Source organism: Sycon ciliatum, chromosome 8 (assembly GCF_964019385.1).
Source record: "Sycon ciliatum chromosome 8, ocSycCili1.1, whole genome shotgun sequence".
NCBI classification, from domain to species: domain Eukaryota; kingdom Metazoa; phylum Porifera; class Calcarea; order Leucosolenida; family Sycettidae; genus Sycon; species Sycon ciliatum.
Genome location: NC_088650.1, coordinates 9607073 through 9679161, shown reverse-complemented (window position 1 = coordinate 9679161; position 72089 = coordinate 9607073). Strand labels below are relative to the sequence as shown.

Below are 72089 nucleotides of genomic sequence, written 5' to 3'. Positions count from 1 at the left end.
GACCCGGTTCTGACCCTCTCTATTCGAGGGGAGTTTTTTTTATAGACTTCCCGTAACATCAGTCTTATATTCTGTGGATGTCTTCTTGATACTCATAATAAAAATAGTAGGTATATTAACCTGAATTGTTTTTCTTTTTAACTCTTTTTTCTTCCAACTTCTGCCCATGGCGTCCCTCTCTCAGCTCGTCAGCTGTCAACAGACAACGTCACTGTCACCACCATGACACTGTCCATGGGCAGAAATCGGAAGAAAAAAGAGTGCCTGGTGGACACGTCAGTGTTACCAAGTGCCCTCTACCCCCATGCGTACTGCCCAGTGCCATTTTGCAGAATTTTTCAGAGTTTTCCGTACTCGTTTTTCAGGTCAACATTTTGACTGATTTAGTGTAATTTGGAAGAAAAACGATACTGTACAACTTTTCCAGCCACAGAGTTCACTTGCAAAGCCTACGGATTCAGTACAATTTTCAACTTCATCAGGTCATAACTTTGGTCTGCTTCGCTTGATTTTCGCAATCTAGGGCTCGTTGGAAAGCTCTTGGCAGGAGCAACGCCAGGATGCCAAGCTCCATTATGAAGCCGCCACAAATCAGGCGCGGTAACACAGCAAATTCGTCTCCAAGCCTAATATGCAAGCAAGTAATTCGTCCCATCAACACCATTCCACTCTCCTCCATCGCAGAACGCTCAACGGTTTTCGAGGCGATTCATACTTCAGCCGGCTACATCATTATATTAAAGCTTTAAAGTGCCCTGTCCCTCAAAGAGCACGCAAAAAGCGACTTCCCCCAAAATAGGAAGAGATCGGTCAAAGATTTGATTTTGCTGAGGTAAGAATACATGAATACGGCGTGCGAAATCTCTGGAATCCGACATCGTCATGCTTCAGCGATTGTTGCATTGGACAACTTGGAGTTTTTGCTACCACGGAGACTCTTCGATTGTGGAATTGGCGCAAGAAACGATGGAGTTACGAAGGTTTTAGCAATCGATCATATACGTGATCGTTTGCGGGATATTCGATTGACATCCGTGCTGCGGACAAAACTTCGTTTTTCCGTAAAATACGGACAAATACGGGCGGTTGGCAACACTGACACGTACCAGTGAAGCTTGAGGAAAACAGTTCAATAGTTCCTTCAACGAACAACGCTACAAACGCTACAACCCCAAACAAGCAGAATGTCTTCAGCCTTTCCTCTCACAGCCTCACGGCGGATCACACTGACCTCTTGCAACTGGGCCTGGATTTTGCTCTCCCACCCAAGGAGGTTCCAAAGGAAGAAGTAATCACAAGAACGGAAATGTGGGCTAACTCATTTCCAGAGGATCGCCGTGGCCTGGAAGAACCTGCAAGAAGGTACAGGAAGCGCTTGACACCTCCCCAGAATCTAACAAGACAGCAAGCTTCAGCACTACGTAACCTCCGGAAACTACAAACAATAAAGATACTATGAATAGGATGAAGGCCGCAGACATCACGCAACTACGTTACTTGTTTGACATGTATTACTGTGTATTTTATAACAATTTCTTTCAGTTTCTTTGGTTGTATCCTTAGTTCCGTTTTTCCCACTGATGATAGGAACTAGAAAATCGATTCTGGGTTTTCAATAATATTTTTGTTATAAAATACACAGTAATACATGTCAAACAAGTAACGTAGTTGCGTGATGTCTGCGGCCTTCATCCTATTCATAGCTACAGTCAACTTCGCTAATAACGACTGCGGATATAACGACAATTCGCGAATAACGACAGAATTTCCATGCCCAGAGCAAAGTCCCATCCCACTGTAATACATATAATGGGACTTCGCGTATAACGACACTTCGCGAATAAGGACACCGTTTTGATGCCCCGCCGAGTGTCGTTATAAGCGAAGTTGACTGTATATTAAAAATATTATCTCCACGTAGGTTATTTTAATAAAGATACTACCAGCTGATAAGGGACGAGCGCTTGTGCTGATGGACGTAGCGGATTATAACAAGATTCAGGACCATTTTGGAAGACAGTACTACGTATTCCCTCCTCCCGCGGGATCCAACGGATGCGTTAGTAGAAACACAACATCAGTCCTACGCCCAATGGAGAGAGGAGAGGAAATATCTCGTTCTCAGACAACTTTTTTTACAACCCACGGACGTGCACGGCTCCTCACTTTTACGGTCGCCCTAAGATTCATAAGGACCCCATCCCTCTCAGACCAAAAGCAGCCATTGGTTCGTCACTCCACCGCTTAGCACGTTTCCTGGCAAAAATAATCCGGACACATACACTACAACAGGCAAGACTCCGACTCACTTGACAAATTTTAAGGAATTCATAACGAAGATAACGGACACTGCCATCGGCACAGACAACGTAATGGCTAGTGAAGAGCTTATTTACCAACGTACCCATGGACAAGACAATGAAGATTCTCAGAGATAAACTGGCTGCACAGGACCCTTGCGAGCGTGAAACGTCACTATCTGTAAACAGCAAAGCTACTTTAGTGGAATTTTGTGTCAGCAATATCGACTTCGGATAGGAGGACCAGTTCATCAAGCAGAGAAGAGGAGCGGCCATGTTCACCACTATCTCCGATCCTGGCGGATATATTTATGGAGTGGCACGAGGAGCAATTATTAAGGAAGTGTAGTGATGTGATCGACAATTGGTTACGATATGTTGATGTTACTTTCTCCATCATAAAGAGAACGAAACTTATCCATGTACGTACACTAGAAACAGCGAACTCAATAACGCCTGACATCAAATTTACAGTGGAAGAGGAAAATAATGGTGGAATTGCTTTTCTAGATGTCTGAATACAGAGGTCGAGTTCTCGAGTTTCTACCCACGTACATGTACATGTATGTACAATGTATACAGGAAACCAACACACACGGGACGATACATCAACTTCACTTCGCGCCAACCCCAATCTACCAAACGTGCCGTTCTCTCCTGTCTGTCACAGAAGGCAGAGACCCACTGTAGCAATGCGATGTTGACGGACAAGGGCAGAGAGACTCTTCAGCAAGAATTCAGCAACAACGGTTCTCCCATGAACACAATCAGTGAGGTGTTCACAAAAGTCCGAAAGCAACGGAGGGAGACTCAGCAACAAGCCAACCAACGTCAACAACGTGATCAGGAACAAGCCAACCAACGTCAACAACGTGATCAGGAACAACAACAACAACAACAACAACAACAACAACAACAACAACAACAACAACAACAACAACAACAACAACAACAACAACAACAACAACAACAACAACAACAACAACAACAACAACAACAACAACAACAAACAACAATATCTCTTATTGGCGATGGTGCCATCGTGAGAATAAAGAATTCAACAACAACAACAACAACAACAACAACAACAATAACAACAACAACAAACAACAATATCTCTTATTGGCGATGGTACCATCGTGAGAATAAAGAATTCAACAACAACAACAACAACAACAACAACAACAACAACAACAACAACAACAACAACAACAACAACAACAACAACAACAACAACAACAACAACAACAACAACAACAACAACAACAACAACAACAACAACAACAACAACAACAACAACAACAACAACAACAACAACAACAACAACAACAACAACAACAACAACAACAACAACAACAACAACAACAACAACAACAACAACAACAACAACAACAACAACAACACACACTGTTTCTGTTGTTGTTTGAATTCTTTATCTCTTATTGGCAAATGGCGATGGTGCCATCGTGAGAATAAAGAATTCAAACAACAGCAGCAACAACAGAAACAACATCAACAACAAAATCCGCAGCAACAACAAGTTCGCCATGAAGCCCAGCGCCAAGGTTCCTCTAACTACTCTTTCAAACCGTTGTCTTTACCCTACGTCCAAGTAATGTCTGAAATGATTTAAAAGAAGGAAAACGAAGAACGCATCTCTTCGCGTGGTGCACCGCCGTTCTGTTACTCTAAAAGACCTTCTCACTCGGAAGAAACCTCCAGCTCCACAACACATGGAGTCGCATGGTGTGGTTTATTCCCTGCACTGTCATACATGCGGAGCGGAGTACATGTATGTAGGCCAAACAGGAAGAAGGCTTTTATTATTTATTTATTATTATTTTGTTTTACATCGGAAGCTCAACAGTGCAGCTGCACAAATATGAAGAGGCCGATCGATGGGACCAAAAAATAAAATAAAATAAAAAATAAAAATAAACAATGTATATACATCAGCGGGCAACATTCTGCTGAAGCGAGCGTGGAGCTGAAGCTGGATTGGTGACTTACGTACCTGCTTACTCCACAACACCGGCGCATAATGATGTGCATGTACAAGACTTCGTGAGTATTCAACTCAAATTCGTGTTCCGTCAGCGTCAGTATCAGCAAGTACAGTCATGTAGTACAATTTGTTCCCAAAATAACTTCGGGACAGTCTGTTCATGGTTTTCATTTGTATTGGTCTCGTTCTCTACACTTGCGATAATTTAGCGGCAATTCTAACGTTGTAGCGTTGTTCTCTTGTAATTTAGTGGAACCTGTATTGAGTAACTGAGTTTTATGTTTCGTTACATTTTCGTCAGATCTCCTGTGTACCGGTTTTGTGGCACAATGATTATAGCCATTATATTTGGTCGTCTCCATTCTTGTGCAATCATGCATTATGTAGGTTGGTTCTCTTCAGGTTATTGTGACCAATTTCATAGATGTTGGTTGCCTTGTTGCTTTCTCTCCCCTCTCCTCTCACCCAAGCCATTCTGCATAAGCGAAGCTGTGGACGCAGCATACTGCTTCACTTCAACGCGGAAATGCGTATAATAATAATAATATTCGGTTTTGGCTTCATTCATTTTTAAATTGTATTCCGCTAACAAGGATGATAGTATGGGTTGATTGTCGTGCAAATATTGTAGGCTGGTGCTGATGAAGTCTACGTCATCCGCATACGCTGTTTCATTAGGCAATTGAAGCTGAATATCCAATGCTGGTCGCGGTGACAGTCGCTCTCGAATCAACCTCAATGCAGCCTCGAGGTAGACAGTAAACAGGACTGGCGATAGAGAATCACCTTGTGAGGTTCCATTATGTGTGACTAATGGTTGGCTGAGAATGTTATTCAGCTTTACTTTTATTGTGGTGTCTGTCAGAAGGCACCGGATGATGTGCAGCTCATCATGAGCAATGACTGATGACAGTATATCGATCAGCCTGACCCTTGATATAGTGTCAAATGCCTTTGACATATCAATGCCTAAGATTGAGATCTCCGACGCAACCCGTTGGCATCTTGCTGATAACCACCGATAGCTATATACCACGTCTCCAGTACTTCTCCCTGACCGGAACCCGCTCTGGTTCAGTGACAAGTACCCGTTGATAGCTGGCTTGATCCGCGTCAGGATGACCAATGAAAGAAGTTTAAGGGTGTTCAACAGGGTAACTGGCCTTACATTTCCAGGAGGACCTCTTTTCTTTCCCGGCTTTGGTATCGGGATCAGTAGCCCATCGCCTAGCTTGAGTGATTTGTCTTTGGCATAATTGTTGAATGTAGTGGCAATGTTTGAGAACAGTGCTGGTGTTCCATATTTGATAAATTCAGCAGGTATCCCATCTGGTCCCGAAGCTCGATCATTGTTCAAGTATAGCTACATGAAAGTTAAATTAGAAGTTAGTTGCGACTTCGGCGGTCATGAAGTTGGTTGTTCCTAGATCCTGGTGCGACGTGCTCCTCGTGTGCTCCGATTGGCAATCGTGAGTAGGCATCAGCGGGTAATGCTAGTAAACTCAACCGATTATGCTTTTCAGAATGCCAGCAAAAACAGGATATTATGCTCGCTTTAATGCTATTATGCTAGTTTAGGGCGTTTTATGCTAGCAATATATGACCAAATACAGCAAACAAATCGCAGAAGAGTACGCGAAAAAGTCAGTCTCCAAAGTAGGTATAACGATATGCGCGCAAAAATTGATTGATCGGTGGTAGACTACTTCTACTCGAACAAAGGCAACATCGTTGTACGCAATGGTATACATGTACATGTAGTTTGCGTTGGGATGGTCATGTGACACGTCCATGTATAGGCATTTGATCAGGGAGTACTGTATTCTACGACTCTCTGGCCATGAGATGCTGAAAATCGCGAATTATGCTAGTTTCTCCAAATAAATGCCTCGTTATGCCGGGGCAATGCCCCCCTCTGCGAATACCCCGTCATCCATGAATTGAGAATAATAATAATAATATATAATAATACCCCATTATGCTAGTTTTAATGCTAGCATTACCCGCTGATGCCTAATCGTGAGTCAGTCCAGTGTCAAGTGTCGGCAAGAAGCATGGCTGTGTTCCTCGTTGAAACAAGCAACTACATTGTACATGACAGTCATGACGTCATGTACTTCATACTTGAAAGCTGACATAAGATTCACAACAGTGCCGAACACGCATACTTTGCAAATACAGACTCTCCAACGGCTAGTGCACTGTCTTCTCTCGTCTTGAACCCTTTGGGCCTTGTACATGTACCACGTATGATGTATGCAAGATCTACCTTCTTTTTTTAAAACTTGAAACCACGCACCCAATTCGTAAAACAAGAAAGAAGGAGGAAATGACAAAACAACAGACCAACAAGACATTGACTGAATCAGTGAATGGGGCTGCAAATGCAATGCAGCGGTGGTGATGGGGTGCTGCAGGCTCCGCCGACCACAGGCTCCGCCGACCAATGGTCTCGGCATCCGCGCCTACTTCACGCATCAGAAAATCGGGAGAAGAAGAGAAACAAAAGAGATTGAAAAAAGGAAATAGCGAAAGTATAGTGTGGAGAGAGAGAGAGAGAGAGAGAGAGAGAGAGAGAGAGAGAGAGAGAGAGAGAGAGACAGAGAGAGAGAGAGACAGAGAGAGAGAGAGACAGAGAGAGAGAGAGAGAGAGAGAGAGAGAGAGAGAGAGAGAGAGAGAGAGAGAGAGAGAGAGAGAGAGAGAGAGAGAGAGAGAGAGACAGAGAGAGACAGAGACGGAGAGAGACAGAGACAGACAGAGACAGAGACAGAGACAGAGACAGAGACAGAGAGTAGAGAAAACATGGAAAAAGAGAGCAATACCCACATATTTGAGCATAATTATATTATACTTTTGACTAGTTTGAGGGAAAGACACAAACGGGAAAAGTCTGAAGAAAAATTGACTGTCATCACAATAATAATTATATACAATACTAGATACTAGATAGGTGCGATTAGACTGAGTCAGTAGCCCACATCCAGTTCTCTGCGCGCAGGTAGCGGCATACCTGCCTCTTGAATGCCTGCATTCGGCTGCGATGAGGCGGATGCAGGAGCAGATCCCAGGGCAATGCATTCCACTGGTGGAGCACACAGTGGGGAAATGATCGCTTCAGGACTAACACAGTAACAGGGTAGAGGCTGGCAGGCTGGTATCCAGTTGGAACTGGTGCCTGGTGGCCAGCAGCGCTGGCATGGTCGCTCCGGGCTCGCCGGTTGGCCGACTGCTGACGGCGAGCTGGCAGAACCGCGAGAAGTTAGTTGAGGTGGGCCCGCAATAGGGCTTGAAAGTGCTACGTCACAGCATAGCAATGGCATAGCAACAATTTGAAAAATTCAAGATCTGGATCCAGTTTTTGTATGGATCCAAGTGTAGTATCTCTAGCTCTGTCAGTGAACAGTGATCACACAGCCAAGTCTCTACCAGTAGTTACATTGTAGTTCACAGGTACATTCTATCTAAGTGCTTCTCACGCAACCACTTAGGACTAGATAGCCCTGCTTGCAAGACCGGCACGGCGTGACCTATTGCGTTCATGCTGTACTAATACATTACATTGATTCCTGATAGTCCATTCTCCATCACTGACCCTCTTGATCCCTTGCGAGATTCCTTCCCGGTTCTAGGCATCCAACAGCTTTCTTCCCCGAATCCATGTTATTGTTCAGCCCTAGCTCACACACATTCAAATGGCTTTTCCTTAGATCTTTCAACAGTTGTCTTCCTAGTTGTCTTTTGCCCTCGCTCCCAGCTGCTCTCTCTCTCCCTCTGGCCTATATAAACCCATCATTCTTTCTCATTGCTGTGTGGAATTATGAAGTGAAGAGTTTAAGCCCAAGAGCTTGTTTTCCTCCCGCTAGTGCTGTCAGCCTGTATCACTTTCTGTTGTAAGCCCAAAGTGCCTCAGACACGAGCAGGCTGGCAGACACTACACAAGCACGTTTCAAGTAGTCTTACTCACAGCAAGGTGATGTAGCCAGTGAAACTGAATGATTTGGCTAATGGGGGGCGGGTTGACAACTGGTGGCGAAGTAAAAGTCGCCCCTGTATACGACATGAGTGGGGGGTTGCTATGCACCCACATACTGAGGCAATAGCAAAGTCACACCTTAGTGGATCCAAAATAGAAATCTGATGTCAACTTACTACTCCCAGGCCGTTTTGACGTCATCACTTTCAAGCCCTTGAGAATCAAGGCCGGATGTTCTTGGACTCTACTGTACTGACGACGTAAGCAGTTACCTTCCACACGGCTATCTAATATTTAATAAAGTATCTTGATTGACGTGTACAGCGCAACGTACATGCACGTGATCTACAACGAGGACCTACCTGTACATGTATAAGTAATTACAAGGTAGTTCCTCCCACAGACACACTAATGTAGGTATGTACTATTTTACAACTGTCATTGCATGTTGCGACCAGTCTAGCCAACTACTGGTACATGCTGTCTATCAGGTTGATAAACAAACCTTCGTTACTTGTGCTCACATCATGACTCGACTGTATATCGTGAACTGCTGCTTGCCATTTTTTCTTGATCGCTGAAAACGAACACGTAGGCGTCTTTCCCCACCGAAGAACTCGGTTTTTTTGTGAACCTTCACTAGTGAAGGATGGCTGCTTCTTCGAGCCCGGTTCAGGCGCTTGTTCATTTTTTCAAAGTTCATAAAGCTGCCACACATTGTTTTCTACCTCAATGACATACATGACTGATTGTGATCATCACGTAGTTTCCTTTCTCCCGGGGCCAGACATTGCTCAATAACACAGTAGCTGTGTAGACTGTTCAGTGTTCTGCGCTCTTTCCCACTACATCTGGTGCTGAGTAGTTCTTTGTGAAGGGACAAGAAAACTTTCTTCCGCAGATGGACGGCTGTACGTTCACCAGACCCGGCAGAAGCCAGGGTGCAACACGGATTAACGCCCCTTTATGCCAGTTGACATCAGAGGTAAGACGCAAGCTTGTTTAATTTGTTTTTTAAAAGTATGTACACGGAATGTATACATTTTGTATGTAGACTATCACCTCCACCGCTACACTGGGCTCTTACTTTTGAGTCTTAGCCGACTAGACCCTCCTGCACACAACCATCACCAATGCGAGCCTTTGGTGATTAATGCGAGGACACTTCCGTAGGCGATATTGATAATTCCTTTAGACAGCTGTTTCGCTTACAGACTACAGTACAATGTCATGTACATGTACATAGCTCATCAGTGAAGGTACAATGTAGATGTTAAATGATTTAATGTCAGACCAAACTGCTATTATATGAGTCTTTTCCATAATTATACAAAAAACAGGCATAGCAAGGAACGTGTGAAGTTCATCGCATGGGACATGCATGCAGCGTCAGAAATTCGGCGCGGAAAATCAATCACTTGACTATCATGATCAACGCGGAAACAATGTGCCAGAATCAGTGTACATGTATTGTGTAGCTAGTACTAGTACTAGTACCGTACTAGTACTATAGTACTATAATAGTACTAGTAGAGTGAGAGTCTGTGTAACTAATGCACTTTTCCGAGCGCCATGAATAGCGTCTTCAATCACGTGACCAAAAGGCAGAAATCCTTCGTCTCACGAATGTATGGTGGAGTATGGTGCGAGCATCTCGACGTTCTCGTAGATCTACGCCTGCCTACACGTTATTCATGTGCCCAGCGCCTTCGATTTTTACATGATGGGCAAGCATACATGAGTAGCTTTCCCTGTGTGTCCGCTGTGTCGCATGTCATGACTCGGTATCAGCGCGATACCACCTACTGTAGGGGTGGACGTGGGGACGTGGCAGCCGATCCACTTCTTTTTTCTCTTTGCTCAAGAAGAAGAAGGAGGTTTATCGATACCACTTTCCGCCCCCACATTAGAGAGGTTGCGCACAACGAAAATTCGTAGCGCCGTAACGAATATTTTTAACGAAAAAAGCTAACGAATATTCGTAAAGCGTGAGGTTGCGCACAACGCTTGAACGTTTTCGTAGTACTAGTGGGTCGACGCGGCAGCCGCGCGGGGTACTAGTAGCGCCGGGTACGAAGAGTCAAGACAGGGAGTTGTAAAATATCAGCATTTTAGTACTCCAGGTAACGAAAAATATTTTCGTAGATTTGCTCTGTTTCGGTCACGTTTGGACGGATCTTCGGAGCAACTTTCGTTACTCGAACCCGGACGGTCGAAATCTAACGAATTTTCGTTGTGCGCAACCTCACGGCTTCGTGCGTACGGCCGCGCGCGCAGGCCTCGGAGCTACGCGCCTTGGCCTGCGCCCGGCCTTGGCCTGCGCCCTTGGCCTTGATTCAGGCTCGGGTTAACACTGTCAAGGCTTTGAACTTGTGAGTTTCAACTCCGTCCGCTTCCCATACCCTACTGCCTTTTTTCTATTTATCTCCACTCACGACAACAAGAACTTGAGTTGGACACTGATCACGATGTGTAGACACTTTGAAAGTTAGTTGCCGTTTGAAGAAGAATGTGAAGATGATGTTGTCATTTTGGACAGGCTGTTTCCATGTACAATGTAGTAGTGGTACCAGAGCATGTTCATGCGAACTGAGCAGTAGCAGTGTAGGCTTTGACGGATTATGCTAGCATGATATTTCGCATAATTCCTACCAAAATCGAATAATCGCATAATTTTATTAGTGCAATTAGGAGTATAATCGATGCAGACATGGCCAGACAACAACGAGTTCATGGAATTTTTAAGGATTTTTAAGGATTTTTTATGTTATTCAAAATCGATTTTCGTGTTCCGCTCATCAGTGAATAGTATCGGAATAGTATCGGAACCTCTTGCTTTGTGGCTGCACTCAGTTATACGTTAGCACTATGTTTGACACCTATTATGTAATGCTGTAGCACTTCCTTTGTTGTTCACACTTTGCTGTTATAAAATGTTCTATTTTTGTACACAGTACCCTCAGTTCCGATACTAGGGAGGTTTCGCTCTACGTAATTACGTATGAAAATCCGTATGTCGTACGCGCCGGGGAGCGAGGGCAACTTTCATACGTAAATCTCTCTACGGATTTCCGTAGGAAAGCACTTTCCTACGTTGGGTCCTCCGTAGGACTTTTTGAAATATTTTTCGCATTTTCCGCATTAGTCCATGGCAACATTCAAGCCGCGCGAAACACAAGGTACACACACCGTACACCACGTGCAAAATAAAATGGAAAATGCGGTTTCGGTTCATGGTGCATGCGGTAGGCGCATGCAGCCAACGCGTCTCCAAAGCAACAACGCATGTTTAGCAGTCGTGGAGAAATCACGTAGAGCGAAACCCAACAGCTCTGATTATTACGTATGAAAATTCCGTGCAGTTCCTACGTTATTTTCATACGTAATTCCGTAGAGCGAAACCTCCCTACTATTCACTGATGAGCGGAACACGAAAATCGATTTTGAATAACATAAAAAATCCTTAAAAATCCTTAAAAATTCCATGAACTCGTTGTTGTCTGGCCATGTCTGCATCGATTATACTCCTAATTGCACTAATAAAATTGCTTTCTCCACGCCGACTCTTTAAATCGCATAATTCGAGGCAAATTTATTTAGAAAGGAAAAGGACATAATATTAAGAGTAGCTCTCCATCACTGTAACTGGATATTATTATTAGCGACTTCAATCACGTGACCAAAAGGCAGAAGTCCTTCGTCGTACGAATGTATGGTGCAAGCATGGCGTGCACGGAACATTTTTTCTCTGGACGTTCTACGCCTGCCTACGCGTTATTCACGTACCCTGCGCCTTCGATTTTTACATGATGCATGGGCAAGCACACATGAACAGCTTTCCAACGGTGTGTCGCATGTCAAGAGTCATCGATTTTTGGATATATCGCTCCGTATTTTTAGTTTTCAAAGCAAACTTTCGGCATCTCAGCTACCTTGCCCGTCAATGACCGAGTCACCATGGTGTTCAGAGCCCTCGAATTAGTTTAGATGGGTTCATGGTAAGGTTCTCCTCCGTAGCCATTTTTAGCAGTTTGAAGAATTTGTGCGCAGCGGTTGAAGTCGGCTATGGAGTGCACTATTTGACGGGATCTGCGTGACGGAGCGAGCAGACCTTTGGCTTGTAAATCCGCATAATAGTAATGATTCTTCACGTCAAGATTCTGGAGGTGCTTGAGGAGTGAGGAGGTGATTATTTCAATCCATCGAAGCAGAGCACGTCCCGTCCAACATTGTTTGTTTGTTTGTTTGTTTGTATTTATTTTGATTCGCAAGTTCAAACGGGCATAGAACCCAATAACATGAAAGCGAATATGAAAATCATAATGAGAATGAGAATTCAAATACTTTGATCTTCAACGTAGAGTCAGCGGTACATCAGAGGGAGATCGGGTACAACAGAAAGAGAACAGAAAAAATCAGATTTCGCTTGTCGACATCTACAGGGCGCAGGTATAGGGGATTACCTGCGTGCGAAACTGCGGAGCGTGATGGATGGCACGGATGTCGCTGGGAAGGGCATTCCATAATAGTACAGCACCCTTGCAAGCAAAGCGCCCCCACCCCGCAACCGAACGGGAAACTGGCACGCACAGGCCCATGGCAGATTGGAGCCGAGTAGGGCCGGGTGCAGCGGGGGTTAGCAGGGCTTGCAACTCTGGACTTGCCAGTGCATAACGACAGCGCCACACCAGGTATGCTAGCTTCTGATTGAAGACTTCTGCCACACGGAACACTGCAATGCGCTCCAGCAGGTCGCGGGCAGACGACCACGGAGGGCGGCCAAAGACAGCACGAGCCCCGCTGTTCTGCAGGACCTGTAGAGACGGTCGAGGTACCTTCTTTGCAGTGAGCTAGAGTACGCGTTTGAGGCATACAGCAGGTCAGACATGATTAGCGATCTAAAGTAGGTCATGCGTGACTGGTGATTCAGGCAGCGGCGCATTCGCCAGAGTGCTCCGATCTTCTGCGACACGCGTGCAGAACATTTGGCAATGTGGGCGTGCCAGGACATGCCGGAATCAATTGTGGCGCCAAGATAACGAGCACTTGGCACGCTAGGCAATGAAGTGTCATGGCAGATCTATGTGTACAACGGTTTCTCCGTCACCCTCGGCCTCCAAGAACACCAAAAATCCGCATATCGCGCATACATGTACATTCACTGTGTATGCATGATATTCATGAGGTCCGGGAAACCCACTTTTGTGCCATTGCTCTGCATACAATTGCATACATGGCCTCCGACGATTGCATACCAAATTTTGGGCCTGATATCTCCGGTTTGGGACAAGATATACCCATGAAATTTCTGAAGTTGTTCGGCAGAGGTTTCGCTTTCCAGTCGTGTAATTTGTTGGCCCTAATTCCGATTTTAGAATTTTGGAATTTGGACAGAAGTCGCTAATATTATACAGTCAGAAAGTGCAGTAACTAGGCACAAAACTGACAAGAGTACTGAGACATTCCACGTCCTGACACCTAGCTTTCAACACGTCCCCGTAGCGCTAACCGACAGCCTTCCAACTTGGAAGGTTCAAGGTTATGGAAAGACCAAAAAGGGGAAGGCAAGCGCAACGAAAACGAGCAAAAGCTACAGTCCCAACGGAACAAAGAATGTCGATTGTTACTGGACGATGACGAGACCAGTTCGATATTTGACAAAGCGGTCTAACTACAATTTGAAGCAGCAAAGCAGCACACCACCCAACTTGGGTGGGTAATAAATATCAAAGATAAGTAAAGAAAGGGGAAGCTTTGCGAAAACGAATTGTGCAAGCCGAAAGCCAAACTCCTACAGTACTCCTCCTGCATGACATTGTGATGGACTAGTTGACTACAAAACAAGTTGTTTCACACGACGTACGTTTCGCCGTATGGTTCGTGACGGCTTATCAGGTGTGCAATTTGAAACTCGGATGTTGAGCCATAAATAAATGTAGAAAGGAAAAGGACATAAGGATACAAGTTAAGAGTAACTCTCCATCACTGTAACTTGATACTATATACAGTCAGAAAGTGCAATAACTAGGCACAAAACTGACTTTGGTCTTTCCATAACCGTGAACCTTCCAAGTTGGAAGGCTGTCGGTTAGCGCTACGGAGACGTGTTGAAGCTAGATGTCAGGACGTCGAATGTCTCAGTACTCTTGTCAGTTTCGTGCCTAGTTATTGCACTTTCTGACTGTATAATTATAGTATCCAGTTACAGTGATGGAGAGTTACTCTTAACTGGTATCCTTATGTCCTTTTCCTTTCTACATTTATTTATGGCTCAACATCCGAGTTTCAAATTTATTTTTTTATTTCTGCACCTCGGGGCATGTCAAGACAGCCAATGGAGTTGAGGAGAGGGTGAGACCAACCACGGAAGAAGAGAAAAAAGAAAATGAAGAGCAGGTACACAAAGTGGGAAGGGATTAGCAACTTAAAAAGCAATGGGATGCTCAGCGAGCTATGGATCGGAAGTGGTGACTGTGATTTTGTTTACTGGGAGATACTGAAGCGCTGTCTGACGAGGGTACGGAACTTGGGCATATCTGGAGCTTGTCTAACACTGGGAGGCAGTTGGAGCCACGTGGAGTAGGAGGAAAAGAAAGGGGAATTAACGAATAGGGTAGACCTAGCTAGGGGGAGACGAACGCAGCTTCGGGTGGTGCCACCTGACTTAAGGTGGCAACCTGGTCGTAAAATCCCTGAAAAATCGAATTTGTAAAAGTCACATTGAGTGCTACTTCACTAGTTTGAGGGAAAGAGAGAGAGAGAGTGAGTGCTACTTCTTATACTTTCTTTCTACGCCATGGCTGGCAAACGCCCCCTCCTCATCTATATCGGCACTGATTCATCTTTAGCCACTGAAAGGTGTAATAATAATACATCAGTTGAAAGAGCATGAACAGCTGCAAAATCTCTGAAAATTTTGTCTCGATCTGACCAGCCGTTGAAGAGTTATGGCCAAAAATGTGCCCTTGCAAGGAAAGATATTTTTGTTGCACGCTGTCATTTGTTGGCAGCGCTGTATTTGAATGTGAGCAGACCGTGCGCAACTTGTCGTATCATGGAAACACGCGAAAGTGTGCAGAATTTTGCGGCAAGTCCAAAATATCACGGTTAAAACACCACGTATTGGGCTGTACGGCGCCGTGCATGTGTGTGTGCGTGTGTGTGTGCGTTTTGTAGTGGTTGGAGTAGGAAGCACTTTTTTGAGCTCTGCTGGTTCACAAGTTTGCTTAGCTATAATATCCCCAGGGGTGGCCTAGTAGGGCCACCCCTGGCTAGGTTGTGAGTATGGTGCGTGGAGACCTGGGAAGCAATGACGGGGCAACGCCTGATGTTGCCACTTGCAACCCGCCACGTACCCACAACACCTGCGACGGTTTTGCAAACCTCCAGGTAGACCCCCTTGCACGAAGTAGGAGACGGAGAAACGTAGCGTTTGTGTTGAAGTTTTGTACCTGGAACGTCAACAGCTTAGTGGAGAATGATGGAAGCATCGAGACAGCTCGTCACGAAAGAAGCTTGCCCGTCGCGGAAGACAAAAAAATTCAAATTGTTCTTCACCAAATTCAAAATTTGAATTTCTCAGTCGCAGGTCTTCAGGAGACGAAATGGTTCGGCGATCACGAGTATTTGATCAGTGGAGCGTCTGTTCTAAATGCAGGACGCCCCGTCCCAACAGAGCGAGGAATGCCCCCATATCGCGGCGAGGGAGTTGCAATCGTTCTTTTAGGTTTGGCCCAACGAGCGTGGAAAAACGGCGGGTGTCAGTGGCGAGCTGTCAGCTCGCGAGTTGTTGTGGCGAAACTGTTGTTTGGCGATCAGTGGCTGCATGTCATTTCCTGCTACGCTCCAACGTTCGCGAGGCCTCGCCATGAAAAGGAGAAATTTTATGGCGAACTTCGTGATTGTCTGTTATCCATCCCGGAGCGCGATTTGTACATCGTACTTGGTGACTTCAACGCCCGTGTTGGCAGCAGCCCAGGTCATGAAGAGGACGCATGGAGGCAAGTGCGTGGTCCTTATGGCGTTGGTACCATGAATGAAGCTGGTGAGGAACTGTTGAGCTTTCTATCCATGTTCAACTCTCGACTCTGTAATACGTACTTCAAGAAAAAGGACATTCATAAAGTTACCTGGCAGCACCCACGTTCACAGCACTGGCACTTTATTGATTATGTGATCACCCGGCCGCGGGATTTTCAGCGCTGTACAGATTGTCGTGTGTACCGGTCTGCTGAGTGTGGGACCGATCACAAACTTGTTGGGCTAACGTTGTCACTTGGTTGCCGCCGGCGTTTCTACCCGCCAAAGAGCAAGGCCCCTGATCGCCGTGGCTTTGATGTATCCCAGCTCGGACCTGCTGACCCAACTGCATCAGAGGATGATGATTTAGTAAGGCAAGCAACTGTGGCGGAGTGGTACCATACCTCATCCGACTGTCTGCAAGACGCTGCACCAGGGACCTCAGTTCAGGATCAATGGAGTTCACTACGGGACGCCACAGTTAAAGCAGCTACCTCTGTCCTAGGCAAGAGTCGCCGTCGTCAGCCAGATTGGTTCTCAGCCAGTTCTGCCACTCTCGAGCCTCTCCTTGCACATCGTAACACTCTATTCCAGAAATCTTTAGCAGATCCATCACCTCTGGTCCGGCGAGAGTTTGTCCGCGCGCGCTCAGCTGCAAGGGATGCTGTACGCAGTACTAAGGAGGACTGGTTCCGTAATATAAGACTGCGTCTGATGCCGAATCTAGGAAGTTTGGGTGTAAGGCTGTGTGGAACAGCATCCGGGATCTACAGACTGCCCGGCGCGGATTGATTCCCACTAAGTCGTGCCTGATCAAACAGACTGATGGCTCACCATGCTCGTCCGTTGAGGCACAGCAGAACCGCTGGTCTGAACATTTCGAAAAGCTGCTGAACCTTCCAAGCGGCTTTGTCCGATCTGAAATTGACTTGGTCCAGCAGCGCAACATCATGGAACACCTGGCCACCCCACCCACTGCTGAAGAGGCCCAGCGCTGCCTTCGCTATCTTACGAACGGGAAAGCTGCTGGAAGCTCCGGCATTCTACCGGAAATTGTCAAATACAACTGCGACCTATTCTATGCCAATCTGTTTAAGCTCATTACCGCGGTTTGGGAGGAGGGCGTAGTACCGCAAGATTGGGTGAATGCTGAGATAATACCGATACCCAAGAAGGGTGACCTCACTAGCTGCGACAACTGGCGTGGCATCGCACTCCTCGACGTCATTGGCAAGCTGTTCGGACGCCTGCTGCAAAACCGATTGCAGAAAGTCGCCGAAAGTGTGCTGCCTGAATCACAGTGTGGTTTCCGGAAAGGTCGCTCCTGCACGGACATGACGTTTGTTGTTCGCCAGGTTGTGGAGAAGTGTCACGAGCACCAATTCAAGGGATTCCTGGTGTTTGTCGATTTGAGGAAGGCATACGATTCTGTTCCGCGTGCTGCACTGTGGATTGTCCTGCTGAAGCTGGGAGTCCCGGAGCAACTGGTCAGCCTTCTGAAGTCTTTTCACGACAACATGACAGCCCCGATCATCGTTAATGGTTCCCCCACTGAAGGCTTCCCAGTGTGCAACGGATTGCGCCAAGGGTGTACAATGGCACCAGTCCTTTTCAACTTGTTTGCTGGTGCAGTGATGGAACGTTGGTGCGCACGCGTCCAAGAGCGTGGAGTGTCTGGTTTTCCACTCCGTACCTGTGCCGATGGTCAGCTTTTCAAGAGACCTAAGCGTGGTAATGATTATGGTCATCACAGATGGTGAGTTTGCTGATGATGCAGCCTTGTTTGCACCCAGCCACTCGGATGCTCAGCGTATGCTTGAGATATTTGCGGAGGTCAGTGGAGCATTCGGGCTGTCTCTCAACATGGCAAAGACAGTGTTCATGGCTGTTGGGCATCAGATCAACGACAGTGACCGTACCCCGCTAAGCGTACAAGGGAACGCCATCCAGCATGTCAGCCAGTTCACATATCTCGGCTCAGTGGTAACACCAGACGGACGATGCCACACCGATGTGTCCAACCGCATAGCTGCTGCATCTAAGGCCTTTGGCAGCCTCTACTCGCCGGTTTTTCGGAACACTTCACTAACATCCAAGACGAAACAACACACGTACACATGCTGTGTGTTGTCGGTGCTGTTGTACGGGGCTGAGAACTGGACACTGTTGCGTGCCGACATACGTCGCCTTGAACAATTCCACAACCGCTGCGTTCGTGTCATTCTCGGCATCTCGCGTTCCAAACAGTGGGAGGACCACCTGTCATCTGCCTCACTGCATAGAATGTGCGCTACAGAGCCAGTTGCTGACATGGTTGCCCGTCGACGGCTGCAGTGGCTTGGCCACATTGCCAGGATGGACGACCACCGGCTTCCAAAGGCAGTGTTGTTCTCGTGGCTCCATACTCCACGCCCTGCTCATGGCCCCAGGCGTCGATGGCGTGATGTGGTACGCGATGACCTCAAGGCGTTCGGTCTATACACCGGTTGGTACGACCTCGCAGCTGAACGTGGCGAGTGGATCCAGTCCATCTCGGATGCTATTGTTGCACGGCGCTTACGCCTTGAAACGACAGCCAAGTCAGTGTGTTGTGCGATCTGTGAGCGACTCTTCGCCAGTGAAAGCGGACTTCGGCGGCACAAATGCAGGGAAGAGCGACTGAAGCCGATCCATGAACAGGCCGGTGCTGTGTTATGCGAAACGTGCCATCGTTGGTTTGCTAGCCGAGGTGGATTTGCTGTGCACAGCTGCTCTCCCAGTCTTGGTGACGCTCCAGTTCCAGAGATTGTTGCACCTCGCCCACCTGATTGCAGCCAATGTCATTACCACTGCCACACCTGTGACCGCTGTTTCCGGAGCAAAGCTGGGCACCGCCGGCACAACTGCAACTGCAACCGCAGAACATGCAGCTCTGGCTCCGAGCGCCGCACCATCCCATGCCCGACCTGCTCTCGGAATTTCACACGTCTCCAGTACCTGGCTCAACACAAATGCAAGAAGTAACTCTGCCCTCCTTGCTTCTTTGAGGCACTGCATCACCTTTAGGTGGCAATTTCAAGGTTTCAAGGTGTGTATGTGTGTGTGTGTGTGTGTGTGTGTGTGTGTGTGTGTGTGTGTATTACATAGTCGAGATGAGATGGTTCTTGAGTGCTGGCGGGCTAGCTTCGCATAAGTGTCTCTCCAACTCGGCTGCTGAAGTGGCGTCGGTCTCGGCTGTGGCATCGGCAGACTCGGTCCGGAAACAGCGGGTTGCCCTGCCCTGCTGCAGAGCGCATTGTCTCGGCTGCGGTCGCTGCTGCAAGTCATCCCGTGGTTTCGACCTGCATAGCTGTGCTAATTTCCTGTCCAGGAAGTAGAACGGCGTTTCTGGATCCAATGCTGAACTCGGTGCTGTCGACCCCTGCACAGGGGACACGTGACCATTTAATGGCAGTGTTACCAAGGACCAAGGACCAAGGTGTGTGTGTGTGTGTGTGTGTGTGTGTGTGTGTGTGTGTGTGTGTGTGTGTGTGTGTGTGTGTGTGTGTGTGTGTGTGTGTGTGTGTGTGTGTGTGTGTGTGTGTGTGTGTGCAGTGGTATGTGCAGCGATTTCCAATCGATAGGTTGCGAGTTCGATCCCGACGATTATGGTCACACACGTCTTTCTTCTCTTTCTCAGACTCCCCTGACTTTTCTTTCATTCTCCTCCGTGGTTACCAACAGCCAGCGCATGCCGGAGTATGTGGTGTGATGTGTGTGCAGGAAAAGAATAATTAAAAAGGGATCAGTGGCCAGAAAAAGTCACTTCATAGCTGTGTGGTGTAGATCAGGCTGAATAGTGGCGGTGGATTCTTCAGCCTTGCAAGCTGTTGAATGGTGCAATCCCAACACAAGTTGCTATGGCTTCTGTTGTAGCATCGCTATCATCGCCTCCGGCGATGGGCGTCAAATGGTCAAAATAATGGAGTGTGTGTGTGTGTGTGTGTGTGTGTGTGTGTGTGTGTGTGTGTGTGTGTGTGTGTCTGTGTGCTTACTACTACTAATGCGAGACCTGCACCAACTGCATCTGCCTCTAAAATAGCCTGTCCCTGGACACATTCACGCGATTACTCCTCCCGCTATCGTAGTACCCCGCCTCTCTCCATTTAGATATACCGGCGCTGCCTCATATTCCCCCATCGTTGTCTGATGATTGGTTCAGCCATAAAACTCTGAGTCACAACGGAATTTGCCCAAGGCTTTCATTGTGTGCTTTTGTGGTTATCATGGATACTGACAAGAAGGTGCAAGAGAAGAGCTAGAGAGAAAAGGGAAACAAAGGAGGAGTCCATGTGGGAAACGAAAAAGAAAGATAAGAACATTGAAAGTAGCGGTCACGCAATACGGTTAATTCCCATCGTGGATAATTGTTCAATTGACATCCCTACGCAAGCAGTAGGTCGTTATCATAAATAATGAAAAGAATACAATTTTACCAAGCATGCCTGCAAAAGACGCAGAACACACTATTATTGATGCAGCCAGCCTGCAAATCATGCAAGCGGCATTGATCGAGAATTAGAAATGATGAGCGTGCTCGGCGGCGCAAATTGGAAGAAAAATCCCCACGACACAGCTCACCAGATCAAGGTGTGGGTCCTCTGCACTCAGTAGTGTCGAGTCGAGCGAGCTGCAACTCCCGGTGCCGGAAGGCGGGCTCGCGCTCCTACATGTACATGGCTACTTCCCCTTGTCTAACCCCCAAGACGAAATGATAGTAGCCGACTGGCCGAAATTTAAAAAGAAAAAGAAAAAAGTAGGAAGCCCTTCATTCACAAAAACACGAGTTCGCTCTTCTTACTACTACTGTCATCGCTTTCATAATATTGGGCAGAACTGCCCCGTTTGACATGCGATGTAATATAAATAAACAACAATGAACGACAACAGCAACAGCATACGGGAAATCGTTGTCGAACACACCGCTGCCAACATCTGAAACTGCTTCCTCCATCCTTACGTGCAGTAAACACCCGAAACAGGACAGGGCACAAACTTCAAGTCAGCCTCTTACCGCCTCAGTGCCTGACCGCGTGGTTTCGTAACAGTATCCATCAACAGCAAAGAGGAAGAGAGGTAGGCCTCGTAAAACACCAGTGCCAATATCTCCACCGGTGACCCTATCCCTTCCTCCACCCTCTTCGCAGCGTGCTGCCCAACCCCGGACACGAGCAGCAGGCCACTGACAGGTCAGTCGGATAAATCTGATGCGGATCTTTGGCAGCAACAGAATGTGGATGTTGCAACAGTTTCCACTGATCTACCGTTGACGACACGCCCATGACGCGCTACGACAAATTATGGAAAGGTGAATGCGCCGGATGATCAGGGAGTAAGGACAAGACAAGCGCAGGAGACGGGAATCGGAAGTTGTGGATGAGGATGGTGAAAGTGGTAGCGGCGAGGATGAGAAAGAGGGTACTCAGGAGCCTGCCGTTGATCATGCAATGACTTTATGTGTGTGAGTACTCGTAACTCTGCTGTATTCAAGCATTTGGTGTCCAACCCCCAGTGTTTGCGATTGTATAATGATTCCTGCTTCAGTGTGGTGTGCTATGCTAGAAGTTTCCGTCTACTCTCCGTATTAGAAGCCATGTTTATTCGTTCTCGTGATCCGGATTTATGCAAGCAGAAAGAATTCGTTACAGCACTCACACTCTGCACTTAAAAACATACCAACACTCACATATTCCAACAAAGCTGCAATGCTATGGAATTGCCTACCGCCTTCTCTTACCTCTATAACCAGCCTCCCCGAATTCAAGCATTCTCTCTATCAGCATTTTCGCCGATATATTCATTACACTGACGGTATCCCAACTCCTTAATTACCAGGTGTTGTATGCCTCGATCTATTTCCTTAGCCTATCCTCGATTAACTGCTCCCTCTGCATAAAATTGTCATTTCATTCTTCTTGCAGGAGATCCCTCGACAGGCCAAAAACCTTTGGGAAATCCTTAAATAATTATAATACAATAATACAATACAATAGCCTCTCACATACATGTACCTTTCTCCCCTGCATTTCTCCAAACTACATTTGCTTTCACACTGCTCGCTGCTCATGTAACAATAGTGCTAGCTTTAGAATATCAGTGTTTCTTGTAGCAGATCTCAGATGGATTGACAATATTAAAAATGATCTAAAGCACGCCAATATTGATATTTCTGACTGTTTTGAACTGGCTCTAGACAAGAAAAAATGGCTGATGCTTGTGGAAAAATGTGCTGCGCTTGCGTAGTTGTTCTTACTGCGATACGTTCTAACAATATTGAGATGCCTTTTGTCGGCTCTTCTGCCTGGATTTCGTTGACAGATGCGTTAAGCCCATGGATCCTTCCATGAGTGACATGCGAACTGTAACTATTATTATTATTATTATTATTGTATCAGTTTTAGATCTAATAATGTTCACCTTATGCCGTATGGTACCATAAATATCTTTCCTTTGTTGTCTAACTATCATTGTGATGAACATTTCTGATGATAATCACAAGAAAACGACCTTCAAATTTTAACATAATTATTGTTCAATTGTTCGTGGTATGAGTGCGCTCATTTTACTTTCGTCAATATTAGGTTATACATTGCTCATAGTAACAGTAGGCGGAAGCAGTGCAGGCTCGCACGTGGCGTGACCGTCGTGGATGTGATTTAGGTATTGCAAATGGTTTTTCTTTGATGTGGTTTTGGTGCGCAAAACTTGCTGTTACCTCCCACACCACCTCTTTATTCTAGTCAAAACGAGGCGTTTTTGCGCTGGTAATGGAGAATCGGTAACCATGGTGATACCCGGACTACACGTGTACACGACAGCTATACGTATAAGTATACGTATAAGTATACGTATAAGTATACGTATAAGTATACGTATAAGTATACATGTAACATGTTGAACTGCTGCAGAACAGTTTCATTCGGCTGTGGAGCTCATTGCGTTACTGGTGGTGATTTTTGTTTCCCTCAAGATCTCAACCCGAAACACCGTCCCGCGGTATACTATTCAGTGGAGTGGTGTTTGTTCGCACCAAGGCAAGAGGGGAACAAGAGGCAAGAGTTCAGACGGCAGTGAGAAGTTAGTCATGTTGCCATTAGCATATACAACTAACACGGTTACTTATGCAACAGGAAACGCAAGCTCCAACGATCCTAGCAGCACGTACATGTACATGGTTCATCCACCAGTATACATGTCCAGTATGTATGCCGCACAAGAGCCAGAAGCCCATCGTCCTCGAGTACTAAAGGCAACAAAGGTAAGCCATCCTCCACCCTCAATATCATAGCCTAGGTTTCACCGTTCTTTAACATTCTGTTTGACGGCCGAATAATGCTTTACTAATAATGAAAACGCGACGAGGAGCAATGCAACACAATATTCACACAATGTTGTGGAGAATACACAATAAGAGACTGCTTCGCTGGACTTGTCGTTATATTTTGCGAGGCAGAAAATATGCAGTCCAACGGTCACTAGGTCTGAAGGTTGTGTGTGAGAGAGGTTGGAAGGAAACAGTCAAAATAAGCCACTGAAGGTAGGTACTAGGCAACCGTGCTGCGACCCACAGTTAATTGGGAACTCGTGGCCTGGCATGAGTAATACATGGATGTGGCAAATGGGATCGAGGCCTTTGGCCCCTGGTTGGTGGATCTGACCTATCCTCCCCCACCGTTTAGGAGCCGCATCTGACGCCTGATCATGGGGTGGTGGCGTCCCACGGAAGCGGAAAGGTGGTTCTTGACCAGGGAGTTGTACGACTCCTTGTTCTTGTCCTGCCCTGTACGCGAATCCCGTCGAATTTATTCATTTATTTACTAGGCCATATACAGGTCTGAAGGTTGTTGCGTCGTCATCCGCGTGGGTTGGTGTGCACATGCGATAGACGAAGTCGAAGTCGTTATTGTAACTGTTCCACGAGGTTGACATTTTTTGCCATGACAACTAATACTTACCTTGCTAGCTAGCTAACTACTGAGTACTGTACTTACAAGTACTACTACATGTATAATACTAGTACTCACTAGTCGAACATTGTCCCATGTCATGATAATGAATTCTTGAGTTTTGTATTAAATTTTAAATTTTGTATTTGTAGAAAGGAAAAGGACATATGGAAACGAGTTAAGAGTAACTCTCCACCACTGTAACTAGACACTATATACAGTCAGAAAGTGCAACAACTAGGCACAAAACTGACAGAGTACTGAGACATTCGACGTCCTGACACCTAGCTTCAACACATCTCCGTAGCGCTAACCGACAGCCTTCCAACTTGGAAGGTTCAAGGTTATGGAAAGACCAAAGAGGGGAAGGCAAGCGCAACGAAAACGAGCACAAGCTACAGTCCCAACGGAACAAAGAATGTCGATTGTCACTGGACGATGACGAGACCAGTAGGCGATTTGACAAAGCGGTCTAACTACAATTCGAAGCAGCAAAGCAGCACACCACCCAACTTGGGTGGGTCGAAGCTTTGCGAGAACGAATTGTACAAGCCGAAATCTAAACTCCTACAGTACTCCTCATGCATGACATTGTGATGGACTAGTTGACTACAAAACAAGTTGTTTCACACGACGTACGTTTCGCCGTATGGTTCGTGACGGCTCATCAGGTGTGCAATTTGAAAGTCGGGTATTGAGCCAATAATAAAAGTAGAAAGGAAAAGGACATATGGAAACGAGTTAAGAGTAACTCTCCATCACTGTAACTAGATACTATAATACAGTCAGAAAGTGAAACAACTAGGCACAAAACTGACAGAGTACTGAGACATTCGACGTCCTGACACCTAGCTTCAACACATCTCCGTAGCGCTAACCGACAGCCTTCCAACTTGGAAGGTTCAAGGTTATGGAAAGACCAAAGAGGGGAAGGCAAGCGCAACGAAAACGAGCACAAGCTACAGTCCCAACGGAACAAAGAATGTCGATTGTCACTGGACGATGACGAGACCAGTAGGCGATTTGACAAAGCGGTCTAACTACAATTCGAAGCAGCAAAGCAGCACACCACCCAACTTGGGGGGGGGGGGGGTCAAAAATATCAAAGATAAGTTAAGAAGGGGGAAGCTTTGCGAGAACGAATTGTACAAGCCGAAATCTAAACTCCTACAGTACTCCTCATGCATGACATTGTGATGGACTAGTTGACTACAAAACAAGTTGTTTCACACGACGTACGTCTCGCCGTATGGTTCGTGACGGCTCATCAGGTGTGCAATTTGAAACTCGGGTGTTGAGCCAATAATAAAAGTAGAAAGGAAAAGGAAACGAGTTAAGAGTAACTCTCCACCACTGTAACTAGATACTATATACAGTCAGAAAGTGCAACAACTAGGCACAAAACTGACAGAGTACTGAGACATTCGACGTCCTGACACCTAACTTCAACACATCTCCGTAGCGCTAACCGACAGCCTTCCAACTTGGAAGGTTCAAGGTTATGGAAAGACCAAAGAGGGGAAGGCAAGCGCAACGAAAACGAGCACAAGCTACAGTCCCAACGGAACAAAGAATGTCGATTGTCACTGGACGATGACGAGACCAGTAGGCGATTTGACAAAGCGGTCTAACTACAATTCGAAGCAGCAAAGCAGCACACCACCCAACTTGGGCGGGTCAAAAATATCAAAGATAAGTTAAGAAGGGGGAAGCTTTGCGAGAACGAATTGTACAAGCCGAAATCTAAACTCCTACAGTACTCCTCATGCATGACATTGTGATGGACTAGTTGACTACAAAACAAGTTGTTTCACACGACGTACGTTTCGCCGTATGGTTCGTGACGGCTCATCAGGTGTGCAATTTGAAACTCGGGTATTGAGCCGATAATAAAAGTAGAAAGGAAAAGGACATAATTATTGAAACGAGTTAAGAGTAACTCTCCACCACTGTAACTAGATACTGTATACAGGCAGAAAGTGCAACAACTAGGCACAAAACTGACAGAGTACTGAGGCATTCGACGTCCTGACACCTAGCTTCAACACATCTCCGTAGCGCTAACCGACAGCCTTCCAACTTGGAAGGTTCAAGGTTATGGAAAGACCAAAGAGGGGAAGGCAAGCGCAACGAAAACGAGCACAAGCTACAGTCCCAACGGAACAAAGAATGTCGATTGTCACTGGACGATGACGAGACCAGTAGGCGATTTGACAAAGCGGTCTAACTACAATTCGAAGCAGCAAAGCAGCACACCACCCAACTTGGGTGGGTCGAAGGTTTGGGAGAACGAATTGTACAAGCCGAAATCTAAACTCCTACAGCACTCCTCATGCATGACATTGTGATGGACTAGTTGACTACAAAACAAGTTGTTTCACACGACGTACGTTTCGCCGTATGGTTCGTGACGGCTCATCAGGTGTGCAATTTGAAAGTCGGGTATTGAGCCAATAATAAAAGTAGAAAGGAAAAGGACATATGGAAACGAGTTAAGAGTAACTCTCCATCACTGTAACTAGATACTATAATACAGTCAGAAAGTGAAACAACTAGGCACAAAACTGACAGAGTACTGAGACATTCGACGTCCTGACACCTAGCTTCAACACATCTCCGTAGCGCTAACCGACAGCCTTCCAACTTGGAAGGTTCAAGGTTATGGAAAGACCAAAGAGGGGAAGGCAAGCGCAACGAAAACGAGCACAAGCTACAGTCCCAACGGAACAAAGAATGTCGATTGTCACTGGACGATGACGAGACCAGTAGGCGATTTGACAAAGCGGTCTAACTACAATTCGAAGCAGCAAAGCAGCACACCACCCAACTTGGGGGGGTCAAAAATATCAAAGATAAGTTAAGAAGGGGGAAGCTTTGCGAGAACGAATTGTACAAGCCGAAATCTAAACTCCTACAGTACTCCTCATGCATGACATTGTGATGGACTAGTTGACTACAAAACAAGTTGTTTCACACGACGTACGTTTCGCCGTATGGTTCGTGACGGCTCATCAGGTGTGCAATTTGAAACTCGGGTGTTGAGCCAATAATAAAAGTAGAAAGGAAAAGGAAACGAGTTAAGAGTAACTCTCCACCACTGTAACTAGATACTATATACAGTCAGAAAGTGCAACAACTAGGCACAAAACTGACAGAGTACTGAGACATTCGACGTCCTGACACCTAGCTTCAACACATCTCCGTAGCGCTAACCGACAGCCTTCCAACTTGGAAGGTTCAAGGTTATGGAAAGACCAAAGAGGGGAAGGCAAGCGCAACGAAAACGAGCACAAGCTACAGTCCCAACGGAACAAAGAATGTCGATTGTCACTGGACGATGACGAGACCAGTAGGCGATTTGACAAAGCGGTCTAACTACAATTCGAAGCAGCAAAGCAGCACACCACCCAACTTGGGCGGGTCAAAAATATCAAAGATAAGTTAAGAAGGGGGAAGCTTTGCGAGAACGAATTGTACAAGCCGAAATCTAAACTCCTACTGTACTCCTCATGCATGACATTGTGATGGACTAGTTGACTACAAAACAAGTTGTTTCACACGACGTACGTTTCGCCGTATGGTTCGTGACGGCTCATCAGGTGTGCAATTTGAAACTCGGGTATTGAGCCAATAATAAAAGTAGAAAGGAAAAGGACATAATTATTGAAACGAGTTAAGAGTAACTCTCCACCACTGTAACTAGATACTGTATACAGGCAGAAAGTGCAACAACTAGGCACAAAACTGACAGAGTACTGAGGCATTCGACGTCCTGACACCTAGCTTCAACACATCTCCGTAGCGCTAACCGACAGCCTTCCAACTTGGAAGGTTCAAGGTTATGGAAAGACCAAAGAGGGGAAGGCAAGCGCAACGAAAACGAGCACAAGCTACAGTCCCAACGGAACAAGGAATGTCGATTGTCACTGGACGATGACGAGACCAGTAGGCGATTTGACAAAGCGGTCTAACTACAATTCGAAGCAGCAAAGCAGCACACCACCCAACTTGGGTGGGTCAAAAATATCAAAGATAAGTTAAGAAAGGGGAAGCTTTGCGAGAACGAATTGTACAAGCCGAAATCTAAACTCCTACAGAACTCCTCATGCATGACATTTTGATGGACTAGTTGACTACAAAACAAGTTGTTTCACACGACGTACGTTTCGCCGTATGGTTCGTGACGGCTCATCAGGTGTGCAATTTGAAACTCGGGTATTGAGCCAATAATAAAAGTAGCAAGGAAAAGGACATATGGAAACGAGTTAAGAGTAACTCTCCATCACTGTAACTAGATACTATATACAGTCAGAAAGTGCAACAACTAGGCACAAAACTGACAGAGTACTGAGACATTCGACGTCCTGACACCTAGCTTCAACACATCTCCGTAGCGCTAACCGACAGCCTTCCAACTTGGAAGGTTCAAGGTTATGGAAAGACCAAAGAGGGGAAGGCAAGCGCAACGAAAACGAGCACAAGCTACAGTCCCAACGGAACAAAGAATGTCGATTGTCACTGGACGATGACGAGACCAGTAGGCGATTTGACAAAGCGGTCTAACTACAATTCGAAGCAGCAAAGCAGCACACCACCCAACTTGGGTGGGTCAAAAATATCAAAGATAAGTTAAGAAGGGTACTCTGTCAGTTTTGTGCCTAGTTGTTGCACTTTCTGACTGTGTATAGTATCTAGTTACAGTGGTGGAGAGTTACTCTTAACTCGTTTCCATATGTCCTTTTCCTTTCTACTTTTATTATTGGCTCAATACCCGAGTTTTGTATTTGTATTTATGGATTCTCCACAGGCCTTAGCCTAAATCGAAGGAGTCTCCGTCAACAGCTTATGAAGAAGAAGCTGAGGAGAAAAATAAAAATAGGAAATAGAATGATGCGGGGTGGTCGTAATATAACACAGTGCTCTATGACATCGCTACTCTACGTAGAATGAAACCAGAGGGCTCATAACGGGTGATAGCAAAGTGTGCGCGGACAAGAGCGGTAAAACATTTTGGGCTGGATACAGTACGAATGGAAGCCGGGAGGGAGTTCCATGTGGCAGTGGTGACAAAGAGAAAGGTGGCACGGGTGTGTGTGCTGGCTCTAGCAGGTGGGAGTAGATGTTGGGGGCGCCTGGCGCTGTTTGACACTGAGTAGCCTAGGTCCTCCAGGGTCGTCATCTGGCTATTGATAAGGTGGTGGACTCAAGAAGGCACTGAATGTATCTTCGCCATGCGAGGCTGGGCCACTGGAGGTGCACGAAAAGTGAGGCTTTCGGCTCTGTTTGAGGAGGGTACACGCCATACTGCCGCAGGATCACACGTGCCGCTCTTGTCTGTAGCCGTTCAAGGGTAGTAGCCTGAGCACTGGAGAGTTGAAATTGCCAGAGGGATGAGGCATATTCAACCACAGGTCGAACATATCCAGTGTACAAGCGGCTGGCTACGGCTGGGGTGATACGCTTGGTCATGTGGATCAGCAAGACTGCTCGCTGGCGAAACTTTGTCGTGATGGTGGCGACGTGGTTGGTGAAGTCGAGGTTAGAGTCCAAGATGACTCCAAGATGTCCGTGATTCGTTACATCAGACACGTCATCTCCCTGCATTGTCAGGTGCGGAGTCGGATGAGTGGGGTGGGCACGTTCTGCACGACTTCTAGGAGAGAACTGCATGGTGCAAGACTTCGAAGGGTAGAAGCACCCTCCGACTGAATCAGCCCACTGCAGAATGCCATCAGTGGCGGCCTGGAGGGGGTGGACCATTTGTTGTTGGTTAGGCCCTCCGGCTGCTCTCCCAAGAGTAGTGTCATCGGCAAATAAGAGCACATCGATAGTGACATCAGACGATATGGTGCGAGGAAGGGCATTAATTTAGAGAATGAAAAGAATGGGGCCAAGGTGAGATCCCTTGGGAACGCCTGCAGAAACTGGGTGGGTCGGCGACTTGGCAGAGAGAACTTTGACACAGCTACAGAAGGAACGGTCCCTGAGGTAGTTGGTGAACCAAGAAACGGCTTCAGGGGATATGATAGTAGTGAGCTGACGGAGAAGAACAGTGTGCGGTACCTTGTCAAACGCTTTCGCGAAATCCAAGAATAGAGCGTGGTAGTCAGTGCGCTTGTCGAGTGCTTTAGCCACTCTTGAAGACAGGACAATTAGCTGATCGAGTGTCGACTAGCAGGAGACAAAGCCATACTGGTGGTCGGTAATTAGTCCCTGCCTATTGAGGAAGCTGGTGAGGTGCTCGGCGATGATGGCGTCCAGGATCTTAGCTATGGCCGGAAGCAGGGAGATAGGCCTGTAGCTAGCTAGGGTCCAGCGGATAATGCTCCGAAAATGTTCGTATAATGCTAACCATAATGCTCCAAAAACTGCCTTAGTTATAATGCTGATTATAATGCTTCAGCAAGGGATATAATGCTCTTAGTTTGGGAGAAAAATGGAAGAAAGTTCGCACATTGTCAAATTTCCAGGAAATTATGCATATCGTCGATCTGCATCTGAAGTTGCCACCTTATCTCTCACGAGCTCCACCACTTCTTGGCACTATAAGACATGATCGCTTCTCCATTGATTGCTCTCCTGATTCCAACTTTGATGCAGGGTTGTGGCAGAATAGTCGGTGTATCAAATCTTTCCCCTAATTATCCATGTAGTGAGAGATGAAACCATTACTGCAGGTAGTCATTCATTGTTGGGATGAAGTTTATCTTGGCAAATAGTATTCCTGCCTGCAGAAAAGTTGTCACTGCGTCCACTCTGTGAATAATGTCTTCATCTGAAACACCAGACGTGAGGCCAGCTCCTGAGATCTGATCTCAGATGGAGAGCCCTCCCATTGCGGAAATCCTGAAAACACGTGGTCAGAAGTTATTTTGCCACTCTACATCCTTTGCTTGTGCTCTCATCTTCTCCTTGAGATGGTGTGTAGACGTATGGCTTGCCACAATACTCTTCCTTTCTGATAGCATTTGACTGTAAGCCTGGCATTACAACCGTCCACAACTAACTGTACGTGCTTCATCAGGAAAGTAAGACAGGCGCTGCTGCGCAATCGACTCTTGCTTGGTACTGCGTCCATGAGACATTCTAGTTCTTTTTGAGCCTGCTGAGCTGGACTCGGCAAAGGCAGTTCTTTTGGAACGAGCTCTTTCTGTTTATAGCCGCTCCTTCATCCTGGTCCAAATTTAGCAATGCATCAGTGTCTACTTCAGTATCGCTAGAGATGCTATCGCCGGAGCCTCTGGCAAAACTAGAAAACTCTTCTTCGTCTGTTTGATATTCACTTCGCGAAGTGAATATCAAACAGACTCCATAGCTCTCCATTATTCTAAAAGTAAAAGAAACCTCGGAAATATTTTCTCCGGATTTGTGTCACTTGAACTGCCTCGGCCTCTGTTGGGCATGCTTCACAAATGGCTTGTAAAGTTGTATACATTTACCTGACCACATCGCTACAATCATAACGTTTTTTACGTAACAATAGTTATGTAGCGTTAGTTCTAAAGGTGTACGTGTCTACACAATCACAAAGTCATGCGCCGGTACAATGCATAGTGCTCAAACGCCCGGAATGGGCGGAGCGTAGCACGCAAGAGGTACACAAAAGGAGTAAAATAGGGCTGTTTCGTTGTTACTCAGAGTTTCATGGCAAAAAGCAATCATCAGACAACATCTCATGATCATGATTGTAGCCGATTGTTGCTAAAAACCTGGGATTACCCGATATTATCCACTATGAAACTCGTCACGCTGCTCAAACCTCACATAATGCTCGTTTTGTTCCTTTCTAATGCTCCATAATGCTCTGATGCTCGGATAGTCGTATAATGCCGAATATAATGCCGGCATTATCCGCTGGACCCTATAGCTAGCTGGCTCCGCAGGTTTGCAGTTCTCTTTGTAGATAGGAATGACTGTAGCCAACTAACTTCCAGTCACTAGGTAGCTGCCCAAGGCGGAGACTAGTGTTGAAGAGGTGGCACAGGGACTGCGTTATCACGGGTGCCACTTCTCTCAGTATGACGTAAGTGATATCCCCGCCCACAGACTTGTGCTTGGGCAGAGTGCGCAGCTTGCGGAAGACTTCGTGCTGGGTTATGTTTGGCAATTGAAACTGGAGATCTGGTGTAAATTGTGCTGGCAGTAGGGTGGTAGCACACGGGTCAAATGACGGATTTGGGGAGAACTGGATTTTGAAGCAACGGGCCAGTGCTTCTGCTTTAGAAGAATCAAAAGCCGCATCTCCACAATCATCAACCAGGGTCGGAGTTTTTGGACATTGTATTGCATTGCTGCTCCATCTACATGGGTGTATTTTGTGTTTCACATCTCCATTTCAAGTTTCCTAATAAAGATTGTGTCAAATAGTAGTAACAGTGTCAGTAACCTAAGTTTATTATTATTATTTTTAATTATTTTTACTGAGAATAAAGCCTCTTTAACGGGCGAACAAAACACAATTTGCCATGGTGGCGGAGGATTGGAAAATAAGTCAGATAATGATGGCGTCACACGTGATCAGAGAGCAGGAGAATCATAGCATAGTCCGCACAATCACGGGCCAAGGCTCAACGGGACACCTTAGACTTAGTCCTTACTTACTAGGACCTTCCTTAGCCTCCACGACAGCCAGGGAGGCACAGCCATCCATTGGAGGCTGCCAAACTAGTTTGTCAGTAACCTAAGTCAGTAACCAAGGTAACTACTTAGTAGAGTAAGTGCACCTGGTGACTGTCTTACTCTTAAGTCTTAGTACTAGTAGTAGCAGTACTACTACTAAGTACTAGACTGTAGCTTTGTGCAACTAAAATTAATTATTATTTGAGCCGTCAGATGCGAAAACAGACCTTATGGGAAAACATTCATATTTGTGCTAGATGTTGGTTTGCGTTGCGCAAACCGTAGTTAACCTACATGTCACAGAGCCGCATCTCCCGCATGGAGATGTCGTCCGCGGACACGCCAAAACCGGATAAGTCTCATACGAGCTCCGCTAAAGTTGTACGCACTGCCGGGCTCCCGCGCGGGGCCCCACGCAAGCATTCGCAACCGCGATGCGCGTACGGCATGCCGTATAAGCCATCTATCCGCCTTGGGTGCAAGCTCACCCAAGGCCACCCTCGCAAGGCAGGAACAAGTAAAGACATTCACCAGTTGTTTGTGGTGCCAGCCCGCCGCAGAAATTGTTTCCCACCCTCCCGCACCATTTAAAAGGCAGGAGGCACGGGTGCTGCCGATGGGCGCCGCATAGTGCACGCACATCGGCACCATTGAACTATTCATGTGTACTAAGATTTTGTGTTCCGCTGCCATAGCAACCTAGTAGTACACGTAGCCGTTCCGACGGCGCAGGACCCCGCGGGTCGCTTCTGCTGGCCTTGCCTCTCTGATGCGCGATACGTGTACATCATAATAATCATGACCTCATACTGAGTACATGTACGTCATACTTGATTACCGATCACAGGCTCATGATTATTCATGCTGGAATAAACGCTTGCGACACCCCACAGGCTCGTCTCTCTTGTGTGGCATGAGGGTTAATGATATTTTCTGAAAGCTAGGAGCATCAGGAGTCGTATGCAAAAAACTAGAGTTGATTTGGACCAAGGGAAGTAAAGTTATAGCCTCTACAATAGGAGACCGTTACAAATTGCATCTCAATTTTGGGTGCAATACCAACAATTGTTTTACATACTTTGGAGAATATTTCCTGTTTCCTTTGACCGATTTCCACAAACTTGGGCTTTCTGGAAAGCTCTGGCGACGAGCAACCCGTTGGGCCCAAATCCGATAGCAAATAAAGCACAGCACCAGCGCAACAAGCTGCAGACATCGCTTCAGCGAATTTTAATAAAACTTCATGATGACATTCTTGCCAAAATTGCAAAAGAAGCGACTCCATGATCTAGTCCAATCTGCACTCTGCAGCCTGTGCAGGCGCGCTAGTGGGCACTACTACTCAATGACATGTACAGTCTTTGTGGTCCACTTCACAACAATAACACACACAGAAGTCTCTGCTGTGAGCACGGTGGCTCGACCGGCAATGGCGAAGTGATACAAACTGCACCAACGAAAAGCCACTGCGAAGTGACAGGAATGCGGTCCAGCACAACATTTTTGCGGACGCAAAAAGTTGTGGGGAAATCCCAAAATCGGTGCGATTTTGCATGAGCCCAAATGTTCAGGTTACCCACAAAGACACAAGCTTTCCAACTCTCTTTGGCCGTTGGAAAGCGTACCATCATGTACATGTACATGTACGAAGTTCTGCATGAGCACTATGCTACTGTGTACTACTAGTACTAGTGTCACTAGTACATAATTATCGTGTTGCAACCAAAAAAAATAAGAATACGAGGCCCTGCATGGGCATGCACTAGTGTCACTAGTGGCGCATGTCCATGCAGGGCCTCGTATTTTTGTTGCAACACGATAAGTATCGCGACTACATGTACATGTATGATAATACTAATAGTAATGAGTATGGCCCAATATGGGAGAATGAAGTAATAAGTAATAGTTGAAGACACCACTGCAGTTGTACTTGGCGTGTGTTTACCGCAGTAATGATTATGTACACTCTACTGATAAGGCCACCTAGAGGCTAGAATTAATTCGTTATTTCGGGTCACTTCATTCACTCATCCGTTCCAGGGTCGGTCGGTCGGGTTTATTTTTTTTTATTTTAGTTTTTATTTTGGTTACTGCCATGCGCGCCATACATGGCCATGTGCATACATAATAATTATCGAATAGCTTTTGTCCATCAAGCCAGTCGATCAAATCTAGACGATCCAGCGCCTTCAGATCTACAGTAGTACAATGTAGGTCCCCAGCTAGCTCCAGCCTCCAGGACCAGATCTTGACCTCGCTAGCAAACGAGTCTGACGAACAGCTCTCACCAAAACTTCTGTCAATGAGCGACGCGGTGGCGGGGCTGATGTTGTTTCAGGACAGATCGCGGATCCACGTCGTCACCAAGCGCTGCATGCATGCAACCTGTCATTTGGCTGCTTCTGACTCTGAGATTGACGTCTGGACTGCTATTATTATTTTTTAGGGTCGCGTGTGTACATGCATAGCCTAGTCATCTAAGTACATTTGCATGCACAATCAAAAAAAACATTTTGCGGTCGGGTGACCCGAAACAACGAATTAACTATTACTTTCAAACAAGCCTGCCTGCATGCCTCCCGTTCTGTCTTGCTAGCAGTAGCACCCACTTGTACTGAACACTACAGGAATCTTTGAACGTTTGCGGTACTCCACAGTACCAGTCATGTGCTGTTTACCGTCTCCCCGTTGTTGTATTCTAACGCTAACGTTATTCATTGACTGAGCGTTCTTTGCTTTGTACTACACCCTGCTATCATGTTAGGCTATTTCCTACAGTATATTTCTGTTTCCATTCGCTTCCATGTAATTGGGCGACACCGCCCGTTGGGTTCTACGAATTCAAATAAAAATGTACCTACCTACGTAGCTACCTACCTAACTCTGGGTGACCTAATAATATTTTTTTATGAAAAGTCTGTCTGCCTCTGGTGCCGTATAGTACTACTAGTACTACACAAGTACGAGTACTGCCACTACTAGACAGGCGAGTCTCTATGTGAATTGGACGTGCGCTAGGTACTAGGTGCGCACGACCAATTCCTAAGTCCTTGAAGGCAAGATTAGTTTTTGTGCGTGGGCATGCCAAAACTCGCACTGCAATGCAGCATACAATTGTCCATCGCTGAAATTATTTTTACCAGGCGTAACCACTAAAATAACCAGGGAGCCTCGAGAGTCGTGCATGCAGTGGGTGCCGGTGGTTTGTACCTCATCGTCTAGACTCCTTGGCAGCAATCGCACTCTCCTCCCCCAGATCTGGTCTGCCGTCCAACGCACACACACACCCCCTCAAATTTTCTAGGTGCTGTGGTTGTTGCTATTAGCAGTAGTATGAGTAAGTATTTGCGAATAGTACTTGCATAAGGGGAAATGACGATACTAGTACTACACGCTACCATTACTAGCATGCCCTCAGTACTACAGTAGGTCTACTAAGTACTATACTAGCAGCAGTAGTACTATTTCTCCTGTCACTAAGTGTCAGTGCTGTGCACATGTGCGAGATAGGGATGTGTTGTATCTGTGGTGCGTTCGCTCCACCAACCACCGCCGCGACAAAGGCGTGAGGACCTTGAGCAGTTGAGGTTGATGCATGGAGATGCTCAGGCAATAGTGCATGTAGCCACGTGAATTTATACTGACCGGGGCATGCCAGCGCCATGACCATGCCATGGCAAGGTATGGTTGTGTTGCATGCGACGCGCGGCGACCACGTAACCTCGTTGCATGCATGAGCGAACCGCACTGTGGACTACACGTTAGCAGCTAGGAAGAGGAGAGATGGTTGAGAGTGGACTGAAGCAATACAAATAGAGCGCTGTGGACGCTGTTCGCTCGCATAATGTTTTCCATCCTCGTTGTCGCCGCAGCGTAGTTTCAAACAAGTGTGTACCTCGCCGTACACATGCTGTAGACGTAGTTTCATTCCTTCTCTTTCTCTCTCTCTCTCTTTATTTATCCCCCCCCCATCCCTCTCTCTCCAGCTTCACTGGTGACACAGAGTCGAGCGCAGGAGATTGTAGCCGTGCATTTAAAAATAATCTCTTAGTTGTGTACATACATACTCACATGTACTAGGGACGCCAGTGGAGATACTAGTCCATATTGCATCGATTGCATAGAACTGTTAGCGGCTGGTCTTGTGAGGCGGAAGCAGTATTCGCAGCTAGATTGATAGCCGCCACTGAATCACAGCAGCATCCAGGCACTCTCCGCCAAGATCAGCTGGCTTCGCGCTCCGTCAGATTATTCCCATCTCCGAGTAAGTGAAAAGGAAGGTGTGGGTGTTCCAACAGCGAAACAGTGGTCAACGCTGCGCCATCACACAGAAACCCAGCGGGCGCATTGCTCCGGATCACCATCGCCAAGAGGCAAGCACAGAGAGGAATACGTATCAGTAGTGCATCGGAAGTTGTTTCCACCGCGAAATCCTCCAGGAACGCAGTTATCACGGCACACAGACAGGCAACTATAAAACATCCGTGTCCAGAGCTGACGGTGAGCCAGTATGCATATGCAGGAATTGATGGAGGCGTCTTGTAGCTCCCCATCAGGCAACAGCGCCCTGGTCCTGGAAGACACCGAGACAATCGAACCCAAAGAAGCCAGTGGCACGGGAAAACCGTTCGAATCCTATTTGGAAGCTATTGGTTTCTTCCATGATGTGAGTAGCTCACTGTGTTCTCGGCGCATGCGTGTGTGCTCCTGTAGTGTTGGTCGTATTCATCAATGTAAAACTGCGTGTAGCAGGCGATGTTCACCAGTTGTACATCACTACATGTACTAGCTCTGGACTAACAACAATCCGAGTGAGCACTGTACCCCCGTCACTGTACGTCTCGACACTGCGTTCTAGATACACCGTACACGCAATAATATTATGGCGCTCACACGCTCTGCTAGTACTAAACTTGGTAGTAAAGTAAGATTCGAAAATGAGTGAATGTGAATGAGAGCAAATGTACATCTGCTTCCACTCTCCTTCACTGTTGTCTGATAACTGGTTGTTTTAAACCATGAAACTCTGAGCAACAACACTTGAAAAGAGCCTACTTTCCGTTGTGCGCCTCTTGTCGGTCTACATGCATACTGCTTCTATGCAAGTAGAAAATTAATGATAGAATAAGGGATCTTCCCGGAAGGTGTTAACTAGTTAGTCAACAGATACGATGCGGTCGAAGGGATTATTGCGATTCTCGAAGCCTCTTTCTTCGGCAGTCTTTGTGACACCTTACGTTAAGGTGAATTCGTGGCATTTGTAGAAGCAACATTCTTGGGATGCTTACGAAGTACTCCCACAACCTTGATGAAAGAAGACTGGCTGCGGTGAGCGTGGTGGTCGGGGTGTGCAGCTATCACCTGTGCTCGAAACACCCTTGCCTTGGACAGTCACAGTCCCTTGTCTTTGAAGACCTCACTCCACACCATAAGAATCTGGACTTCGGAATTTCAGCGCTAATGAGCCTCACATGAGCCTCTTTTAAGGGCAAAAAACCCAAAATGAATGGATCAGTGTCGATGAGGGGTTTGTTGTACCTTATGATACATTTCAGCATGGACTGGGCTGGAGGTCGAGTAGTTTCTGCCAAATCCTTTATAGCGGTCTGGTAACATGATCCCTGAAGCTCAGAGGGAACATTGGTATGACATGCATTATTATTAGTATTTATTATTATTATTATGAAAATGAGCCAAAGGCTATATCCTTACCGAGTGTTATGCCTAACTTATGGAGGACTTAGAGGACATAACCAAAGAACAACATAGGACATGTGAGAGAGAGGGAGGAGGAGTAGTAGTAGCAGTAGAATGTATTGTTAGGAGGAGAAGGGAAGGAGATAGTGTGTGTGTGTGTGTGTGTGTGTGTGTGTGTGTATGCGCGTGTGCATATGATTATGTGTGGTTGGGTGTATGTGTTGTGATCAAGTCCACTCACAGGTTGGGGATTTGGGGTTTGACAGCCGTTGTGCGCTTCGATGGTCAATTGAGTCGTCTTTCCAAGATTTCTTAATCTCTCTCCGCTTTCCCAAGGGGAGACCCACGTGGCTTGTTTCTGATAGTGAACAAGTACAGTTATTACAAGCGTGCATGAGTGTATGTGCCGCCGTGCGTGTGTGTGTGTGTGTGTGTGTGTGTGGTGTGCGCGCGCGTGCACTTGTGTGTACTTATGTGTAGTATGGTAATATGTTGTAGTATCTATTTTGATTTATCAAATGAACAGGTACTGATGCCTTCTCACTAAACCCATTAGTCTGGCTCTTACAAGAGAAAAAAACATTTTATGAACAAGAAGACAAACAAGGAAACAAAATTAAAAGAATCTATAATAATCTATAATAATAATTATTTGGTTTGTTCAGTGGATTATTATGTAAGACACAAGCAGAGGAGATCAAACAAATTTTATAAAATTGTGAAGTCTAGAACAGACGGGTGTGGTGTGTGTGTGGTGTGTGTGTGTGTGTGTGTGTGTGTGTGTGTGTGTGTGTGTGTGTGTGTGTGTGTGTGTGTGTGTGTGTGGTGAGTTTGATTGAAAAGGGCATGATGTGGGAGGGAGGAAGGACGATAGTGCGGACAAAGAGATTCGGAGGAGAGCTAATATTATGAGGACAGATCAAGAACAGACATGAAGCTTGAGCTTGTGGCAAAGAACCTTTTTGAGAACGTTGCGGAACGACTGATCAGATGGTATTTCATTCAGCATCCCTCAAGCCGTGCTACCAATTGATTTATTCTTTCGCTGTGTATTCTGCCAATGTTCAACTCAACAGAAAGCCAAGAGGACCAACAAAGTGTTCGTGGGAGGACTGCCGGGGAATTTAACCGAAGATGAGATGAAAGCATTCTTTGAGACGAAGGGAAAGGTAAGGATTGTCCGATTGAATAGTCGAGATCTAACCTATAAATAGTATAATGACGTTACACATTACGTCATTAGAGCGGTTCTCTGGTAGTGTTGGTGTGCCACTTGAGAAACTGAACTCAGCCGTACCGGCCGTGCTGTTGCTACTGCAACTCCCACGTACATGTACGTGACTTGTACTTGGTCGGCGCTCCAGCCGATCGAGACTTGATTTTGCATCGTCTGCACAACATCTGCATGGGAAACACGCACTTAACTTCCCGCTGTTCTGGTCGCCACAGTTCGCACAGCAGATACATGTAAAAGTAAAGTAAAGTTTGCACGTCCGCGTTACCACCGGCTATACAATTGCGTTGAGAAACACAACCAGTTTAGGAAGTTTCACATGCATGGTGGTGGCCTGGCACATGCAGATACATGTACTCAGCGTATTATGATTCTTTTCTGAAGAGCTGGTGGGGTCCTGGGGTGTCAATGTTGCAGAAACATGGGGAATTCGTCTTGATGGAAACTCGCGATTTTTTCAGTGCGTTGTTAAAAAACCGTATACGTTATATGAGTTTCAACGCCCTGTAATCCGCTTCCTGCGGAACGATCTGCTGATTGACCCGTTGATCGATATGGAATTGGAAGGTGGAAGTCGAGAGTGATATTTTGAGGCAAGTACAGTCGTCACTTATCACAGTCCGCGGACTTCATTGTTACTCTCGGAAGTGTCCCGTTGCTATGAAGCAAAGACGTGATTGGAGGTAATTTGGGAGCCGCATGTCACCTAACAAATATTCCGCCGAGATACTGCCGATGCTGACGGCAATCCCTCGTGGTGTCCTTGTTACTTGTACAAAGTATTCTACGGGACAAACTGGCGAACGTGGCATAGTTGGCTCAACGATTCGATTGTGCCTGCCAGGAATGCTTGCTACTAACTTAACCACCGTGGCGAGCTCTATCAAGAACACGTGCAGTACAATTGTCATATCGCAGGATCGCATACCGATGTCACTCAGAGCCTCTCCTCAACAACGTGTGAACAGATAGCGCCGTAGTCGTTTCAAGTAAGTTTAACACCTTGTACCAGCTCAGAGCTCTACTTGAGGAAGTCGGCTGGTATGCGAACGCAGCGGGCCTTGTGGCCACACGTGTGCTGTACACGCCTTATAAGGTGTTCAAAACAAATACGGAGCGAATTCAAAAGGTAGCACCTCCTCTGCCCAGTCGGAATGTCCTACCTATCTCAGCACCAGTTATTGTCCTAGTTATTTCTCGCGATCTTGTTCTGGCAAACCCTTAGGCAGGCCACAACAGGCAATGTCACTAGCGTATCTGTTTTAAAATCTTCAGAAGAACGCATTTTTGGCAATGACATTGCTGCGGTACTATTACGTCAGTCGACATGAACAGCCACCATGAACCCTTAATTAACGTCTCGGAATGTACGATCTCCACGGCCTAAAATTGTGCTAGCGCCGAGATGTTTCAATCTTAATTTCAGGATTACCCAAAGGCTGACGCCTATTGGGGGGGGGGGGGGGGAGGACCTCCTATTTGTGTATGTAAAGAAGTAGGTTCTTCGATTAAAACCCGAAAATGATATTCTTTGAAAGACTTTCATGCACATGTGCAGTGCATAATGTTCTTCAACTTAGGTTACAGATCAAAGTGTCTAAAGGAGTAGTATTAAGAAGACTGTGGAACGCCTTTATCCTTGCTGCCAAAAGAAGAACAGTCCATCACATTGCAATTTGTATGGCGGCCACAGCGGGTTGCATGGCTAGCGGCACTCTTTCAAACATTCGGATCACGGTCAGCTATGCTAGGCTGCTGGGAAATATCGAATTGGCATATCACGTGTCTTCCTACCCGCGTGAGACAGAATGTAGTAACGTATTCGTGACGTCGGCCGGCTATTAATTTCAAGAATGTCACGATAATCGATTGAGGCGTTCCGCGTGGTCACTGCTCACAGCGAGCTGCTAGCTGGCGCAGTATCCATGCTCTTTTCAACTTCAAGGGGGGCACCACGCTGCACAAGATGATAGCACCGCAGTACACGACTCATTACAATGAGTTTCATGGAGAACGATCATGTCACCGCAGAGTGCAGCGCTTGTATTTCGAAGTATGCAGATACAAAACATCTTCCGGCGTTGCCAATGTGATCGTGTAGGTCGACTGGTGCAGGAAATGGCAGGCGATCGCCAACCCGAGTGGCCGTGGTCGTTTTCATTGTGTCAGCAGAGACCCTGCCGTCCCAGCGCCCCAGAGCGTGTCGTGGATACCTTTGCAGGCAGCGCTCTATGCCGAGTCCCAGCGTCGCTCCAATCATGCGGCTGATGCTGATGGCAAGGGCCGGGCGAAATGTCGAGCAAGTTTGGACTGCACGCCCCAGTTGTATGCCATTGCGAGTGCAGGACGGTGTAGTGAACCCTTATAAAAAGTAATGGCGGCTCTAAGCGAAGCCACTCTGTGTCTAGCAGTACCTGGTGCGTATTGGTCTGTAGTGGCGAGACTGATGGGGCAAAGCGCCCGGCCATACAATGTCAGCGAGTGTGTAACGACGGGCCGATAGACAGCAGAGTAAAAACAATACTAATTATCACGAGAACCAGTGGGAACGTCTCCTCTTTTGCAGGTTCATTCATTTTTTTACTAGCAAACATAGCCCTACTAATGATCAGGGAAAGAGGACAACTGAAGTGACACTGGACAACAAGACAAAGGGGAGGAGGGGCGATGTGTAAAATAATAAATACTACTACTACTATGTGCCGATGTGGTTGGCGACATTGCAATGTCTTCCACGTACCCTTCCGGTTTGAAGTGCCAGGCCAGACTTACATTGCTTGACGAAATTGTCGTGAATTTACAACCACACCACCACCACACCACCACCACTACCACCACCACCACCAACAACAACAACAACAACAACAACAACAACAGCAACGACAACGACAACGACAACAACAACAACAACAACAACAACAACAACAACAACAACAACAACAACAACAACAACAACAACAACAACAACAACAACAACAACAACAACAACAACAACAACAACAACAACAACAACAACAACAACAACAACAGCAACAGCAACAGCAACAGCAACAGCAACAGCAACAGCAACAGCAACAGCAACAGCAACAGCAACAGCAACAGCAACAGCAACAGCAACAGCAACAGCAACAGCAACAGCAACAGCAACAGCAACAGCAAATGCAACTGCAACTGCAACTGCAACTGCAACTGCAACTGCAACAGCAACTGCAGCAGCAGCAGCAGCAACAGCAACAACAACAACAACAACAACAACAACAACAACAACAACAACAACAACAACAGCAACAGCAACAGCAACAGCAACAACAACAGCGGGACATGCAAAAAAATAACGTCGCTGGATTGAAATGTGGTCAGTGTGGAAGTGGATGACCCTTAGGCTGTGTTTACATGAGAAGTTTCAACCCGGGTCGAGTTCAGCCCGGGTTGAAAGTCTGTACGACAAACAAAAGAGGTGAGCGTTTACATGAAGACAGTTGACCCGGGTCAAATACTGATATGCCGCCAAAAGTCCACTTCTACAGTCCTGTATGGTCACGTGAATCCGTTCGCGCGAAATTGGCATCTGCAGTGCTGTTCAAACCTGGCGCGAGCTACGCACAGAAGTACGTTTGTACGATTTTCTTGACCCAAGGGGAGGGTTGAAATCAACCCGGGGCGAAATTTCAACCCGGGTCAAGCGCAATGCGTCATGTAAACGCGCCATTCACTTTGTGCACATGGCAGGTTGAAATCTGACCCGGGTCGAACTCAACCCGGGTTGAAACGCTTCATGTAAACACAGCCTTACAAAGTTACATACATGAACATGTCCATGTACTATCGGACATGGACCGGGGCCGGTGTCATATAGTAGAATGACCCCCGTAGTGGAAGGCCCCCCCCCCCGGTCATTGTACTATATAGTAGATTGCCCCCGGGGTCACTCTACTATAATATACAACGACCCCCCTCGGCCTTGGGGGGAGGGTTGAAATCAACCCGGGGCGAAATTTCAACCCGGGTCAAGCGCAATGAGTCATGTAAACGCGCAATTCATTTTATGCACATGGCGGGTTGAAATCTGACCCGGGTCGAACTCAACCCGGGTTGAAACGCCTCATGTAAACACCGCCTTAGTAGAGGTCCGTGAGCTCCTGAACTCTTGCTAGTACTACACCGTATACGTATACACGTGTAGATCGACCCCGAGGTCATACTCTTTCTCTCTGACAGATGCACACATTGGTTAACATTTAATCAAACCTGGGGATTGTCATTCTCCTCTTTCAAGGATCAGAAACAAAACTCTTATTAGTTTCGCTCCCATGTCATTGGGCCTATTACCTATTCTCATGGCGACACTTCGACACAAGCTCACTCCTTTTGTTGAGAGAGAGGTGCTTGGGTGCTTGCGCGATTGCCAATTTCTCTGCCAGGCACAGGTTGCACCTTTTGCTTTTGTTGCTCTACCACTCGGTATTGAGCACTCTCTTGGACAGCCTGGAACCTCTCTGTTTTAATATCAATGCACCTATCACACACACAATAATCCAAAAGGAGCAAGGAGCACACAGAAAACGCAAAGGAACACTGAACTTGCAAACTCCAAACAAAAACAATCCAACACAAGGTGGGATGTTCATGTCTCCTAAAGAGGAAAAGTGCGCGACCTATGTACAAATGTTGTGGACTTTTCACCACATATTCCCACAATCAAGAGTACATAACCCCGGACTCTTGCCACAATCCATAATGTCCACGTGGAATCTGTGGTGTAAACTCCATCCCTTTCTACCTGCACGTGCGAAACGACAAGTCTGGTGGACTCTGTAGTAGAATGACAGGGGGCAATCTACTATATAGTAGAACGACCCCCCGGGCATTGTACTATATAGTAGAGTGACCCCGGGGTCACTCTACTATTATAGTACAATGCCCGGGGGGGGGGGGTCCATCTGCTGGGGGGTCATTCTACTATACTACACCGGCGTCCTCAGCGCGTAGTTCTACTGAACGCTGCGTGCAGTTCACAATAATCTTCATGTTGATCCGATGTGACCCGCCCGCTACAGCGCATAAGTGCATGTGTGTAGATCTACCACTTATCCACGGCTGCATGGCCAGCGCTCTGGGGCCGCTAGAAAGTGGACGTGCGACCCGATTTCCATGTCCACGACAGCAGCAAGATTATATTTGCAGTGTAGATCAGGGAGTCGTATAGGACTCCCTGGTGTAGATCTACTTGGAAGCGTGTTTTTATTGACCACATAAAATGATGATGCAAAGAAAGAAAAGAATACCGGAAACATAATGCTGGATTTGAAAGAAGAAGAGGAAAAGAAAGAATAAAAGAAACCTGACCAAGAGAACTCAAGCATTGCACCCAGGAGGCAAAAATGAACTCAATCCCTAGCATAGGCTCAATGAGGTCGTGTAATTGTACAAATTTCAAAGGATCCAAGTAAAACTCCAACAAACCAGAGAAACGAATTCAAATATTACAAAGCAACAGCGAAAAAAAAAGTCCAGTTACTGCACACGCGACATGTGCGCCAGTGGCACTCGGTTGCGAAACAATGACGGCCTGTACCGGAGACACCACGGGCATACGACGATCTTGACCTCCGGAAACACGTTATCTGCCATCGGTTAGGGAGGCACTTATCCTCGATCGCAGGTGACCAAGGACAAGGGCGTACTGAAGATCCCGATTCTTATCCGCTATGGGCCGCCAACGCCTTCAGGAATCTGCTGCACTCCGGCGCACTCTGGCCATTTGTTGCAAAAACCAGAGGGGTAAATGACCCGCGATCCACCTGGTTAATTCGGTCTGCATACTGCCGCTTCTTCTGCCTGAGTTCTGGCGCTCATATACCACCACTGGCACCAGGCACCACGGCACCAGTCCACATGGCCGGCATATGAATCATTATGATCATCATGATATGGGCCCACTTACACCATATGCAAATCTACGTAGGTGAGTCTCTACATCATACATGACAACCATCAGATCATGTGGACATATCTAGCGAGTAGAAGTCCGTGTTGCGTGGTTCGGCTATTTCAGTTCTACCAAGAGTAGAATGATAAGGTTAGTCTTGGACCTGGTTCTACTGTACTGTAGCAGCATTTGCGTGGCTAGATAAGTAGATCTGTTCGCACCAGAACTGCGGAAGTCCAGATTGGCCATTTCTGAGTGCAATAACCGTGGCCATGCGCCAGAACAGAGTGATGCAAAAATAAAGGAATGCGTAGTACTAGTACTAGTTTTGTGGATCTAGGAGTATATCTTCTTGGAGCACGCAGGATTGCTGTTGAAGTGTCGCAGAATGGTCTGCTCACCAAGAGGATGACGTGTACGGTGTAGGTTAAGGTTTGTAGTTTAGAGGCTCGCTAAGTCCAACCAGCTTGTACTTTGTAGCAGGATAATTATACATTTGTAATCTCGGTTCCTAATCATTACCACGGAGCAGGTTTGCTAAGCTTACGTAGCTCATACACCCTACTAGTACTACCCATGATGGCGACTACTATGTGGTGTCTGGAGATTGAGACAACCCGTATGCCACTAACAACACGCCGAGGTATAGGCACATGTAGCAAATCATTCTATCTGGTCTCTGTTTTCTTCAAAGCTATCTAGTAAAAGAAGAATAAATAATAATAAAAATAATATAATAATAAAGCGCGAATTGTTAAAAAAAAGTTTTTGCTTTTTCTTCACTCTATCTTCCACACCTGGATTCAACTGACACATTAACATGTCTCCTGTCCATGTCACCTTTATTATTCTTTTTTGTTGATATTTTTGTTGATATGCACATTCTTACCAAAAAAGACAAGGACGATTAACAAGTGGTATGGGCTGTTCAGTTGTGCTGGTGGAGCAGGCTAAGCTTGGGTGGCAGACCATCATGATCTCGCCTTCACTAATGCTTGATCTACGCATAGAAAAGGCGACGAAGAGAGGGTATTGGTGTATGGTTCAGGCAGGAGGCAGGCAAGGAGGGTGGGGGAAAGAAATGGGGGAAAGACTCTAACGAAATGCTGTGGCAAACAGGGAGACCCATGAACAAAAGTACATAGAGAGAGACAGACAGATAGACAGGCCGATACAGACAGACATGGAGAGAGAGAGAGAGAGAGAGAGAGAGAGAGAGAGAGAGAGAGAGAGAGAGAGAGAGAGAGAGAGAGAGAGAGAGGCAGAGAGAGAGAGAGGCAGAGAGAGAGAGAGGCGAGAGAGAGAGAGAGAGAGAGAGAGAGAGAGAGAGAGAGAGAGAGAGAGAGAGAGAGAGAGAGAGAGAGAGAGAGAGAGAGAGAGAGAGAGAGAGAGAGAGAGAGAGAGAGAGAGAGAGGCAGAGAGAGAAAGAGAGAGGCAGAGAGAGAAAGAGAGAGAGAGAGGGAGAGAATGGAAGATGGGTAGAGTAAAGGGTATTGCATTATGAGTATGAGAACATCAGTAAGAAACCAGAGTGCAACCACAACTGTCATCTCGCTATTTATTTGCTCACCTACAGGTAGATGCAGTGAGCCTTATGATGGATCCTGTCACGAAGCGGCACCGAGGTTAGCCTTCTGATTCTTTGCATGTATTTTGTAGTAGGTGATTTGACAAGTACTACACATGTATTGTTCAGAACGCAGACAGCACTTTATTGCACATATAAGCGCATGGGCTGCAATCCGAACATATTCACACAGCAAAAAAACTTTTTTGTAGCAAATTTTCACTTATAAGCCCATGCGCTTATATGTGGGGTATAAGCCCATGCGCTTATATGTGGGGAAGTGCGGTAAAAGCTCCCCAAGTTGTTACGTCTTATCAGAGGTGTGTGTAGTCTTATGCTCCTCTCTTCATGTGCTGTGATTCTCGCAGGCTTCGGATTTGTTATCTTTGAAGACGCTAGTGTCGTCGATCTACTGGTAGAGGCGCACTATATCACAGTGAACGGCAAAGTGGTAAGTGTTCGACACGCCGCTGTACACTTGGTGCGTGCAATACTTTTCTTCTGGTGTAAAATTTGCTCCGGGAATGATTTCTGAGATCATTATAAAATTTAATAAAACAGTGAATGGCAATGTGGTGCGTGCACAATACGCCGCTGTACACTTAGCGTGCAATACTGTACAGGTGTGACATTTAGTCGGGAAATGATTTCAAGGACTGTAAGAAAAGACTCGAATGGGGAGCCAGGGATTAATTTATATTGCTGCAGAAAACTTGACAACCAACTCATGCGATAAGATTGCACGACACTGACTGATGGTACTGACGTTCTACAACTACTAGAAACTGGCTATCAGCTCTAGCACATCTTGGATGCGCACTCCGACAGCCTTCCAACTGGGAAAGCTCTAAGTTATATGATAACGTAGGAGGGAGAAGTTGAGCGCAACCAAGACAAGCATGAGCTGAAAGTCATAGCTGTGAAGACGTTGGCGGGGAGAGGGGCGGGGGGGGGGGGGGGGAGCGTCCTTCACAATACTGTGCAAATGGAAGCTTGCTCCACATACACCGACCTACCGACTTGGACCCAGACAACAGAGGCAGGAGCACACAAAGTGAGGGTAGTAGGCCTCAGCCAGATGTGAAGAAGCCAGCCAGAAAGTACAGCAACAAAAGAAGAAAAAAAACATTAGACACCATATTCGCAAGAGAGAAAATTGTTGTGCGAGAAGTCATTTCTCGCCAAACTTGTTCCGCTCGGCCGGCGAGAAATATAACTTTTCATCTTGCGTGCTTGATCGTTGGTCCTGTCTGATGGACTAGAGGACTAAGGGAAGGAGAGCTGATAATTACTTAGGGGCTGAAGAGACTGTCAACCATTCTTCGCCAGTGTTCAACACCAGTGTACTCCATCGATCAAGCACAACAGCTCCTCAACGATGGCTTACAATTCCACCAATCAACTCAAGATTCGCGACTCAATCCTCTTCAGAAACAAACAACGCCGCCTTATGGTAGTACTCGAGTACTAGTACTGTCAGCTGTGGCATCCCTAGATTTTCTAGGCTTCGGAATTAACTGACGATGAGAGATAGTAGTCGAGGTGTACATCTGTGTCATCGCTGCGGCTGTCAACTTTGAAACGTTCAAGAATATCTTGATAATGTGAGCTCGCAGAAAACGTACAAATATATCTTCCTGGTTGGACAGCTCTAAATTTTCTACGACCAGCCCTACGCAACGAATTAAGAGCCATCACTTGCTTCTCTATGGTTCAAAACCACTACAATTACAATGTACGGCTAAAAAGCAGCCGCGACCGCTGCAAAAACTGCAAAATAAAACCACTTCAGTTACATCTACGAAGATCAAAGTTCCCAACGATCCTGTCCCCACAGGCCTGCTTTCTTGTACAACCTCTCGAATACACCCCCAAGGATTGTCAACGATAAAAAATTCACGTCCCAAAACTAGTGTAATGCGTCACCGAGTGGTCTAGGAGGCACACACAAGAAAACTGACGGACAAATAGGTTCTTCGGCTCAACCTGCCTGAAGTACAACTTTTAATAACAATATGTAAAAACACAACTGAACAACAACTAAACGGAACTGAACGGAACGGAACACGCTCATCAGCTTCCTGTGCGGGCAAGGCGTACGTTGATGACCTCCAGCGCCTTAGTCACGGCCCCCAGCTGCGAATTGTCCGCTACCCCGCACACGGGAAGCGGTGGTGTGTCCTGCTCCTCAGCCTGCTGGATCGAGTGCTGATGCAGGGCCGAGAAGAGGACAGCATCCAACGTATTCGGCGCCAGTTCCCGTACGCGGACCCGGATCGCCCTGGAGTCCAGGCCAGCAAGGAACTGCCTCCTTCGCTAGCACATCTCTATCTGCAGCGGCCATGTTTGGGTAAGATTGGGCGACAGCCGCCCGCACCTTTTCGCAGAATGCGCTGGCGACTGCCCCTTCTGCTGGTGCAAGGCTTTGAACGCAGCCCGGTGTAGTTCGGCGCGCTGGGCCGGAGCAAAGCGGTCCTCAAGTGCTTGAGCCAGGGCAGCGAGCTGGCCTTGACGGGTCGCCAGGGGCAGACAAAGGAAGAATAGTTGGGCGTCGCCCGTGAGGGATAATCCAAGGAACTGGGTTTGTTCCGCAGGGGTCCACTGATTTACCTCAGCTACCTGGGTGAACTGTGCATACCATGCTGCCCAGTTGTCCTCGAGTCGACCGGCGTATTTCGCCGGGGTGGCCCAGTTATGAACATGGCGGGCAGGCGCAGGAACAGCGGCGGCTGGTGCAGCAGCTGCGGGAGCAGCAGTGGCTGTTCCTGCGCAGAACACAAGAACGATACAAAAGCCCTCTCAAAACTGACGAATAAACCTCTCAAGCAACCAGTGAGTGATCGGTTGGTGGCTCCAAGAACTAAAGTCCCGATAGCCAACGAATACCTATTAGGGTGACATACCTTGGTTTCAGGGAATACGGGTCGTGTAGCGCGAGGACGATAGCAACATACCTTGGTTGCAGGGAATACGGGTCGTGTAGCGCGAGGACGATAGCAACATACCTTGGTTGCAGGGAATACGGGTCGTGTAGCGCGAGGACGATAGCAACACACCTTGGTTGCAGGGAATACGGGTCGTGTAGCGCGAGGACGATAGCAACATACCTTGGTTGCAGGGAATACGGGTCGTGTAGCGCGAGGACGATAGCAACATACCTTGGTTGCAGGGAATACGGGTCGTGTAGCGCGAGGACGATAGCAACATACCTTGGTTGCAGGGAATACGGGTCGTGTAGCGCGAGGACGATAGCAACATACCTTGGTTGCAGGGAATACGGGTCGTGTAGCGCGAGGACGATAGCAACATACCTTGGTTGCAGGGAATACGGGTCGTGAATACGGGTCGTGGAGCGCGAGGACGATAGCAACATACCTTGGTTGCAGGGAATACGGGTCGTGTAGCGCGAGGACGATAGCAACATACCTTGGTTGCAGGGAATACGGGTCGTGTAGCGCGAGGACGATAGCAACATACCTTGGTTGCAGGGAATACGGGTCGTGTAGCGCGAGGACGATAGCAATACACTATGTCATGGCCAATCTTCTTGCAGGATCGGCAATAGGGACGGAGACGAAAGGGCCAACGCCGCTTTGGTCGTACATATACCGGTAGTACAGGGACATACCGGAGGGCATGAGAGCTCGCTGGAGAATTATGGTGATCCACTGGACCGGAACGCGTACGCCGCAGCATCGATCTGCTGTGCGGATGGACTGGCGATCCGGGATTCTGCGTCGATCTCAGGTCGTCGTGGGTTCAGAAATGCGGTTGGGACCTATTAACTTTGCTTTCTGCTCATTGGTCGAGGAGAGTAGGAGGATACGCAGAAATTAAGAAATTAAGTGAAAGGCTGCGCTAAAGATGGGGTTCGAATCTGACAAAGTTAACTTTAACCACCGCTGCCACCAATGTAATCAAAATATTAATTAAAACAGAAATGCGCAGCAGCTTTTATAGGCAACAGACCACATACGCTAACGTACGGGGATACGCTACAATCAAGCAAGGCAGGGATACTACACTACCTTTTGCCAAGCCCGTTGGCAGGAAGTGCGAGCTCCCACGTTTCGAGCAACCATTTTCGTTGCCAGTTCAAAATTAATAATAGTGACTGAGATAGTTGCATACGCAGTCATCACTGGTACACACAAACTACCACGGATGCGTTTGGTATACTGTAGCATTTTGTGTGACGTCCTTTAGTTGGATTACATCACCGAAAGGGATCATAACATTATTCAAACTGTTGTCTCATCGTCGACTACTTGCGTAAATCAGTTTCTTTGAATAATTTCACCAACTGACTTTGAGGAAGTTTTACTGACCTGCTATCACATGGAAGACGTGCCGAGCTAAACTAGGACTTGGAATTCAACTCCCCCGATCTTGTGAATATTTTATAAATGGGGCTCCTTCGCGCTGCTAGTTTGTGCGTGGCGTGTGTGGGTTGCGGGGAGAGCTGAGTCCCAGAGCTTAGTGGTAAAGTATCGCTGGGCGAAACGTTCACCGGGCATAACTTTCACCGGGCATAAGCGAGCGGGGGCCCTGGCTGAAGTAGTGTTGGTGGCAGTCAAAATTTCATTAGAACCCTTCCCATTTCAACTACCTCAACCTTACGGATACTGGTAGATATGGATGAACTTTCATTTTCCTTCTTTTACAAAGTGTTCAAGGCGCACATGCCAGTACTCAGTCACTGGGGTTTAAATGTGAGCGGCTTATGACGGTTGCATTCAATTCTCTCGCCATTCCTGACTGCACATGCTACCAGGTGGAAATCAAGAAGGCTAAGCCAAGGAACGAAATGTTCCCAGAGCTCTATGGTGCACCTGCACAGGCCGGTGCGGGTGGCGCCTTAGCAAGACAGAGCGCCGCCCCGAGGAATCTGAGCATTGCCGACGCCAAGCAGAAAACCAGCACGATAAGCAAGACGCTGTCGGAGGCCAGTGATGTCAGCAGAAGCTCTAGCACTTCTACTAATTCATCTTTGCACAGGCCGATCCCAACGTACCCAACACCTGCTGGTAAGATAATTGATTCGTTCATTGGTTCATTGTACCACATGGTGAATGACACACAATATTTAAATTTTATATAATTTATAGCAAATACTGTGAATGAGTTCAGTGTCAAGTACCCTTGACGTAACATACTGATGAGGCGTGAATTCCCCGACATTATGTAATGAGCAGGGAGTAGTGAAGCCATGCTGGTATGCAGAGTAGAGGGTCCGGAGTTCTTCTCGTGCACTCCAGACGGCAGTCACGAGTCAATCAAGTGTCAGTCAGTCGGCAAGAAGCGTGTGCTCCAACGTTTCCAGCAGCAACCTTGGACTTCCGGAATTCCAGAAGTCTCTATGGCCTAGAACATAATTAATTGTGGCTGTTAAAGTGCATGTTCTGATGCTAGAGTCCTGCTCAATAAAATCCAGTTGCGGCACTCAAGTAAGTTTGCGCCTTGCATCATTTCCCAGCCCAGTGTTTTAAGGGCTAGGGCTGAGCAACACCCTGCGTCTACTTGAGTTACGTCACAACTTACGTGAGTGGATTTCATTGAGCAGCACTGTACTAGTATGTGTCCTGCTGCGGCCTTCAATCTACCATGTTGCTATCCCTGTCCCTGACCTGTGCTTCAATCTACCATGTTGCTATCCCTGTCCCTGACCTGTGCTTCAATCTACCATGTTGCTATCCCTGTTCCTGACCTGTGCTTCAATCTACCATGTTGCTATCCCTGTCCCTGACCTGTGCTTCAATCTACCATGTTGCTATCCCTGTCCCTGACCTGTGCTTCAATCTACCATGTTGCTATCCCTGTCCCTGACCTGTGCTTCAATCTACCATGTTGCTATCCCTGTCCCTGACCTGTGCTTCAATCTACCATGTTGCTATCCCTGTCCCTGACCTGTGCTTCAATCTACCATGTTGCTATCCCTGTCCCTGACCTGTGCTTCAATCTACCATGTTGCTATCCCTGTCCCTGCCCTGTACTTCAATCTACCATGTTGCTATCCCTGTCCCTGACCTGTGCTTCAATCTACCATGTTGCTATCCCTGTCCCTGACCTGTGCTTCAATCTACCATGTTGCTATCCCTGTCCCTGACCTGTGCTTCAATCTACCATGTTGCTATCCCTGTCCCTGACCTGTGCTTCAATCTACCATGTTGCTATCCCTGTCCCTGACCTGTGCTTCAATCTACCATGTTGCTATCCCTGTCCCTGACCTGTGCTTCAATCTACCATGTTGCTATCCCTGTCCCTGACCTGTGCTTCAATCTACCATGTTGCTATCCCTGTCCCTGACCTGTGCTTCAATCTACCATGTTGCTATCCCTGTCCCTGACCTGTGCTTCAATCTACCATGTTGCTATCCCTGTCCCTGACCTGTGCTTCAATCTACCATGTTGCTATCCCTGTCCCTGACCTGTGCTTCAATCTACCATGTTGCTATCCCTGTCCCATGACCTGTGCAGGCTCGACGCAAACAAGCCCAATGACTGTCACTAGTGTGCTTATGCCTCCCATGGCTCACGTAGTGCCACCCCCGGCAGGATGGATGCAGTCGGGCATTCCGGTGAGCACCCAGCCGGCTCACAACCTGCAGGCATGCGCAGGTCAGCTACAAGTACCTCTGACTCAATCACACGTTAACACCGCGCAGTTCATGGGCCGAGCGCCTATGCCATGCCCTCCCACCCCCCCTGTGGTCACCTCGCCAAGCAATGGTCATTTCCCCTTGCCGCCGCAGGCTTCCACCAATTGGGGTCATACTGCACCGTTCGCAACATCCGTGGCGCAATCCAGTCTCGGCCTGCAGCTCAATCCGTTCCCCACCGGCATGCCTGGGGCATACTGTAAGTCGGGGGCTTACTCGTTTGTTTTCTGCGTCATTTTATTGTGTGTATGTGTGTGTGTGTTTGTGTGTGTGTGTGTGTTTGTGTGTGTGTGTGTGTGTGTGTGTGTGTGTGTGTGTGTGTATGTGTATGTGTGTGTGTGTGTGTGAGTGTGTGTGTGTGTGTGTGTGTGTGTGTGTGTGTGTGTGTGTGTGTGTGTGTGTGTTGTCTAAAAAACATAGCTGTTCGCTATCATCGCTCCCGCGATGGGCATGTCTGAGGTCTGAGGTGTGTGTGTGTGTGTGTGTGTGTGTGTGTGTGTGTGTGTGTGTGTGTGTGTTGTCTAAAAAACATAGCTGTTCGCTATCATCGCTCCCGCGATGGGCATGTCTGAGGTCTGAGGTGTGTGTGTGTGTGTGTGTGTGTGTGTGTGTGTGTGTGTGTGTACACAGCCAGTGTATGCCGGAGTATGTGGTGTGGTGTGTGTGTAGAAAAAGAAAAAAAAAAAAGAAGAAGAAAAAAAAAATGGAAAAATGAAAAATAGGGATTCACTGGCCAGAAAAAGTCACTTCAAACAGCTGTGTGGTGGATACCAGGCTAAAAATAGTGGCGGTCAATTCATCAGCCTTGCAAGCTGTTGAATGGTGTAATCCCAGCACAAGTTGCTATGTCTAACATAGCTGTTCGCTATCATCGCTCCCGCGATGGGCATGTCTGAGGTCTGAGGTCTGAGGTGTGTGTGTGTGTGTGTGTGTGTGTGTGTGTGTGTGTGTGTGTGTGTGTGTGTGTGTGTGTGTGTGTGTGTGTGTGTGTGTGTGTATCCCATATCATGAGTTGTGCTGTGGTATGTGCAGTCGATTTCCAATCGAAAGGTTTCGCGTTCAATTCCCGACGATTAATGTCGCACACGTCTTTCTTTTCTTTCGCATTCTCCTAGCTCTTCTTTCATTTTCCTGGGTGGCTACCAGCAGCCATTGCATGCCTAAGTATTTGCTGTGCTGTGTGTGTGTTAAATTAAAAAAATGGTAAAAAGTGAAAAATAGGAATTGGTCAGAAAAAGTCACTTCAATCAGCCGTGTGGTGCAGACCAGGCTAAAATTAGTGGCAGTCAATTCACCAGCCTTGCAAGCTGTTGAATGGTGTAATCCCAGCACAAGTTGCTATACTCATTTAACATAGCTTGTTCGCTATCATCGCTTCAGTGATGGGCAGGAGGATGAGTGTGGGTATGGGTGTGGGTGTGTGTGTGTTGGTGTGTGCGTGTGTGGTGTGTACGTGTGTGTGTGTGTGCGAGGGCGCATGCATGCGAGTGTGCATGCATGCGTGAATGTGCTTGCCTGTGTGTATCTTTAAAGGCGAAGTGCACAGCTTGAACCCTAGGAGCTGTGGACTTTAGAAATACCTACATATTGTAAGACTCAGTCCATAGTTGTTAGTAGTAGCAGTGGAAAGATGAAAAAAGCATGTCTGGGATTGCGAACAGCCAACCTGCAGCCGTAAATTGCAAAATAAAAATAGAGCAAGAACCCTCCTGTCCAATTTCTCGTGAAAACCTGACGACAAACAATCGATTAATTGTGTATGGCCCAATGCGATGTAATGTACCATTGGACACGATTTCAGTTGTCTGTGTTCTTCTCTCTGTGTTAGCAATACCGGCTCAGTCTGTCGGCCCACATACTGCTCATCTACCTCCTCAGTGCAGTCCGTTCTCACCGCCCGTATTCTCACACATGGCGAGCAGCGGCACTGCTCTCTCACCGTTCCTCCCCCCAGCGGTCCAAGGAATGCCACAGCTGTCCATGTATCAACCTCTCACTGCTTTTCAGATTCCGCCGGCCGAGGGTAGAAGTTCCGGACCTAAGCTCAGCGTTCCATCGGGTAAGAACACTACAAACAATATGCTGCATCCACTTCCTGCACGGGCACTACACATCAGTAGACACAGTTAGCATTTTACCCTTCACCCTAACTTCGACCGTCGGCCTGTACCGCCTTTTGTCTGTTGTCAAGACCTGGTCAGCATTTCGCTTTCTGACACAACGATCGACTTGTGACGTCACCCTAATCGAAACATTACCGTTTCGTTCTCTCGGTGAACAGAGTTTTCTATCGTCGAAACGATACCGAACCGACGGTATTTTTGGGTGCTGGGTACGAGTACCGTTGGATTTAGTGTGAACGGTAAAATGCTAACCATGTCTGTTATGTCGTGCCAGCAGTTTCCTACAGTACTAAGTACTGTTGGCCACTTTAGTGTAGAAGAAGCAGGCTAGGGATGGAAGGTATACATCTAAGATGACCGTCACCTTTTTGCGGGGCAAGTTACCCCATACTTGGCAGGTACAACCTGTTGTAGGACAGTTGTGAGTATGACCTCACAAAGTTCATGAGCTTTTACGAAGAGTTGGTATCAAGGTGGTGTACGGCTGTAGTGGACGTGCCCCACCAAATCTAATTGCGGGAAATTGATGCATACTAGTATAGTACGTCCCATTCACCAAGCGCAGTACAGGTGGAATCCTGATAATTCGAATATGGCTTAATCCGAACATACCGCTTAATTGAAAATATTTCAGGACCGATTTTTCGGCAATACAATTCCCACATAATTTTTTCTGATAATTTGAACCTGGAACCAGACATGTCCAGTTAATTCGAAGTTCCACGGATTCCACTTTAATACATAGAAAATGTGTGGGATTTGTGCTGGTAATTCGAAGTTAGCAAAGTGTAATTCAAAGTTCACTGTACACTGTACTGGTCAGTTCAGTTTGCATGAGCAGGCTGTGCCAGTCAGTTCAGTATCCGTGAAATCTGTGTCTAAGGTCCATAGCGCAACTCTGCGTGACCATGAGAGCATTTTGATATACATATTGTGTTGTGGGTTCATGTTTGGATAATTAGAATGTCCGGCTAATTAGAAGTTTTTTCCTGGCATTTCGAGGTTCGAATTATCAGGATTCCACCTGTATATTATACCCATATTCAGTAGAACTATGATGATATGTACGCCGTGGGTAGCAAATAGAACGTGCACTCAGTATCCCAAGAACATACTTCAGCTGGGGTCAATGGACCCGTGTGCCGGACAATGTCCGGACTACTGTAAAAGCATTATACATAACGAAGTGCTAAATTCTAACGAGTTAACGAGGAGAAATCTGTCGTGAAAATAGAAAACGTTAGACAGAAATCGATACATACTGTTGCTATTGAGCGTTAAGAAGGAGTGAGAATCCGTTACCTTTGGTACACGTAAACTGGTCAATTTTAGGAAATCGTTATATATGCGCCTCGTTCGAATAATGGCTTTTTACACTAAGCTAGAGCCTGTCTTGTCAGAGTACGCACGAAGTGAGTTCTACTGTGCACTCGGTGGCTCAACTGCGCATCATAGATGAGGCGTAGTACATTAAAACTCTCATAGTACATAAACACCGGCTCTGCTATTAGAGGATGCGTGCATCCCGCTTTGCTTGTGATACCGGATGCCCGCCATACCGTACACGATGTATGGAAGGCTGTGGTATTACATGGCTGAAACCAACCATTACCTTGCCCTGCTGGTCCTGCAATGTCAATACCGCAACTCCCTCACAGAGCTTCATACTCGTACTGCCCTGTAAACATGGTAATGACTGCCTCAAATGCAGTCAGCTGTGTACACGTGCACGTGCCGGTGTGTGGACATGTTGTTTTGCCATCTCTTCTAGTACATGCATCATGGTATACATCTTTCTTCAACCGCTTTCTCACCAATAGCAAAATAATCTCATTCGCTGCTGCAGTTTTGGCTCAAGTTGGTGTGTTTGACCTTCCCGGTCAGTCCCAATGGCGCTGATCTACAGTTGCATTCACACATGCTAACTGGCATGTGCCAGCTAGTAGTATAAGTCCGCTCGGAACAATTGAATAGCCAATGCTGTCTGACGATCACCCAGTGCACGACATCACAGCAAGGCCGTGTACCGTCTTCTCGGAATTATTTGGTGCGGACACGTGAGTCTATGTGGTTACAATTGTTTTTTTGTGTCCTGCAGAGGAATTCCAAGGTCAGCTGACAAAGACAGAGGATGGAATCACATACTTCAACCCTGATATGCAGCAGGTAAAACAACCAGGATGACAAGTGCACATCTGGCTGCGCTGCAGATACTCAGCGCAGTGTTTTCACGGGCACAGCTGCGTCCTGTAAACCGCCCAATATCCGCGTCACTAAATTTTCGCGATTTCTCAGAACCGGCGAGTTAACGATGGCAAACCTTCGCGTAACACTGTGGCCACACACATACACCCGCTGTTGGTGTTTGATTTCTCGGTGGTAAATGTTCGCATCACACTCTCCTCGCAAAATTAGCAAACATTGATACGTCGCAAACATTAGGCAGTTTACAGTACTGTGGCCCGGGTGCTAGCTGCGTGTAAGCCATTGGGGGTACAATGCCACGAGCGGCAGTGTGCTGGGTACTAAAGTGATGATGGTGGTCGTGATGTGCTTACTGCTTAGGTCATGTTGGTAGCGTGTGCGCTTGCAGCATGGCACATTGCGTACAGTAAGATCTGTTTTTCTTGTACCGCACTGTACTGTACTGTAGTCTGAAACGGCAATGTGTTATGTCAAGTCTAATGTCCAAAAAATAGGTAACTGTATTGTGCTGTGTGGGGTATGTTGGAGTCTGCTGTCCACCTCAGTCTCTGTTTTCCGGTTGGGTCTATGGTTGTCTCCTTGTCTGTGTCTGTCCACTTGTACAATGAGCCGATGTACAATGTGCTGGTGTCATCAAGGGAAGTGTTCTTGTGCTGCTGTACTGGTGGTGTTGGCATATGCAAGACGTCAGTGCTTGCTACCCCGTGTAAACCATGTTGTGGCGGTGGCATATCATTATGCAAGATGTGCTAGCTACCCCGAGTGCCGTGACCATGTAATTTGTGCCTAAAGGCTTTGTTGTCAAGTTTGGCCTCCTGGCCGCCTGCTCGTCATTTTCCTGGGAGCATTTTTATGTTGTGCAAAAAAGCTGTGATGTATGCGTGAACCACTGTACATGCAGTGAGCTGCATCGACCCCCACGGCCGACCCAGTACTCACTTTGTGGAGTGAGGGTAACGTGAATGCAGCTACGGGCCCGGGGATTCCCCCCCCCCCCCCCCCTCCTGACAGGGCCCAGTATTGGGTGTGAGACCTAACGTTACCACCTCACTCTCGCCGCTAGGTGATGCGCCTGCCATCTCAGGTATGGTGGTGGCCTGGCACAAGCGGACGGCCTTCCCCGTACTGGTAATGCAGCAAAACCACCTAAGCTGGTGGTTGTGTAGCCGATTGTAACGTGGACGTGAACATTTTTACTTTACTATCACACATGTGCATGCACCCAGGTCAGGCGCAAGGCACCAGAACGAGTACCTTCCAAAACGGCAGTGAGTATAAAGCGTTTTTCTGCGGATGAAAAGGTATGGCCTGCTCTCAGTTGCGTTCCCTGTCTGTCTTGAGCCCCGGCGCCTTATGTCTGATAATATGTTATTGTGACCCTTGACTCGTATTTCAGTACGTAATACTGTGCGTTATGTAGAATGTGCAGTGTATTGTGTGTGTGTGATATATGTAAAGTACATAGGGAATAAATTAGTGCATAGTTTAGTGGATACTGTGATGTTTTAAAGTACGTTGGAGCGGGAAGGTCAGTCTAACTGTTAGCTGACTTGTACATGTCAGCCTGAAGATGTACATGTACAAGCTCTTGGAGCATTTCGAGCACTCTTGGCGAGGTTTGCAGCTCTTTATAAAAATGCTTTGCTTCACGGAAACGTATTTCATTGCGAAGAGCTGCGCTTCGGTCCTCTAAGCTGAGCCGAGGAGCTCTAACAGAGCGAAACAGTTGCTGTCCACAGATTTGAGATGTACATGTACATGTATATGTGCTGGTTTCTACGCGGTATAGGATTAATGGGAGCCTGTGTTTGTTCTCGCGTTATGTGACCGTTACGTTATCCGCTTTGCATGATTGTGTACCGCGTTGGGCCTCGATGGAGCAATGACCGGCGAACTTCATGTACGCACGCGCGCGCGTGTGTGCTTGCCGCTTTGTGTGCGGTAAGTGAAACGCGTTGTGATGCGCAGTGTATGCAGAGTACTCTACCATGTACAGTGTCTGGTGCAAAGCGGTGTTGCGTGCGAGTAGCTCCCGAAATGTGTTCTTAGTGGCATAAGACAGGAAAGCTAGCTACAGTCAACTTCGCTTATAACGACACTCGGCGGGGCATCAAGAAAAGTGTCCTTATTCGCGAAGTGTCGTTATACGCGAAGTGTCGTTATAATGTATTACAGGTTGGATGTGACTTTGCTCTGGGCATGGAAATTCTGTCGTTATTCGCGAATTGTCGTTATATCCGCAGTCGTCATTAGCCAAGTTGCCTGTATTTGTATTTGTGTAGATGCATAGACTCCGCTGTATCCTTGGTATTGTAAACGTACTTCATTATCTTTGCGTGGGCATTCCTAGTCACCATCTTCATTACAATCATACTCTCTATAATGGCAGTATTGCTGCCCACTATCTCCGTCACATCATTTTAATGGTCTCAAGCAGGCTAGCAATTTAAATGAGAAATTGAATTGTATTCTTGATCGACTTTTGTAGCCCTGAGACCATTAAAAGAGCGTGATGGAGATAGTAGGAAAGTATATTGTCCCTAGAGGGGATGTTATTGCGCAACCATGCAGAGTGTTTTTGTATGGATTGGCATCTCCAGCGCCGACTTGCCACTCCAATGCAATGCTACAGTATAACGCATGTAGGATGGTTGTCAGTTGTATCGTAAACCCATGGCACAAACCTGATCCTAGCAGGATGGATGGAGATCACGCTTCGGGAGTGTATATTGTTTGTCGCCGTATTGTCTCTCTCCGTACTGTCTCTCCCCGTACTGTCTCTCCCCGTACTGTCTCTCCCCGTACTGTCTCTCTCATCTGACACTTGACTAGCTTCTGGCTGCTCTAGCTCTGGAGCGTATCGAGAGAAAAACACGGGAAACATTTCTGGAATTTTCTTCCAACATGTTTTCCTGTGCCCGTCATGAATGTGAGAGCATCGTCACAAATAGAAGATGACGAAAACGCAGCCAAGCTGATGTGCTCGCACAGCGCGCAATCAAGGCCAGTCAGGATAGCTCAAAGAGTACTCGATGCACCAGCGTGCATCGCGGTGTGCCTTTAATGCGGGATCCAGGAGGCGCTATTCTGCAGTACTGTCCGATGATCATCCAGTATGGGAAACGTACAGTTACTTCAGCACAGCTTCTTTCATCTCCGATGATGCTCAGGCATAGAGAGTTTTCTAGTCATATTATGACATCATTGAGAAGCAGGAAATCATCCCATTAGTCATACACACATAATAATAATTATTATTATTATGTGTGTATGACTAATGGGATGATTTCCTGCTACTCCATGATGTCATCACCTAGTACCCTGTGTTCTTATTGTTTTATGTGTATTTGCTCTATGTTGCCGGTTGCAGATGCTTAGTCCGGAAGAATGCAGCTATCCTACGAGCGAGGTTAGTACACTGCATCTATACCGGCACGGAGCCACCTACGTGTTGTTCACTTCATTAGCAATCACGGAGTGCTTGACAAAGTTATGAAGCAATCAGCAACTTAGTATCCAGCCCAGAAAGCACACTGCACAATACATTGCATGACCACCACACATGGTAACTACATTGCATGGGTGCAGCAAATGGGGTTTTTCGGTCTTTGACCACTTTGGTGGGTCTGATCTACATTCACCTTCCACCACTATAGGAGCTGCATCTGCACCTTGATCCATAGAGGGTGATAGCATTCCTACGGATGCGGAAAACTCTGCCTCCAGCCGAGTCACAAGTGAACCGTGACATTATTTTGTGCAAGAGGGAATTCCCCCAACCAACCACAGTGAGGTGGAGCCGATGCATAGGAGGGAGAGAGGAAATATTAGTTTCAACTCTGAGGTACACACGCTGGGCGTAATCTGAAGATAGCCCAGAGCATGAAACTTTTGATTTGGAGCAGAATCTGTATACAAAGTAAAACTTTGTAGTAAAGAAAAGGACGAAGGAACTACAAGTTACGCTATTGTGTCCAGTAACAGTTTAGTAGTTCCTTGGTCCCTTTTTTACTATAAATTTATCATTGGCTCTCCATCCGAGTTAAAAACTTTGTAGTTACTGTAAAGCATTATCTTTCCCTTCTTAGTGTGCAGATTAAGCATTACGCTCCTTTGCTTCAGCTTGGTTAGGCACTCGTTCTGGTTAGCGTCAGAGTTGGTTTTCTGCACTCAGCAGTCGTGCAAAGATCGCTGTGTTCACCGCCGTCAGTGCACTCTGAATTTTGATGCTGCTTTTGAGCCAGATTAAAAATGCCGTGTTGTTCAAGTGTCCATTGGACTTCATCGCGTTTGCTTTCACCAGTACTGTGTACAGGGGCATCGGAAGGTATTATAGCGTGCTACGGTTAGCCATCTGAAGTACAATTAACTCCAGGGGGGGGGGGGGGGTGCTAAGCCAAAAATTTTGGAAATTTAGAGCCTGGATCAGTGTGTTTTATTGATTCACGGGGTACCTGGCCGGGGCAAAAAGTGGTCCGGTCAATACCGTAGTGACCGTACCGTGTCCGATGCCCCTGGTACAAGTAAACAATTTCGTTTGGACTTAACTTTCGCTATATTCGTTAGGGGGCACGAAATAACTAAAGTTTGTACCAAAACTAACGTTTTTTCTCTGAACGTTCGGGGTGACAGACCTCGACCAAAAACGAAATTTAGTGCGTAACAAGCCTGCTGGTGGAGTGATCTAGCGAAAGATTTCGTGAACGAAAATTTGTACTTATACAGTAGCTCTGAGCTCCACTGACGAGACTTAGGGGTCGTCGCAAAAGTTTTTTTGTCGTCCCTGAAACGAACATGATTCATTTGGGGGGGGGGGGGGGAGGGGGTGCGAGCCAAAATCGCAAGTCGACCGACACTGTACACATGACATGTACATGCATGCGATTTTTGTCGTCCAGCATAGCAAGCTGTGTTCGTTTCAGAGGGAGGGGAGGGGGTCCAAGTACGAAATGAACGATGTTCGTTTCAGGGATGACAGAAAACTTTTGCGACGACCCCTTAGGACAGTCGAAATAGCTAGCTGTCCAGAGTTTGAACGGTATACATAGTATTGTGCCACATTTTTTAATTTGAAGTTTGTTCTTAATCTGTTCATTTTGCCTTTCTATTGTGGTTTGCTTCGCCCTGGCTAGGATTCGGGAGAAGAAGTGAGCGCTGAACATGCTCACCATGCCAACGCCACTGCAGTAACTGCTGCCTGTTGAGAAGGAATGGCGAGCGACGTGTCCGGGTCAACCATGTGAGCTGTGTATGAGCTACATTGTAACCATCCAGGTGCACAGAACACCTGCATCTGCACCTGCGAATTGATCCTCGACGGCAGTGGCGTTTCTACAGACGCGGAAAACTCGGCGTCACGGGAATCGTGAATATTTTTGTACAGTTTCTACCAACATCTGGCCGTTATTCGCTTCTACTCTTCTATGACTGTATGAGCACAAGTTGCCTGGGTGGCATGTGAGCAGACTGCCTGTGTGGCATGTCAGCAGATTGCCTGGGTGGCATGTGAGCAAACTGCCTGGGTGGCATGTCAGCGGATTGCCTGGGTGGCACGTGAGCAGACTGTGCGTGGAATTTAACCACAGCCTGTGTGGCTTGTGAGCGAAAATCGGCGGCACGCTGAAAAAAAATCAAGAACCAGCGGCTGGACGCTTGCTGCAGTTTCGTGCTCAATGCCAATGGCATGGACGGTGGCACAACCCTAGTCTCAAGTCACATGGCACTTCTAGCTGCACCCACTCAACATTCCTGTGCTCGAAAATCATCGTAATCTGCTAGAATTATTGTGCACGCTTCAACCAAAATCATAATCAAAAATATCTGCATACATGAATATCTGAAGCCGATTTCCCCCCTCATAACGAATGCAATGTACAGTTGCACTGCTGTAACTCAGTACTTTACAGCATACCTCGTAATGTGTGTGACAATTCAGAAACGCCATGCAACAAAAAAAAGGGTGGCATGTCAGCGGATTGCCTGGGTGGCACGTGAGCAGACTGTGCGTGGAATTTAACCACAGCCTGTGTGGCTTGTGAGCGAAAATCGGCGGCACGCTGAAAAAAAAATCAAGAACCAGCGGCTGGACGCTTGCTGCAGTTTCGTGCTCAATGCCAATGGCATGGACGGTGGCACAACCCTAGTCTCAAGTCACATGGCACTTCTAGCTGCACCCACTCAACATTCCTGTGCTCGAAAATCATTGTAATCTGCTAGAATTATTGTGCACGCTTCAACCAAAATCATAATCAAAAATATCTGCATACATGAATATCTGAAGCCGATTTCCCCCCTCATAACGAATGCAATGTACAGTTGCACTGCTGTAACTCAGTACTTTACAGCATACCTCGTAATGTGTGTGACAATTCAGAAACGCCATGCAACAAAAAAAAAATATTCGAGGCTCAGCTGCCGCTTACCCTCGTATTCTCCAGACAGTCTAATTCTCAGAAGCTCAATATTTTATCCGATTGATGTGCCAGTGCAATGGTAAATCAGATCTGCTACTACAGCACTGAAATAGAATGAGTGTCGTTGTGATAACATCATTATTTTACGAGTGTCGTTGTGATAACATCATTATTTTACGAGTGTCGTTGTGATAACATCATTATTTTACGAGTGTCGTTGTGATAACATCATTATTTTACGAGTGTCGTTGTGATAACATCATTTTACGAGTGCGTTGTTACGATACAGTGTTTGTTGTGTGTTGTGCGTGTTTGTCGGATAATAATATCAATAACAATACGCCGATATAATTAGTTGCATAGATAGTACTTACGTTGTTGCTTGCATTCTCGCTCTCCACAGCAACTCCATTGCGTGCTGCGTTCTATGTATTCCTATTCTGTACACTGACTCTCTCTCTGATAGGGTTTGCTGTCACCCTGTCGCTGGGCGCAAGCACCCTCTGACAGACCAAACCGATTCGCTTCATCTTTGCAATACAGTCGTCCCTCTCTAATCCGGCACCTTTTGCTACGGCATTTTCTGCTGGATTAACGAGGGTGCTGGATTAAGAAATCCTGCCCTCTGACCCGGTGTACTATAGTAGAATGACCCCCCAGCAGATGGACCCCCCCCCCGGGCATTGTACTATATAGTAGAGTGACCCCGGGGTCACTCTACTATTATAGTACAATGCCCCGGGGGTCGTTCTACTATAGTAGATTGCCCCCTGTCATTCTACTACAGAGTCCACCAGACTTGTCGTTTCGCACGTGCAGGTAGAAAGGGATGGAGTTTACACCACAGATTCCAAGTGGACATTATGGATTGTGGCAAGAGTCCGGGGTTATGTACTCTTGATTGTGGGAATATGTGGTGAAAAGTCCACAACATTTGTACATAGGTCGCGCACTTTTCCTCTTTAGGAGACATGAACATCCCACCTTGTGTTGGATTGTTTTTGTTTTGGAGTTGGAAGAAAGTTTGCAAGTTCAGTGTTCCTTTGCGTTTTCTGTGTGCTCCTTGCTCCTTTTGGATTATTGTGTGTGTGATAGGTGCATTGATATTAAAACAGAGAGGTTCCAGGCTGTCCAAGAGAGTGTTCAATACCGAGTGGTAGAGCAACAAAAGCAAAAGGTGCAACCTGTGCCTGGCAGAGAAATTGGCAATCGCGCAAGCACTCAAGCACCTCTCTCTCAACAAAAGGAGTGAGCTTGTGTCGAAGTGTCGCCATGAGAATAGGTACTACCTTCGAACTTTACTATGACCTCGGGTTCAATCTACACGTGTATACGTATACGGTGTAGTACTAGCAAGAGTTCAGGAGTTCACGGACCTCTACTAAAATAGCGGCCGAGGGGGGTCGTTGTACTATTATAGTAGAGTGACCCCGGGGGCAATCTACTATATAGTACAATGACCGGGGGGGGGCTTCCACTACGGGGGTCATTCTACTATATGACACCGGCCCTACCCAATTGCATGCATGTATCATAATGTATGTCAAAACGCAGGGTTTTTCCGTGTCGACCCAAGTATTTGGTGCACGGCTTTATATTCTCAATTGTTCTCCGGGAATATTATTATTATTATTATACGCATTCCCGCGGCAGCGTCAACCAAGCAGTTATGCTTGATCCACACGTTCGCTTATGCTGGACATTGAAACAAAGCAGATGTAGACAGCTCCTAGAGAATGGGGCTCTACAAAACCAATGATCGAAGTTAGTCCTTCAGTAACATGGAGCATCAAAAAATTGGTCTCATTGGAAAAATGTCATCACTATTGTCTCCTCATGTAGCATCATGGTCAATGGGTGGCCAGATAATTATACGTATGAGGTTGAGTTGCCAGATAATTATTAAAAGATTCAAATAGTAATATTATTATAGAATGGTTGTTATGAGTTTATAAGGGTGCCATGGCTGTTTCTACTCGTGACGAGGGTGTGCACAAACACTCTTCACCAGCGCGTTCCATGCTGGACGGTCCACAGCAATCCGCTCCAGACGGCGCAAGTCCTCAACACTCCCGCAGGTGCCCATTGTTCGACTGGGACAGATCGGTGTGGAGCTTTATTGGTAGTGTCACCCTCGGCCTCCCACGGTACCTCCCCTCGGGTGCCTGAAAGTATTGCTCCATGCTCAATCGTGCTGGCGTGTCCTTACCCAGGCGAAGCACATGCCCGAATAGACTCCAGCGTGAATTTCGGATCAAGTCCGACACCGGCTCCACTCCACATCGGGCATACAACGCCAAATTACTAATCTTCTGTGGCCATGTGATGCCGAGAAGTGACCCGAGTTGCCTTCTATGGAAAGCGTCCAGGGAGCGTTCGCTAGCAACCGTCAGGCCCCAGGTGCCTGAATTATAGAGAAGTATCGGCATGATAAAGGCGCAGTACAACCTCATACGCAGAGGCTCTCGAATCAGTCCTCGGCGCTTCCAAAGAGACCACATGGATTGGAAGGCAGCCTCGGCCAATTGCCTGCGACGTGTCACATCCTCAATGTCGCCCAGGAGTGAGCCCAGCTTTCGGGATGTCCTCCAGCGCTCGTCAATTCTGTCTACAGATCGACCCAGCCCTGTCCACTCAGTTTTGGTGTTGTTGACTCTCAAGGCCTACTGCCCGAGAGTGTGGTCTATTACCGGTTCGAGCTCTGTGAGCCATTGACGACTAAGGCTTATGAAATCGGTGTCATCTGCGTAGACAAGCTCAAATGGAATGTTGATGCTTTGATCCATTGGCGGTCTGTTTCGTGCCACCTGGGTGCTCCTCAGATCTCTCAGTGCTGCCTCTAAGTATATAACAAACAACACCGGGGAGAGAGAATCACCCTGGGGGTGCCAATTGTAGTTTCAAGGGACTCTGATACTGCCCTGCCGATGCGTACCTGCAGAGTTGTGTTGGTCAACAGCACTCTAACCAGCCGAACATCATCCTCCGTTAGGAAAGACTCGAGAACTGTCAACAGTTTGTCACGACGTATACAGTCGAATGCTTTGGACATGTCGATTCCAAGAATGGTCATTTCCTGCCGATAATGCTGACATGTTGCTGCAAACCATCTGTGGCTCCAAACAAGGTCCGCTGTAGATCGGCCTGCTCTGAAACCACTCTGCGTCGGAGACAAGTACTCACCGACTTTCGACGATATTCTTTGCAATGTAATAATGGAGAGCGTTTTGCGTAATGATGTAAGGAGGACAATAGGGCGCAGATTTCCAGGTGGTCCAACCGTCTTTCCTGGTTTCTGCAACGGTACCAGTGTGCCACATCCCAGGTCAAGGTGCTGGTGAGTTGTAAACATGCTGTTGAACAGACAGGCAATGTGAGGCGCTAGGTTTTCTCTTCCATATTTCAAGAGTTCGCCTGGGACTCCATCTGGGCCAGGGGACCTTCCATTATTCAGTTTTTTCAGCGCATTGGAGACCTCAGCAGATGAGATTTGTCTTTGGAGGCTTCTTGGGCGACCGGTGAATGGCTCGACGCCTGCATCCACATTCCCACGAAACTGGTCATGGAAGTGGCTCCGGACAGTAGATGCCGCCTCCTGGTCGTCGGCTATGAAGTGACCGTTCTGGTCATGTACAATGGGCTTTCGGCTTGGCTTTCTGGTCATCAGCTGGACTGCTTTGAACATCCGTGCTCCATTCTTCAACCTCTCGACTTCCGCTGCTCTCTCTTGCATAATTTTCTCTGCATTGTCTCGGCATTTTGTTCTTATAGCGTGAAGGATTCTGTTTCGTTTCGTCTTGAGAGATGCTTTGGTGTCAGGGTTGTTAGTGCTACCAATGCTGATCCGCAGTGATCTCTGTTCCAGGGACAGCAGCTCAATTTCATGATCTGGTGCTTTGCGACGAGTTTTCTGCTGGACTGTGCCAAGGACATCACCTGCTGCACTCCTGACCACTTCCATAAGCCTCCGGGATCTTTCCTGCAGGCCGGTATTGCCTTGGACCTGATCGGCAGCTAGCAGCTCACTGGCCAACTTCTCAGCATATTCCTCTTGGACTTGTCCTTCGACTAGTTTGAATGTGTTGAACTTAGGCGCCTGCAGATCATCTTTCTTCCTCTGTCCAAATATTCCATATAGCCTCTGGAGGTCCAACCGCGCAACAACGAGCCTGTGGTCAGACCAGAGGGTGCATCCACCATAGCTACGACTGTCAAGGAGAAGCCGCCTCTGGGTAGATTTACACAGCACGTAATCTATTTGGTTATACACAGGAACAGTCGCTCCACTGGCTCCATCCCTGCGATGTCCTGTACAAGTAGTCACATGCGGTGCATTATGCTGAAAGGCAGTGTTACTTACAGATGAACAAGTCACTAGCATGGCAAAAGTCTATCAGGCTTTGGCCACTCAGGTTCCTCTTCCCTCTACCATGACTCCCACAACATGTTTCTCTTGCATCCGACTTTTTCCCAACCTTAGCATTGAAGTCTCCAGCGAAGAGGACGATAGCTGACGATTTTATTTGATTATATGCACTATTCAAGTCGGAATAGAATTTGTCCAATTCATCAGCGTCGCGGGCAACTAACGAAGACGTTGGTGCGTACACATTGATAATGGCGAGAGTGGATGCCTTGGTGCCTCCGTTGCCCGCCCGTGAAGGCAGGTTGATAGTCAGCACAGCCACTCGGTCCGACAAGCTCCAATATTTCTGAATTTGCGACGATAACGAAGACGACACAACAAATGCAAGCCCATAGTGGCGACATTGAGGTGCCAGGGCGATAAGTCGATAGCCGTCCTTCTCAGTGTCAAGGCTGCCAGTCAGCTTTGTTTCCTGAAGACAACACAAGTCGACACGATAGCTTTTAGGTCGCGTCGCAAGGCGTCCTGACGGAAATTTGAGTTCAGCCCGCGGACGTTGAAGCTGCCTACTATAAACGGCCTGCGCTTCGGCTTTCTTCCGCCCATTCCCAGTATCCTAGCCAGTCGTCATGTCCAATAAATACAGAACTCTCCCGCTCCAAAGTAGAGGAGCAGGAGAGAGAGAGAACGCAACTTCCCTCAACCAAGCTGCCGGGAATCCGGGAATATACACAGTGATAAAGTAAAACAGAGAACATGTTCACATGTACTCTTACACACACACGCACACACACACACACACACCTGAAAATTGGCAGGACACTACTCCTCGCTAAATAGAAATAAGAAAGTATGGTCTCCTGGACAAGCCTAGCCTGGCCTGGCAAGGAGTGCACCTTTACCATTGTGTACGGTACGCGATTTACGACTGCCGGATTATGAAATCAAACTACGTGCAGTTTGAGCGATTCGTTTCAAAAAGTCACTGCCGGAGGCGGAATTCAAGTGCCGGATTAAAGGGGAAGTTAAGGCAAAAATTAAAATTTCACCAGTTGTAGTCTTCGGGGTGCTGAGTAGAATGGTCTTGGTCCGAGGAAGCTGAGACGCTCCCTTCCTACTTAAATCCCAATCGAACTCGCGCACTTCCACCGAAACTGGGTGACTGCGCCCTACGAGATGGGGATTTGTATGCAAAATGTCACTAAAAGCGCCATTTCGTTCTTATAAAAGCACGGATGACCGCGATTGGCCCATATGTTGTAGTCTTTGGGACGCTGAGTCGACTGGTTTTGGTCCGAAAAGGCTGCGATGCGGCGTTCCTCCTTTATTCCCAATCGAACATGGTTGAAGAAGCGGTCACGTGGTCCTGGGTGCCCAAATCACCTGGTCACCACGCCAGCAGGTGACAACTTTCACACCAAGGTTCAACTCGGGTTCAACTCGAGTGACAGGACTGCACCCAAAAAAGGTCAAACAGGCTAGTAAGTTGTACCCTGCAGGCACGGTGACCAGGTGACTGGTGTACGCAGGAGCACGTGACCGCTTCTTCAACCATGTTCGATTGGGAATAAAGGAGGAACGCCGCATCGCAGCCTTTTCGGACCAAAACCAGTCGACTCCGCGTCCCAAAGACTACAACATATGGGCCAATCGCGGTCATCCGTGCTTTTATAAGAACGAAATGGCGCTTTTAGTGACATTTTGCATACAAATCCCCATCTAGTAGGGCGCAGTCACCCAGTTTCGGTGGAAGTGCGCGAGTTCGATTGGGATTCAAGTAGGAAGGGAGCGTCTCAGCTTCCTCGGACCACGACCATTCGACTCAGCACCCCGAAGACTACAACTGGTGAAATTTTAATTTTTGCCTTAACTTCCCCTTTAAGATGTAGGAATTGAACGAAAAAAATCGGTTTCGTCAGAAAGTGCGCCGGTTGGCAAGGGTTCCGGATAAACAAGTGCCGGATTAGAGAGGGACGACTGTATTTATCTCCTTTCGATTTGAATTATTTCTGTTTGGTCTGCACTCTGACTTTTCCTTGTTGCACCTGCGCTTTTGGACGCGGAACTAACTTTGCTGTCGCCATTATTATATCCATGGTTACGTAGTCGTTGTCCGTTGACATGATAATAATTTATTAATTATCATGTCAACGGTTTATTATGACTCATCGATGCATCATGCATGATTTGTGATCAATGATCATCTGCTTTTCTGATCTTCAAAGACTTCATGCATGCACGCACTGATGACACGTAAGCCAATGCACGCACTGATGGCACGTAAGCCAATGCACGCACCCGGGCACGTTTTGCTGATGACAGCGATTTGGCGATCGTGGTTCTTGGTTCTTTTGTTGTTGTAATCTTGTTGTAAATATCTTAATCTTAACTTGGTTTCTCCTACCTGATCGCTTGGTGCACTGGTTTGTGTGAGCGACGGTAATGGTGGTTTGTGGAGTACAGTAGTGAGGAGGATTAGGCAACAGCACCCTCCCGTCACCATCATCACCTTAACCCTGCAGAGCTACGGCACATTTCCCATTTCAAATGTCAAGGTTACAGTACAGTAAGGTCACCACTGCACAATTATAATCTCCTCCTCATTGAAACAAGATGCCACCGCCTGCTCCTATTATCAGAAGTATGTATGCGTCTACTTCTTTACGTCTTTATACTGCATGTGGAAGCAAGTTGCTCCAACAGACTGTGCTGGCTCGACGGTGTCGACAGGTGCATGACACTCTTTTAAAAGTCTTTTGTCTTTTTTCTTTCTGCCTATGAGCTGATGATGCGCGTGTTGTGCTTTCATGATCATTATGACTTTATGTGTGCAAAACATCAAAATCATTTATTTTTTGCACAGAGTGCGGCTGTCTCTTGGAAGTTTTATTACCTTGCGCGTGTTGTGCTTTTCATGATGACTGTATGGGTGCAAAACATCAAAGTCATTTATTTTTTTGCACAGAGTGCGGCTGTCTCTTGGAAGTTTTATTACCTTGCGCGTGTTGTGCTTTTC

At 47.0% G+C, this 72089-nt stretch overlaps 1 protein-coding gene across 2 annotated transcripts; it reads left to right on the top strand.

Annotated features, from left to right (window-relative positions):
• Positions 1–36711: 36711 nt before the first annotated feature.
• On the top strand, positions 36712–64988 carry LOC135823277 (DAZ-associated protein 1-like). 2 transcript variants are annotated; one of them, XM_065336131.1, is made up of 11 exons: positions 36712–37547; positions 39655–39747; positions 47318–47366; positions 47677–47759; positions 52083–52335; positions 53785–54165; positions 55795–56025; positions 58188–58255; positions 59521–59595; positions 61665–61703; positions 63427–64988. In XM_065336131.1, the coding sequence occupies exons 1-11, from the start codon at positions 37392–37394 to the stop codon at positions 63496–63498; spliced, it is 1500 nt and encodes a 499-aa protein (XP_065192203.1). In that variant the 5' UTR covers positions 36712–37391; the 3' UTR covers positions 63499–64988. The 2 variants fall into 2 exon arrangements, with proteins under 2 accessions (XP_065192203.1, XP_065192204.1); XM_065336132.1 differs by lacking the exon at positions 59521–59595 and having other exon boundaries at positions 36713–37547.
• Positions 64989–72089: the final 7101 nt, after the last annotated feature.

Excerpts from the sequence above, each read along its gene's own strand:
- LOC135823277 (XM_065336131.1), top strand. The coding sequence starts at position 37,392 with ATGCATATGCAGGAATTGATGGAGGCGTCTTGTAGCTCCCCATCAGGC. Across the intron at positions 52,336-53,784 it reads AACGTACCCAACACCTGCTG|GCTCGACGCAAACAAGCCCA; the intron begins GTAAGATAATTG and ends TGACCTGTGCAG. Across the intron at positions 59,596-61,664 it reads GTTTTTCTGCGGATGAAAAG|ATGCTTAGTCCGGAAGAATG; the intron begins GTATGGCCTGCT and ends TGCCGGTTGCAG.